The 72,089-nt window shown below is 46.2% G+C and overlaps 1 protein-coding gene across 1 annotated transcript; it reads right to left on the minus strand.

Annotated features, from left to right (window-relative positions):
• Nucleotides 1-3,827: 3,827 nt before the first annotated feature.
• On the minus strand, nt 3,828-52,107 carry NRAS (NRAS proto-oncogene, GTPase). The gene is made up of 6 exons (XM_073587087.1): nt 51,821-52,107; nt 23,756-23,883; nt 22,171-22,349; nt 4,988-5,147; nt 4,777-4,900; nt 3,828-4,687 (listed from the first exon to the last, which is right to left on the minus strand). Exons 2-5 carry the CDS (start codon nt 23,864-23,866, stop codon nt 4,781-4,783), a joined length of 570 nt encoding a protein of 189 aa, XP_073443188.1. The 5' UTR covers nt 23,867-23,883; nt 51,821-52,107; the 3' UTR covers nt 3,828-4,687; nt 4,777-4,780.
• Nucleotides 52,108-72,089: the final 19,982 nt, after the last annotated feature.

Here is a 72,089-nt window from a genome sequence, read left to right on the forward strand (position 1 = left end):
CTCCAGTGCTAGCGCCGCTCCAGCGGCGTCGGCCACTCGCGTAAGACATGTGAGCCCTTCGCCCAATCAGCACTGGCGTCACTGTCCCCGCCTTTGCATGTACAAGTAATCAAGAGTAGGTGAGAGCTGAAGCTAGACAACCCCTTTAAGATTTCTATATAGAACTCACCATCCTTAATGCAAATGTATAGATCTCTCAGAGGCATTTTTATTGAATGTATGACTGTATTAGTATACAGATGAATAGGGAATGTGATTGTAGGTAATGTCACTGCTGTTTAGCCAAGGGTTGTTTCCTTTTCCTACCCGACGGAGTTAGATCAACTCCAAACCGTGTTGTCAATTTATTCCAACCTTTTATCCCACGTCAGTTCATTGATCATTTGGATATGGCAGCACTCTGGTAATAATGCTCCTTTTGCAGTCCATTTCCTCATGTTCTTGTGCCTGGCTTTGTCTTGGTTCAGCGGGTGGTACAGCAGCCACTTCCATTACATGGTCTTACCTTCAAGCGCATAATGGTGTTATGCCTGTCCATGTGAGTGGCTCCAAGCATGCCATCACTTATTAGTTATCTTACTAATAATCCACTCTACATCACACCTATGTTTTTGCCATTTCCTTAAACCCTTTCCAGATTTGCTTAAGTCATTTCTACAGAATATTACTTCATCAGAAGCTTAATGCTGTGTAAGATTAGCGCACACAGATGACGAACCACGTTGATACCAACTGTAGCAGCCCAAATGGGATTCTGGAATGAAATACCGGAGAACACTATCCTCTTACCAGTAAAAGGAAGCAGTCCTGTCCAATCCAATGTATTCTGATCACTGAAAGGTTTCCGATTGTTTACCAACACAATTCACAGGTCACCAACATGGCGCTAAGTATACCACACCTTGATAAAATCGTTATTCCTGAATCACTGCCCTGTTGATGCACTAGAACTCACAGCACAGCCAAGGCAAAAGACTACTCATTGTCATGAAAAAACATTGTCATTTTGATATGTCCATTTTGTCATCTGAATGTGCAAAGATTCAGAGATGTAATTTGTGTTTAAAGAAAAATACTATAAAGTAGAGAACAGTCACACAAGGGCGCTATCAAACTAATGACATTGGGAAACACAATCTTAAGCCAGAGGTCTATGCAAGTTGTCTACATAGAGTCCTGCTCATCATTATTGGCACCATGAAGTTTAAGCACATAATGTGAAATAACTCCTGAAAAAAATGAAAAGTAAAACTTTTTTTTTTTGTATAAAGAGCAAATGAAACAATAATTTAAAACAAAAAACAATGGGAGGGAAAAATAAAAAAAAAACCTAAAGCTTGCTGTGACACTGGTAATTGGCATCCTTTACATTAAGTTAGTATGGAAACACATTTTGACTCGCCTGTGGTAAATCACAAATGAGAATCACATGTGATTGTCAGTGTCCATATGACATGAATTAGCCACTGAATGATGACCTCAGTGTTTTAAAAGGCCACATGGTAGGCCTTGTTAGTTTATCACAATGGTGAAGACAAATGAGCTTTCTGAGGATATCAGAACTGCTATTATTAGCAAACACAAGACTTCCAAGGGGTATAAGGCCACCTCCAAAAAGACCTTGGTATCCCAGTTTCAACAGGGCACAAAGTTATCAAGAAGTCTGCCAAGCATTGAACCGTCAAGAACCTCCCTGGATGTTGGGGAAAGAGGAAAAATTGACAAGAGATTTCTTTAAAAGTTGGTGCGAATGGTGGAAAAAACACCATGTCAAACATCCAAAGACCTGAAGGCCAACCTGGAAAAGTCTCGGGTCATGGTTTCAACAAGCACCATGCGCCGCACACAAAACCAAGCATGGGCGAAAGCCAAGGAAGAAACCATTGAAGAAAATACATAAAAAGGAACATCTGATCTTTGTCAAACACTGTCTTGACAAACCACAATCCTTCTGAGAAAATGTTCTGTGGACAGATTAAACGAAGAGAGCTTTTAGGCAATGCAAAGCAATAGTTTGTTTACAGATGGCACAATGAATCCTATAAGGAAAAGAACACCCTACCAACAGTTAAGCATTGTGGAGGATCCATAATGCTGTGGGGGTTGCTTTGCTGCATCTGGTACTGGAGGCCTTGATTGTATCACAGGAATCATGAAATCAGAGAACTATGAAAACATTTTAGAGCGAAATGTCCTACCCAGTGTAAGAAAACTTGGTTTGAGTCAAAGATAATGAGTCTTACAGCAAGACAATGACCCAAAGTACACAGGAATGGGTGAAAAAGAAAAAAATGGACAGTTTTAAAATAGTCCTGACCTCAATCCCATTGAAAATCTTTGAGGTGAGCTGAAATCTGCCCCTGGAAAAAAGAACCTTGCAAACATTCAAGAGCTTGAACAAACTGCAAGCATTAATTAGGGGTGCCTTTATTGCTGCACATGCTGTTTATTGTTTCTTCTTTGAAATTGCAACTTCTAAGTTGAAAAATAATGATTTATTGTTGTATTACTTTGGACCACAAATTAAGAAATCTTGATATAACTTTGGTACATTTCTATTTCTGTCTGAAGATATTGTGCAGTCTATGAAAAAAATGAAGGGGTGCCAATAACGGTGATCAGCATGGTAGCCACGGTTTAGAAAAAAAACAAACAAAAAAAAAAAAACCACAAACACACAACAAAACCAAAACACTATTGAGCTCTTATACCAGCCCAGATACCAAATGACATACAATGGGGAACAGGGACTCCTCACCGAAGTAGATGGAAGAACTTTTCCTTAAGCTAAAAAAAATAAATAAATAAATTAGGAATTACAATGAAAATAGTTTTGTGCCCCGTAATGGGTGCAGAGTATTTCATAATACCAAAGAACTTGGAATAACCTTTGCACAAATGCCTGATTCTAGCCATTATTTTAAACGATTAAATTTTCTGTAAATTGATGCAAATCCTTACCCCCAAAACTAAAATGGAACCATTTAAAGACATGCATGTAGGGGACTTACCCCCTATAAAAATCATACTGGTATAGTAGACTTTCGTTTTAATACATATGTAAATGAGGGGGCTTCAGCGCACTTTTGGTGTGGCCAAGCATTTGATGGCCAATGTCTCCATCCCTCAATTACTATCATCCACTATTCCCCTTTTGGTAATTGACTACACTCACTTTTGGAGTGGTCAGACATAAATACCTAACCCTACACATACTGAGACAGCAGGGGCACCATCAACCTTCTCCTGTGTGTAGCAGCGGTCATTCTTTATACAGTCACAAAGCACCTGCTGCCTGATGACAAGAAGGAGAGAAGAATGCGCACATTATCATTGTGCGAGCGGTATCGCCACTCTCCTGTGCAGTGGATGCCTGCTACTGTCTGATCTTATGTGCAGCGAGCGGCCACAACACACCAGAATGATAACGGTACTGTGCACGCCGACACTGTGCGCTCTTGGCACCTGCTGTGTCTGTAGGTGCAGGGCTGTGGATTTAGATCAGGTATCACTCCAAAGAGAGCCCTGTCAATCACCATAAAGGGATTGGTAGTGGAAGGCTTTTTGAGGGGGCAAAACAGTGTGCCGAAGACACTTCATTTACATTTTTTTTTTTAATGTAAAACAAAAACTAACCCACAATACCGGTATGATTTATGCCTTACACTCTTTAGCAGGAGCTCGACAAATTTTTGCATAAGTAAATGTATGACTGCCTCTTGCTTGAATTCAGGCAACTTTGTAGATTTCAAGTTTTCCTGTAATATATTACAATGGGTTACAAAAATGAGGAAATCTGAATAAATGTAGATATTAAAACATCAGAGTTATTAAAGGACCATGTATTTATTAATACTTGGATCACGCCGATTTACTTGGTTTTACATAAATCTAGATTTCAGATTATGATAAAGTTTGTACAAATAAAGAAGGAAAATACATTTTAATTTCGTGGTTATAAAATACTGATCCAAACAAAAGGTTAGTTTAACATAATTCAGTATATGTCGCCTTCCTTCTAGGCAGTAAGAGTAAGGCAGACTGTGAACGACTACAAAACCCATAACACAACAGTTTGCACTAACACGAACATGAAAATCTTGGTCCTATAACCATCTTTGCTTCTGAATAGAACTCAAGCAAGAACGGCTCAAAAAGTCTCGGAATTCGGCCGTCAAGAGTTGTAAAGGCCATCATGGCATTTCCTTAAATATTTGAAAGTGGGTTGTTTTGTGAATGCGGCAAAAAGTGATTGTCAAGGGACATAAGGCTTAGTTGGCTGAACACAATGCATCAGGCTTCATTGCCAGTTCAAGGTAAAAGGGATGTCTTCTGTTGTTTTAAGACATACTATACGGAATAGTGGTATAGCCCTAAAGTTATTAAGCTGCACGGCCGGTGGTCACTACTTGACTTAAATCCTTGAGATGAAGTGCAGCAATTAAAGAATGCAAAGCAATCATCTTCACATCATACTCTGTTTAACCACTCGAAGTACAAACATTAAGGTCATGTTGGTCCCCATGGCAGCAGTTGTGTGGAGAACGTGCACACAGTGGTACAACCATCCATGAACGAGGTAAATCATTTGTCAAGTGGAGCTTCTGTTATAACAGTCTTGTGAGATGGCATGCCAGCTTTGGTCTTCTTGTGGAGAGCAAGACCTCCAGTGCTTTGGCCAAAAATTCTATAAAATGAGAGTTAACAAACATCAAATTTTGAATACACAGGATTACAGTACAAAATCAATATATATCATGGGTAATTATCCCTTACCAGATTACATGAGGGAACAAGGCAATCTAATGCAGCCCTGGTTACTGTCTTCATTGCTATCAAGCTTTTTCATCCTGTACTGATGGATTTCACGAACCAGGGTATAAAAAGCATCTTCAACACCCTGGAGGAGAGTGTGCATGGAAATCAATGAGACGGTTACAAATATAATATTGCAAACTATATTTGGATCACAAAGATGAGCGTATACCTGTCTTGTTTTTGCGGATGTCTCAACAAATGGGATGCCGTAACTTCTAGCCAATTCTTGGGCTTGCTTGGTGTCCACAGTTCTGGTTGGGAGATCACATTTGTTACCAACAAGTACCATAGGAACATCATCTGAGTCTTTTACTCTCTTTATCTGCTCCCTAAAAATGAAAGAACGGGCGTTTGTTACAAATAACCTGTAAAGGCAACATGTAAGTGTTTTATATATAATTATCTAGTGGTAAAGATGCTCCAGGTATTCAAGAAGATTATACAACCATATTAACTGGTTATACACACAATCCACAAGGCCATACAGATGTCACTAACATGAAAGCACGAGCAGCACTGCAGAACTGGAGTCTCATGGATATCATTCACACCCTTTCCTTACCCTCAAACGACAAAAACTCTGCCATTCTGATTCATTCTCGTCTGGACTAATGCAACTCACTATAAATTGGTCTTCCCCTCACTAAACTCTCCCGCTACTTTCACACTAGCGTTTTTAGCGCTGCGCTTCGTGCGCAATAGAATTGCATACAATAAACGCATCATGCGTTTTGTATGCGTTTGCTTTTCTTTATGTGCATGCGTTTTAACCAGTTTCTAGCCATGTTAACGCTTAAAACGCATGCGTTCCCATAGACTGTAATGTAATTTTTTTGCGCATTCCGTGCACAAGCGTGCGCATGCGTTTTTTTTAAAAAACAGGTCGGACGGACCAAAAATGCAACAGGTTACGTTCGGCACGCCTAGGTGCACACTACAAAAAAACGCATATGAACAAAAACGCATACGAAAGCGTGCATATGCTAGACCATGCGCCCCCATGTTAAAGATAGGGGCGCAGGACGCATGGACGCGTACGAAGCGCAGCGCTAAAAAACGCTAGTGTGAAACCAGCCTAACCCAGCCTGAATGCAGCAGCCAGGCTCCAGTTTCTGTCCAGCCACTATACGGATACCTCCACCCTGTACCAGCTATTGCACTGGTTGCCCAACCACTTTGAAATATAAACATTCCCCCGCAAAACTCACCACAGTTTTACGCAGCCATACATCTCCTCTTTCATCTCTATTCACCATCCTACCTGTAATCTCAGTTATGTTAATGATACAAAACAAACATCCTCCATAATCCCAATTTCCCACTCCAGTTTCTAAGACGTTTTGTTCTGCTGCCCCATTTCCCTGTAATGCAGTACCCTAGACAATCTGGTTAATTCCCAGTTTTGAGCGTGCCCTAAAAAGACATCTTTTTAGACAGTTGTGGCACACCTCCCTTTAAATGGGTTTACTCAGAACCTGGTCCTTTCTTTTAACTGATCCCCCTTACTCTATGCACTCAACAGCATTTTATATCTGCACATGTAAAGCTAAATGAGCTAGTTAGCAGTCTAGATATACATAGCCTTATTTATTAATAAGATTATTAGGTAATCTGTCAGAATGTTTAGCTACCTCATCTGACAACAGCATGATGCAAAGAGACCCTGAATCCAATGATGCACCACTTAGTTTACTGGCTGTAGCGGTTCTTACGCAAGCAGTGTTTTTAGATTTAGCAATGCAGCAGAGCTCGGAAAGCTAATCCCGCTCACACCAGGCTCTGTACATAGTCTACTGACAGTGAGCTGCTTATTACAGAAGCAGCAGAGGGGGGGGGGGGGCATCTGGTTGTAGCTGCCAGTGAAAAGGTATAAAATGAAGTAATTACATGGATGTCTTGTGAAAACAACCCCTAGGGATATGTCAAGGGCCGTTCACTAAATTATTCATGTTGAACTGCACACTCGATGCAATACTGGCTGCAGAGCTATTAGCAAAATATTAGTCACCTAATGAGTTAACTTGTTAAGTCTACAGGGGAATTATCAAAAAAAAAATCTCATACTGGGAAAAGATATATATGCCCCAAGGTGAAATTAAAAATAACAAAAACCTTTTATTCCACTCTGCTGCTACAATTACATCATGTGTCCAGTTCAGTATGAAATATTTGGTGTGAGGTCGTCTTTATATAAAAGGATAACCCTGCTAGCGGCCCATCCGGCCCTCAGCTAGCAGAGGTACTCAGTGCTCCTCTATGAATTACAAGAACATTTAACTGAACAACAACCATGTAATGCTTGGGGACACTGCGTGGTGGAAGCTTCCCAAAAGGATAAAAAGTGATCGCTGTGATTTCGGGTATGTGCACACGTTGCGGATTCGTTTTACCTGCGAATTCCTATAATGGAATAGGTGTAAAAACACTGTGGAATCCTCACAAAGAATTGACATGCTGCGGAAAATAAACCGCTGCGTTTCAGAGCGGAATTTTCGCAGCATGTGCGCAACGGTTTTTGTTTTCCATAGGATACATGGTACTGTACATCCCTTGGAATACTGCTGCGGATCCGCAGGGCCAAATCTGCAGACGAAGCCGCAACGTGTGCACGTACCCTTAAGGGGCGTTTACACTGCAAAATAATCAGGAATGAGAGTAGTTAAAACCGTTTGTATCACCACTATCATGCCCTGTAAACAGACAGACGATCACCCGACAGATGAGCAAAACACTCATTCGTACAGTGAGATTATTTTTTGCGCAGTACAATTAAAAAAAAATAAAGATAACATTCTTGACGCTGTATCAGTGTTGGTCGGCCAGTGTGCATCATTTACTTTGATCTGCTCATGTAAATAGACATTTGGCGGTCGTATCATGCTGCCGGTCACACTGTGTGAACAGACCCTTAGAGAAGACAGATGAACGGCCTCTGTTCAAGAGTGGTCGTCTTTGACAGCTGATTTAATTTAGGGGACAATTACTTTAGCATGTGGTCAATTAATTGTCGATTAGCATTGTAGCACTCAGGTCAAGGGCTCAAATAGCACAAGGAGTTTGTTTGGTTTCCTCCCGGTTCTCAAGGTTTCCTCCCACACTCCAAAGACATACTGATTGTGAGTCCCAATGGGGACAGCAATGATGTATGTCAAGTGCTGCGGAGTTAATGGTGTTCTATAAATAAATTATTTTATTCATGTCAATGTTTTTATCTTATTGACTATAGGAAGAAGAAAAGAAATCCCTTTAGGCCTATAAGCAGACATCTGCAGTCTACTAACAGAACACATTTGATTGTGCCCGCACTGCACTTTTATTACTAGGTCAGTTTCCTAATAAAGGATGGAATTATCGAGTTATATGATAAATGACAAGACCAAATAGGCCATGGAAATTCATAAACTGTATGAGAGGAAAAAAACTTCTAACACTTCAGAATAAAAAGATGGATTTTTGGTTCTTACCGTAAAATCTCTTTCTTGGAGCCTTCATTGGGGGACACAGAATACCATGGGTGTATGCTGCTGCTGCTAGGAGGCTGACACTATGCAAAAACAATAAAATTAGCTCCTCCCCGGCAGTATACACCCACCGACAGGCACCAAGCACCTCAGTTGGTGAAAAAGCAGTAGGAGAAGCGACGAGAAAAAACTCGAACCATATGTACCAACCCAACAGGGGACTCTAAGACCCAACACGGTACAACTGAAACAGGGAGGGTGCTGTGTCCCCCAATGAAGGCTCCAAGAAAGAGATTTTACGGTAAGAACCAAAAATCCATCTTTCTTTATCGCCTTATTGGGGGACACAGAATACCATGGGACGTCCCAAAGCAGTCCCAAGGGTGGGAACAGCAAAAAGGAACGAAAGTAACCGAAAGGCTCAGGTCGGCCGGTGAGCCACCGCCGCCTGCAGAACCTTCCTACCAACCACAGCATCAGACGAGGCCTGGGTATGAACCCTGTAGAACCTCGTGAAGGTGTGCAAAGATGACCAGGTAGCAGCCTTGCAAATTTGCATGGCCGAGGCCTGGTGACGAGCAGCCCACGAAGCCGCCACAGCCCGGGTGGAATGAGCTCTTACTCCCGGAGGGGGCCGCTTTTCCTGAAGACGATACGCTTCCAGAATGGTAGAACGAATCCAGCGAGCGATCGTGGATTTGGAAGCCGGAAGGCCCTTCTGGCGACCTTCAGAGATGATTAGCAAGGAATCGGACAGACGGAAGGAAGAGGTCCTGGCAAGATAGACACGCAGGGCTCTAACTACGTCCAGTTTGTGGAGAGACTTCTCAAGAGGATGAGATGGAGCCGGACAAAAAGAAGGAAGGACGATATCCTCATTGATATGGAAAGCGGAAACCACCTTTGGAAGAAAAGAAGGAACGGGCCTGAGGACGGCTTTGTCCTGATGGAGAATGAGGTAAGGGGAACGACATGACAAGGCCGCCAATTCAGAAACTCTTCTGATGGAGGAAATGGCGATCAAAAAGGTGACCTTCCAAGAGAGAAGGGACAAAGGAATGTCCTGGAGAGGCTCGAACGGCGCCTTCTGGAGCGCGCTAAGAACGAGGTTGAGATCCCATGGGTCTATTGGCGAATGATGAGGGGGAGCCACGTGGGAAACCCCTTGTAGAAAGGTCTTGACCTGTGGTAGAGAAGCTAGCTCTCTTTGGAAGAGGATAGAGAGAGCGGAAACCTGGCCCTTGAGCGTACTGAGGGACAGACCCGCGTCTAACCCAGCTTGAAGAAACCCTAGGATAGACGGGATAGAAAACGACATTGGGAAGACTCTTCTATCATCGCACCAACGGAAAAAAGCCTTCCAGTACCTATAGTAAATGCGGGAAGAGGCTGGTTTCCTGGCTCTGATCATAGTTTGAATAACCTGACTGGACAGACCTGATTCCTTTAGAATTGCGGTCTCAATGGCCATGCCGTCAAACTCAGAGACTGAGAATTCTCGTGGTAAAGGGGGCCTTGCGAGAGAAGGTCTGGACGGTCCGGAAGCCTCCAGGGAACGTCCGCGAGCATGTTGACCAGTTCCGCGTACCAAGGCCGTCTTGGCCAATCTGGAGCAACTAGAATCACTGGTACGCCTTCCGATTTTATCTTTTTGACCACCCGAGGGATCAATGCCAGAGGCGGGAACAGATACGGAAGTTGAAACTGGGACCACGGAGTCACCAGTGCGTCGCATGCGACGGCTAGAGGGTCCCTGGACCTGGCTACGAACTGCGGCACCTTGTGGTTCATCCGAGATGCCATGAGATCGACATCCGGGGTGCCCCAACGGTCGCATATCTGAGAGAAAACCGCGGGGTGCAGGGACCATTCGCCGGACGCTAGGCCCTGGCGACTCAGAAAGTCGGCTGCCCAATTTTCCACCCCTGGAATATGGACGGCGGAGATTGTCGGAACGTAACGTTCTGCCCAGCGGAATATCTTGGCCACTTCTGACATTACCTGTTTGCTGCGCGTACCCCCCTGATGGTTTATGTACGCCACGGCCGTGGCGTTGTCCGACTGAATGCGGACCGGCTTGCCGGAAAGGAGGGGCTGCCAGTGAAGAAGGGCCAGGAAAATCGCCCTGATCTCCAAAAGATTGATTGGAAGGAGAGACTCCTGTGGCTTCCAGCGTCCTTGGGCCGCTTTCTGATGGAACACGGCTCCCCATCCTAGAAGGCTCGCATCGGTGGTGATGATTTGCCACTGAGGCGGAAGGAAGGACCTCCCTTGGAGAACTGACGCTGGCCGTAGCCACCAAGTGAGAGACTGCCTCACTCTGAGAGGAAGCCGAATAGGACGGTCCAAGGACATCGTGGTCTTGTCCCAGGCTGAAAGCAGAGACAGCTGGAGAGGGCGAAGGTGATACTGCGCAAAGGGCACTGCCTCCATGGAGGCCACCATCTTCCCCAGGACCTTCATGCCGAACCGAATGGGAATGGGAGCAGGCCTCTTGAGAGTTTTGATGCACTTGGACAGAGTTGTAAATTTTTCCTTTGGAAGAAAAACACGGGCTAGCTCCGTGTCGAATTCCATACCCAGAAAGGTCAGACGCTGGGTGGGGACCAGAATGGACTTCTCCTTGTTGACTAGGCAACCTAGGCGGCTGAGAGTGTCCAGGGTTATCTGAAGGCTCCGGAGACAGTCCTGGCGAGACGAACCCTTGATCAAAAGATCGTCCAGATAAGGGATGATGAGGATCCCTCTGGAGCGAAGGATGGCCATCACAGTCGCCATCACCTTCGTGAAAACCCGGGGCGCTGAAGCCAGGCCGAAAGGAAGAGCTGTGAACTGAAAGTGTTCTCCCTGAAACGCAAATCGAAGATACTTCTGATGTTGCACACATATTGGAATGTGGAGATAGGCATCCCGAATGTCCACCGAGCAGAGAAATTCCCCGGGCTCCATGGAAGCAATCACCGACCGAAGAGACTCCATCCTGAAATGAAGAATCTTCACGTGGCGATTGAGCAATTTGAGGTCCAGAATAGGACGAAGAGAGCCGTCTTTCTTCGGGACTACAAAGAGATTGGAGTAGAACCCGGAAAACCGTTCGTCTGAGGGAACGGGAACAATGACACCGGCGGAAAGAAGGGAGGAAATGGCCTGCAGAAAACCCGGAATCTGGGCCCGCTGTCGCGGAGGCCGAGACCAGAAAAACCGTCTGTTCGGGAGTGAAGCAAATTCGATTTTGTAACCGGATGCGACGAGTTCTCTGACCCAAGCGTCGTCTACAACGGACAGCCAGGCATCCGCGAAAAAGGAAAGTCTGCCGCCCACCCTGGAAGAAATTCCAGGTGGGGGTGACCCGTCACTTAGACGAAAATCTGCCGGAATTGGCTCCTGCAGATCTGGAATATTGTCCTCTAGATCTCCAGCGAGGAGCGGGTTTGTAGGCAGGTTTCCTCTGATCCCGCTCCCTGGTGGCAGGCGGCCGATCCTGTTGAGTGGCTCTCTCCGTGGCAGAGAAGGGACGAAAAGGCCTGAATGGTCGAAACCCCCTTCTGTTGAAGGGACGTTTTGGTCGAGACTGGGGAAGCAAAGTACTTTTGCCTCCAGTGGCATCGGAAATTATCTGATCCAGCTTTGCTCCAAAGAGCCTAGAGCCATGGAATGGCAGATTGGTAAGCGACTTTTTCGAAGTAGTGTCCGCATTCCATGACTTTAGCCAAAGGACTCGGCGTACAGCTACTATGTTGCGGTTAGCCCTTGCTACGCAGCCGGCCGCGTCCAAGGAGGCGGCCAAAAGGTATTTTCCCGCCTGGTTAATCTGATCTGCAAGATCTGCCAATTCGTCTTGAGGAGCTGACGCTAAGATGCCTCTGCGAAGGATTTTTGCCCAAGCGGAAATGACCTTCGCCACCCAGGCGGATGCGAAAATAGGGCAGAGAGAGGCGCCAGATGCCTCAGAGATAGACTTAGCCAGAGATTCAATCTGCCTGTCAGTAGGATCTTTGAGCGACGTCCCGTCTGGCAGAGAGAGCACTGTTTTAGAGGCTATCCGGGATACTGGAGGATATACCTCTGGAGCCTTGGACCACTTTGAGAGCAGTTCTGCGTCAAAGGGGTACAGAACGTCCAAATATTTGCGGCCTGAGAAACGTTGTTCAGGGCGCTCCCAGTGTTTGGCTAAGGTAGTATTGAAATCGTTGTGATTGGGAAAGGTTCGGGACGGAGGTCTGGCTCGTCTAAGGACAACCGAGCTTTCCTGAGCTGGAGCCTCATCCTGTTTAAGTTTTAGTGTTTGGAAGATAGCTGCAAGAAGACTATCGACCATGTCCCGCGTTTTAGAAACGCTGTTCCCCTCAGAGCTAGCTTCCGAATGAGAATCATCGCCTGACTGAAGGCTGTCATCTGAGGAAGGAGAAGGAGGCCTGGGAGCGGAAGGGCCCTGCGAGCTCGAGGACGAAGTGGACAGAGCCCGCTTCCTAGAAGACCTTCCCCGTCTGTCTCTCTGAAGGTCGCGGTCAGGTGCGGACGACTCACCCCGAGAGGTGGTCGGGGCAGAGGTGGCTGAGGATAGCTGAGGTAATCGTTCTAAAACCTGGACCAGCGACTGTGATACTTTTGTCAAGTCAGAAACAGACTGTGACATTGTAACGGCCCACTCCGGGGGGGAGAGAGGAGGGAAGAGCGCCCTCCGCCCGGGACTCTGTGCGCTCCTGAGATGCTGACATATTGGAAGGACTGCAGGGGGGGCAGAATGGAGACGACTGACCCGATGCCCACTTCTTTTTACAGCGCGCACAGGCGTAATAGATAGCGGTGGGCCTGAAGCAGAGATCCCCTGAAGGGTTGGGCATAAGTAGACTGCACTGAATGGCCGCAGGATTTAAGGAATAACTGCCGAGGAGAGCTAATCTTTGCCTCAGAGCAGAGCCTACCGAGATTCTGTGAGCAGCAGAAAACGCTGAAGTGTCCCCCAAACAGCGCAGGCAGGAGTGAAACAACCAGGAAATCCTTGTGCTGGAGGCTGGGAGCGGAGCTTAGCGGCCGCTCCATGACTGGTTAACAGCGAAGGAGAGGGCATAGCCGAAGGAGGAGGCTGGCATATGAAACGAAAAGGAGCCCTGTGATGGGCTAGTAAAGGCGCGCTGAAAAGAGCGCGCTCAGGAAGGGAGGAGGGAGCACAGCGATGAGGAGACTGTGAGGGAAAGTGAAAGTGAAGACGCCGCAGCCCCATGCGAGCGCCGACATAACGGAGCTGATCTGACAGTGGCCCTGGGAAGTCTGCCTCCCCTGCTTGTGACGCTGTGTGTGGAGGAATCCCCAGTGTCTCCCTGGGAGTGAGAAACAAGCGGCGTGAGCGCGCGGCAGGCAGAGAGGGCGGGAAATTCAAAAATTGTGGACCTGAAATCACAAAGGTACAACTTCTGCCATTCACGGAGGTTATGCGGGGCCGGAGGGAACGTACAGGCACTTACCTGACGTCCCTGAAGAGGATGACCACAGGGGCCCACAGGGAAACGGCAGGCCGCTGGGGGGAAGGGAGTCCTCTGTACCCGCATCCTGCAGAAGACGGCTTGAAACACCTGCGATCGCCGTCTTCCTCTCAGCCCTGTCCCGAGAGAGGGGTGAGGAGGGGGATTCGGCAAGGACTAGCCACCTGTCCACAACCCTTATCACCGGAAGGCGAAAGGGAAAAGTCCTGCCTGCGGTACTGAGAGTTGCGATGTGGATGACACCACACTGCTCGCTCAGCCGCATGATATGGGAAATCAGGGTGACAACTACACCCTGTTTCCCGATGGAAAATAACCTAAAAGACAAAAGAGGGAAAAATTAAAAAGTTCAGACTAAACCTGAAAAGAAAAATGCGGATCTGGGGAGATCCCGGTCCGCCTCCTACAGACACTAAGCACAAACTGAGGTGCTTGGTGCCTGTCGGTGGGTGTATACTGCCGGGGAGGAGCTAATTTTATTGTTTTTGCATAGTGTCAGCCTCCTAGCAGCAGCAGCATACACCCATGGTATTCTGTGTCCCCCAATAAGGCGATAAAGAAAACAAATTGCCCAAACAGTGCACTGCCTGCCTTCACCATGTGGGGACGGTAACTGAAGACCTTGCTTCCTTTGAAAGCTGTAGTGAGGAAATGAGCTTTAAGACACAGCCTCACCATTCCTGTACTCCACACCCTAAGCCGGCAGAGGCTGCCACCAGGGAATCATGAGAAGAAAAAAAAAGGGTCTTACCAGCTCACTTGAAAACAGTCTGTGGTGTGTGGGAGCAAGGAATCACGCCGTCCAGCGTGTAGTTACTCCAGAACACAGTCTGGGTGTTCGAAACGCGTAATAGAGACAATCATGTGAACGCTGTCTTACTTTTCACTCAATAAATGGATCTTATAGTAGCTGGAATTTTTTTCTTTTTTCTGGACCAGGGAATCATGGTCAGGCTTAACCCCTTAACGACCGCCGATACGTCTTTTAACGGCGGTAATTAAGGCCACTTAAACCACAGCGCCGTTATTTCACGGCGCTGTGGAGAAAGTAAATAGCGCCCCCCAGTGTCGGATTTTTTCCGGGGTCTCGGCTGCCGGGGGTAGCCGAGACCCCAGAGAACATGAATCGGTTCGTGTTTTACCGACCCGCTTTTGCGATCGCCGTTATTAACCCTATAACGGTGATCACAAAAATAAAAAAGCCGCGATTTCGCATTTAATTTCTCTTTCCTCCGATGTGATCGCACATCAGGGGAGAGAGAAATATGGTCCCCGATCCCCCCCTCTGTACCTCCTGGTGGTCCTCTGTCTCGCCGGCGTCCTCCGGTGGGCGCCGCCATCTTGGATCCGGAAGAAAATGCGGGCGCATGCGCAGTGCGCCCGCTGTGAATCTGCCAGCTGGCAGATCCATTTTGATCACTATGATAAACTATCATAGTGATCAAAATAAAAAAAATAATAAATAACTCCCCCGTTTATCACCCCCTTAGTTAGGCAAACATAATGAAATAAAGAAAATATATATTTTTTCATTTTTCCATTAGGGTTAGGGCTAGGGTTGGAATTAGGATTGGGATAAGGGTTAGGGGTGTGTTGGGATTAGGGTTGGAGCAAGAATTGAGGGGTTTCCACTATTTACTAACTCTGGGGGGTCTAATTTTTCCTGTTACTCTTGGGAAAATAAAAAAATTGGGGGTAAAAAAAAAAAAATCACTTTTGTGGAAAACAGGGACTTATTTTCACGGCTCTGCATTATAAACTTCTGTGTAGCACTTGGGGGTTCAAAGTGCTCACCGCATACCTAGATAAGCTCCATCGGGGGTCTAGTTTCCAAGATGGGGTCACTTGTGGGGGGTTTATACTGTTTAGGCACATCAAGGGCTCTGCAAACGCAACATGACGCCCGCAGACCATTCCATCAAAGTCTGCATTCCAAAATGGCGCTCCTTCCCTTCCGAGCACTCTCATGCACCCAAACAGTGGTTCCCCCCCCACATATGGGGTATCAGCGTACTCAGGACAAACTGCACAACAACTTTTGTGGTCCAATTTCTCCTGTTACCCTTAGGAAAATAAAAAATTATGGGCTAAATTATCATTTTTGAGGAAAAAAAGTGATTATTTTACTTTCACTGCTCTGCGTTATAAACTTCAGGGAAGCACTTGGGGGTTCAAAGTGCTCACCACACATCTAGATAAGTTCCTTAAGGGGTCCAAAATAGTGTCACTTGTGGGGGTTTTTCACTGTTTAGGCACACCAGGGGCTCTCCAAAAAGCGACATGGCGTCCAGTCTCAATTCCAGCCAATTCTGCATTGAAAAAGTCAAACGGTACTCCTTCCCTTCTGAGCTCTGCTGTGCGCCCAAATAGTGGTTTACCCCCACATATGGGGTATCAGCGTACTCAGGTACTCAGCACAAATCTGACAACTGTGGGGGTATGATTTCTCCTGTTACCCTTCTAAAAATAAAAATTTGGAGGCGAAAAGATCATTTTTGTGGAAAAAAATGATTTTTTATTTTCACGGCTCTACGTTATAAACTTCTGTGAAGCACTTCAAGGTTCAAAGTGCTCACTACACATCTAGAAAAGTTCCTTAATGGGTCTAGTTTCCAAAATGGGTCACTTGTTGGGGGTTTCCACTGTTTAGGAACATCAGGGATTCTCCGAAAGCAATATGGCATCCGATCTCAATTCCAGCCAATTCTGCGTTGAAAAAGTAAAACGGCGCTCCCTCACTTGCGAGCTCTGTTGTGCGCTGAAAAAGTGGTTTAACCCCACATTTTGGGTATCAGCGTTTTCAGGAGAAATTGCACAATAAGATTAGAGGTTCATTTTCTCTTTTAACACTTGTGAAAATAAAAAAAAATTGGTTCTGAAGTAAATTTTTTGCAAAAAAAAAGTTACATGTTAATTTTTTCCTTCCACATTGCTTTAGCTCCTGTAAAGCACGTAAAGGGTTAATAAACTTCTTGAATGTGGTTTTGAGCACCTTAAGGGGTCTAGTTTTTAGAATGGTGTCACTTTTGGGCATTTTCTGTCGTGTACACCCCTCAAAATGACTTTAAATATGATGTGGTCCCTAAAAAAAAAAACAAAACAAAAAAAAAAACCGGGATTTTTGGTTGCTCACCGTAAAATCTTTCTCGGAGCCTTCATTGGGGGACACAGAAACCATGGGTGTATGCTGCTGCCACTAGGAGGCTGACACTACGTACAGAAAAAGGTTAGCTCCTCCTCCGCAGTATACACCCCACCAACCGGCACTAATTCCGTCAGTTAGTGAGAAAGCAGTAGGACAAGTAACAAAATAGAGTGAAACAGAACAGACAACTCAAGTGTAAACAACAAACAACATAAGAACAGGAGTTGCAGAACAGGGGAGGGTGCCGTGTCCCCCAATGAAGGCTCCGAGAAACAGATTTTACGGTAAGCAACCAAAAATCCTGTTTTCTCTATCGCTTCATTGGGGGACACAAACCATGGGACGTCCCAAAGCAGTCCCTGGGGAGGGAGAAGCAAACTTCCATTAGGTCTGAGAACTCACCACCGCCGCCTGCAAGATCCTTCTGCCTAGGCTGGCGTCAGCCGAAGCGTAGGTGTGGACCTTGTAAAATTTGGCAAACGTGTGGATCGAAGACCAGGTTGCCGCTTTGCAAAGCTGCAGCGCAGAAGCTCTGTTGCACACCGCCCAGGAGGCACCCACTGCCCGGGTAGAGTGAGCTCTAATTCCAGGAGGGGGCACTCGATGCTTGACCCGGTAAGCTTCCAAAATTGCCGATCTGATCCAGTGAGCAATAGTAGCCTTGGAGGCCGGCTGCCCTTTCCGCGCACCATCCGGAATGATGAAAAGTGAGTCTGTCTTCCGCAAGGGAGCTGTCCTAGCCAGGTAGACCTTTATCGCCCTGACCAGGTCTAGCTTGTTCAAGCAGCGCTCAAGAGGGTGGATTGGACCCGGACAAAAGGACGGAAGAACAATGTCCTCATTTAGGTAGAAGGTAGACACCACCTTAGGAAGGAAGGAAGGCGGGGGATTACCAAGAAAGGGGGATGACAGGAAAGGGCCTCCAATTCCGACACGCGCCGGATGGAGGTGATAGCCACCAGAAAGGCTACTTTCCAGGAGAGAAGGTGTAGGGAAACTTCCCTGAGGTTCAAAGGGAGATCCCTGTAGAGCCTCCAGGACCAGATTGAGATCCCATGGAGCGCACGGTACAGGGGTGCCGCATGGGCTACCCCCTGAAGAAAGGTCTTGACCTGCGGTCGGGAAGACCACGTCTTCTGGAAAAGAATGGAAAGCGCCGAGACTTGACCCTTTAAAAGAGCTGAGGGCAAGACCCGCATCTAGGCCTGCCTGGAGGAACACCAGGATAGAAGGGAGTGAAAAGGACACGGGCGGAATGTCATTGGCCTCGCACCAAGTGAAATAGGCCTTCCACGTACGATAATAAATTCTGGAAGACGATGGCTTTCTAGCACGGATCATGGAGTGAATAACCCGATCCGAAAAACCTGACCGTTTCAAAACCGCGGTCTCAACAGCCACGCCGTTAAATTAAGTGGTAGAGAATTGGGGTGGCATTATCTGTCTGAATCCAGATCGGCAGACCCCTGAGAAGCCTGTCCCAGTGAATGAGAGACAGATAAATCGCCCATATCTCGAGGATGTTGATCGGCAGAGTTGACTCGAGTCGACCACCGCCCCTGAACCGTCTGATTGCAAATCACCGCACCCCAGCCGAGAAGGCTGGCATCCGATGTCACAATCTGCCAGTGAATCATAAGGAATGACCGGCCTAGTGAAATAAGAGGTGACGTCAGCCACCAATTGAGGGACTGTTTGACCCGGGACGAGAGGCGAATTGGACGATCCAGGGAAAAGACAGACCTGTTCCACCGAGACAGAATGGCCTGTTGAAGCGGTCTCGAGTGAAATTGAGCAAAGGGAATCGCTTCGGCCGTCGCCACCATCTTTCCCAAGACTTTCATGGCTGACCGGAAGGATGTAAGTTGGGGGCTCTGCAGCGATCGTACATCCTGTCGAAGAGAGATCATCTTGTCTTCGGGAAGAAAGACCCTCGATTGACGGGTGTCGAACAATAAGCCTAGAAACACAAGACGTTGTGTCGGAACAAGGCAGGACTTCCTTTTGTTGACGAGCCACCCGAACCTGGACAGGGTGTTGAGAACGATGGTTAGACTTTCGAGAGCCTGGGGAAAAGACGGAGCTTTGACTAGAATGTCGTCGAGGTACGGAAAGAGGACGAGGTCTCTGATCCTCAACAGAGCCATCACCGCCGCCATGATCTTTGTAAACACTCTGGGCGCGGTGGCGAGACCGAACGGCAGGGCGACAAACTGGAAGTGATTTGATGAATTGCGAAACGCAGGAATTTCTGATGCCCAGGAAAGATGGGGACATGCAGATAGGCCTCTTGAATGTCTATTGAGCACACGAATTTCTGCGCCTCCATGGAAGCGATTACTGAACGAAGCGACTCCATCCTGAAATGTCGCAGGCAGACCCTTTTGTTCAGCAATTTGAGATCCAGAATGGGCCGGACCGCGCCGTCTTTTTTCGGCACTACAAACAGGTTTGAGTAAAACCCTGTGAAGCATTCTGTTTCGGGAACGGGCACAATTTCCCCGAAACTGAGAAGAGAGGCGATGGATGCAAAGAAATACGGAACTAAGGCGAGGTCGAGATTCAAAAAAAACGATTCCCTGGCTGAGAAACGAACTCTATCTTGTATCCTGAGGATACAACTTCCCTGACCCAAGCGTCCTCCACCGAGGCAAGCCAGACGTCTCTGAAGAAAAGGAGTCGACCTCCCAGTTGGGAAGGCATCTCGGAGCTCTGTTGATAGTCATGCCGATGTGGATCGTCCAGTTCTGGACCTTGAGGATCTGCCTTGGGAGAAGTGGGATCGCCAGGAGGGAGTGGGCCTAAAGGAGACCTTCTTCCTATCCTGACGGGCTTGCGGCCTTTGTTGGTTGGAGAAAGGCTCTGTCGCCGCGACGAGGTGGAAAGGCCGAAACTGACGCCTTGGAGGGGGTCTACGAGGCTTGGACCGAGGAAGAAGTGAGCTTGTGCCACCAGTGGCGTCTTTAATAATCTGATCCAGCTGGGATCCAAAGGGACGCGCTCCCTGAAAAGGCAGATTGGTAAGGGACTTTTTTGATGACAAATCCGCCTGCCAAGCCTTAAGCCAAATTGTACGCCGGATTGCAACTACGTTGCTGGACGCTTGAGCTGCGCAAGACGCGGCATCTAAGGAGTCAGAGACCAAATATTCCCCTGCATGGGAGATCTGGTTGGCTAGCTCGGCCAGTCGCTCTGGTTGGGTTCCATCAAGAATGCCCTGGCGGAGATCTTCCGCCCAAGTAGCTATGGCCTTTGCTACCCAAGTGGAAGCAAAGACCGGACTTAGCACCGCCGCAGCCGCTTCAAATGCGGACTTTGCTAAGGATTCTAAGATCCTGTCATTAGAATCCCTTAGAGATGCCACACCTGAGATCGGAAGGACCGTGTTGTTAGATAGTCTGGACACAGGAGCGTCTATCGAGGGGGAAGCCGACCAGTTGTCGGTGAGCTCTTGAGAAAAGGGATACAGCATGCAGAGACGTTTCCCTCTTTGAAAACGCCTGGTTGGATTTTCCCTTTCCCTGGTAAGGAGCTTATCAAACAAGCAAAGACTCTGGAAGGTGCTTCTGCCCATCTGAACGAAACCTCCTGATCTGAGGGATTCGCAGGGGAGTCTGTGATCTCGAAAGTGTGGTTGATCGCTGCAATGAGGTTCTGTACTGTAACCTTCATGTCCGCGATATGGTCCGAATCCAGCTCCAAAATCCCTTCGGACAGCGCATCTGAGAATGCTTCCCCTGACTCGGGGGAGGAGGCACGGGAAGGAGACTGCTGAGAAGGACTATGTGGTGAGATGGGGCGAGGGGAGGATTCCGGCCTGAGATCCTGCCTGGGCCTTTTGCGGCTCATGCTGGCTGGCTCAGATGGAGCCTCTTGTGAACCTGCTGGATCCCGCAGAAGTATCCAGGGGCAACTTATCAATAACGGCCACTAGGGACAGACACCCTGGTGAGATCTGCCACTGATTGTGATAGAGAAGAAGCCCAGCCAGGAATGGGGGATTCACTCTCACGTGGAGCAATAGGGAGCAGGCCGTCGCTGCTCTCAAAAGCGCTAGTATGAAACTAGCCTAAACGCGGCGGCCGCCGGGAAGTGCGGGGCGGCACAGAGGCATCGCTGCACTGCCGCTGCGATCTCTCCTGAACGGATCTCTGCCTGAGGCCTGGCTGCAGAGAAGAAATAAGCTTAGTGCAACCGGGGGGAAGGGGGGCAGGGTGAGAAAACAAGCTGTCACGGGGTGCTGATAGGAGCCGTGATCCTCGGGAGATATGTGACTCAGGGGCCCCATACTTACCCTCTGCCTGATCCGTCTTCTGAGCAAAACCTGGGGAAGAAAAGTACCTTCATCATCCAGCGTTCATGATTCTTGTAGAGTGATGTCCACGCCTCTTCCAAACCGACAGGCTCTGGTAGGCGAGTGGGTGGGAGACGGGGGACGAGCACCAGTTCTGGAACGCTGACACGCACCCGTGTAGGCTCTTGGTCCTGCTGTGGAGAGCTATAAGGATACTGGGTGGCAGTACACGCCATACTCATAGTCTCTTTGTGAGACTACAGATGTGGCCATTCACTCTGTATCCTTCCGGAAACCTGAAAGGAAACGACGCACACGGAGGTAGACATGGGTCTAATGAAAGACCCATGTCCACCTCCTACTGACACTAATCTAAACTGACGAAATTAGTGCCGGTTGGTGGGGTGTATACTGCGGAGGAGGAGCTAACCTTTTTCTGTACATAGTGCCAGCCTCCTAGTAGCAGCAGCATACACCCATGGTTTCTGTGTCCCCCAATGAAGCGATAGAGAAAATGGTTTTGTAAATTTTGTTGTGAAAATGAGAAATCACTAGTCAACTTTTAACCCTTATAACTTCCTAACAAGAGAAAATTTTGTTTCCAAAATTGTGCTGATGTAAAGTAGACATGTGGGAAATGTTATTTATTAAGAAATTTGTGTGATTCATCTCTCTGATTTAAGGGCATATAAATGTAAAGTTTTAAAATTGCAAAATTTTAAAAATTTTCGCCATATTTCCATTTTTTTTCTTAAATAAACACAAGACATAGCGAAGAAATTTTACCACTAACATGAAGTACAATATGTAAAAAAAAAAATCTCAGAATCAGCGGGATCCGTTAAAGCGTTCCAGAGTTATAACCTCATAAAGTGACAGTGGTCAGAATTGTAAAAATTGGTCTGGTCATTAAGCTGCAAACTGGCTCTGTCACTAAGGGGTTAAATATGGATTACAGATGTGCGTTACCTATAGGAATTGATATCTGCAAACGACTTGCTATTGTTGATTGCAAACACGCAAAGGAAACCTTCCCCCGTGCGCATGTACTGGTCGCGCATTGCGCTGTACTCTTCTTGTCCCGCAGTGTCCAAGATATCTAGCAAGCAGGTCTCCCCATCAATCACCACCTGCTTCCGGTAAGAATCCTACAGGGAGACAAAGGCAAGAGAGTTTGCAGAGGATGAAACAGATCGCACATATAGTTAGTTTGCTTAATTCATTGAGATACATAAGGTCCCAAAAATCACATTGATGTGGCACAGTCAAATCTGACAACAGGAAACAGCTCTTCACATTGGTACCCTGACAAGTGAGTCTCTGCTTTTTTTCCCTTATGCTAACAGATTTTTAGCGACTTTATCTTTCAAAATCCTAGAAGCCCCATTTTAAACCCTTCACCCTCGGGCCAGTTTCCACTTTTTTCTCCCCTTCTTCCAAGAGCTGGAACTTTTTTATTTTTAAATTTTATTTATAGCCATATAAGGGCTTGTTTTTTTTTTGGAACGAGTTGTACTTTTGAATGACACCATTGATTTTACTATTGTATACTGTACAACGGGGAAAAATTCCAAGTGCAGTGAAATTGGGGAAAAAAAGTGCAAGTCTCCAATTTATTTATTTATCACGTTCACTACATGGTAAAACTGACCCGATAATGATTCCCCAGGTCAGAATGAGTACACAGATAAAAAAAAAGGCCACGTGTTTGTAAGTGGTAAACAACTTGGGCAGAAATTTGCACGAAAAAAAAAAAGTTATGCTTTTGTCGCCATTTTCTGGGACCCGTAATGCTTTGAATTTTCAGGATTGGGGGCTGGATTGTTTATTTTTTGCACCCTGAGCTAACATTTGTATTGATAACATTTTGGGGTAGATACAATATTTTGATCACCTCTTACAGCAATGTTGCGGTCGCAAATAAACTAATTCTAGTGTTTCAAGTTTTTTGCTCATTACTCAATTTATCGATTGGATTAATTTATATTTTGATAGATTGGACATTTCTAAACGCTGCGATACCAAATGTGTGTGTTGGGGGGGGGGGGGGGGGGGGAGTATTGTCTTATTTTTAATTGTGTAAAAGGGGGGTGATTTGAACTTTTTATTTTTTCCATATTTTTAAAAAACTGTTTTTATTTACTTTCATAGTCCCTATAGGAGACTTGAAGCTGCTATCGACTGATCGCTCAGGCGATCATATAAAGTTTGATCGCTTCAGGATGAATGAAGCGCTTCTGGCAGACGCATGTTAAATTCCGCTATTAGTGACTTAGCGGGATTTAACTGGTTGACAGGCGAGAGCGGAACACTGCTCATGATGGCTGATTAAGTGAGGGAACAGTAGGGACTTTTTAATTAAAGTACATTAGAAAATAGATTAGATTATGGCATTAAATAGATAGGCATTTAAAATGAAAATTAATGTTTTTCGGACCACCCCTTTAACTTGTTTAGTGTGTGTAGCCTCTAGTAACACCAATAGTACTGGTGTAGGGACCATGCTGGTGCAAATATCACTTATCTCCTTGGTTCGGCTGATTGTAGGCTGTACCTCAATGGTAGGATCATATTCATCCACAAAATGGTTCTGTATAAGCTGTATCGTTAGGGCACTTTTCCCGACACCGCCAGCTCCCACCACCACCAGCTTATATTCCGTCATTTCTGTAGAGTGGATCCCTGCAGAGAAAAAAATTCAGTTAGAAGTTATAAAATAAATATGTAAAAGAAAGAAAACCACACGCATACTTTTTGTAATTTGGATAGGTCTGATCGCTGGAGCTTCACACGCATGAGAAAAGGGGAACGGAAACCCTGGTGGCGCATGCTCGCTGCTGCTCCATTTAGAGTTTATGGGACTGTTGGAGCTATAGTACAGCGCTCAACTGGATAAAGACATTTACGTGGTCAGATCTAGACACATTATATTTGTAGCCTACGCCAGAGCTGTTGGGAGACGGCGGCATAGTATCAAAGTGTACAGGCATAGGGGCTCCACTGCTCATGGGCACATGTTCTACTGCACGAAAGTCCATCTTTTCACTGCAAACCTTTGTATGGAATACGTAGTCTACTACATTATTCCAAACTTCCATAAAAGCTATACTGACGCATACCACCCTAACGGGAGGCTCCTGCAGGTAAATGGAAAACTACGGATATTGCAACGTATATGCCAGGAGCTTTTGCTTCCGTATATGACAAACTTGGGCTACAAACGGAAGATAACAGTCTGACATGGGCCATGGAAAAATCTTTAAAAGAATTGCTATTTTATCGCAGACACAATAGCAGTAGCTATCTACGAGAGACCAAAAGAGAATGTTCTTGCTTAGCGAATTCCCCACACAGAAGATACAACCAATGCCAAGTCATTTCCCATTATGTGCCCATTTGTCTGTTGATAAAAACAATATTGTAGCCATGGAGAAAATGTAACAACCAGTAACATGAAACCACAGAAATGATTATGTCTGCAGGTTTCCTTTTCCGTTTGAGATGCACGTGAACTCCTCAAATCCCATAAAAAGGGAGCTGCACGGGGGGGCCTCCTCCTTTTGCACGGGAGCCACGCAGAAGTGGTGGCCGGGACAAGGCACCTGAAAGCTGGAAGGAAAGCACGTTCATCTTCTTCTGGCACATCTTCACATCCCATAATATAACTCATGTAGTCAGTGAAGCAATCACACCATCGTAATGATGCTGGATGCAGGAGCCTTCACTGCAACGTACAGGCTGTGAGGTAATCAGATGAGACAAGAAATGCGAGGGAAGGCATGGGGACGGACATTCTGCGGCAACGTATCCACAGTCAGCCTCCCATTATAATACTAGAAAGGATACTCAACGTGGACTACAAAGCCATACATTAACCCCTTCAGGAGCAGGCGGTTTTTCACCTTTAGCCGTTTCCTCCCCATCTTCCAAGACCCCTAACTTTTTTATTTTACGGTTGACGTAGCCATACGGGGTTTTTTTTTTTTAACAAGACAAGTTGTAGTTTTGATCGATACCATTCCTTTTCTCTTATATTTTATGGAAGAAAGACAAGAAAAGACAAATTCCAAGTGGTGTGAAAGGCGAATCCAACAACAAAAATGCAATTGCAACATTGTCTCTCGTGTTTTGCTTTGACGGTTGTTCAGTAAAAATGAGACGGCAGAATTATTTTACATCGTTACCATTACGACAATAGCAAAGTCGTGCAGCCCTGAGAAGCAGCCAGCTGCCGGTACGCCAGGCGCCACTGCTGACTCGTAGGTCGGCGTGACATCATTGTGGTCACATGATGCTGCTCATGACGATGCACCTCGCCCACTAATCAGAAGAGACCCTGGGAATGTCGGCAGGTCGCAGTGCTCCTGCAAATCGAGATATGAAAGTGCAGAAAAAAAAAAACATTTAAAATAAATAAATTCAACATAAAAATCTAATTTAAAAGGGTCACAATACTTTCAAGTAGCTTTTCAAATTACACGACCATGTGCGTACATGGGCAATAAGACCATTTTTGGCCATTATATGACTTTCAGACTAGAGGTTATCAGCTGCTATGATGTCTCCCATACATATCACAATGAAGGAAAATAGATGGCAGTCCTGAGCTGTACATCCAGCCGTAGGGAGAGATGACAGAAAGTGCAGCATTATCTTTGTGTCTCCCACCCCCTCTCCATACAATATAATATGCTGTGTAACCTGACTAACAAGCCAGGCCCTGTCCTGGCCATTCTGGAGGAATTCCAGGATTTCATTTAGGGGCACCTTTCCTTCCAGAGAACACCCTGTAGATAAGAATTTTTTCCAGGTCCTACCATAAATTATTGTAGTGTCCGGCTTCCTACTAGCAAGTAAGGTAGAGGCCAGGTTGGTAGAAAACCCCTTACCTTCTAGCAGTGACCTCAAGTTCCAGACTGTTAAGTGCAGCCCAGCACCTGAGGAAGGAACACAGGCCCTTGAGCTAGAAAGTCCAGGATCTCCAGAAGGACCCAGGGTTCCATGACTGACATGGAAAAAGGAAGAAAAAAATGTTTATAAAATGGAAAGAGGGAGGCATATCTAAAGAAGAATATAATGCTGTCTGCAGAACCTGCAGGGCACAAATCAGATTATCTAAAGCTGACAATGAATTGAGGCTTGCAAGAGATGTCAAAAGCAATAATAAAGGATTTTGGGGATATGTCAAAAGTAAAAGAAAAGTCAAAGATGCTATAGGATTTTTACAGGATGAAAATGATGAAATGGTAAGACAGGATGTTGTGAAGGCCGGACTTTTAAATTCCTATTTTGCATCTGTTTTCTCTCAGAAAGGAAATTTAACATCAACTGTTCTTCACTGTCCTATTAAGGGAATAGAAGAATCCAGGATATCTATAAACAGAAATATAGTGAGGAAACACTTAGCTAACCTAAATGAATTCAAGTCTCCAGGTCCAGATGAATTACACCCCAGAGTACTGAAGGAGATAGCAGAAGAAATTTTTGAACCCCTCTCCATAATCTTTGAAAATTCTTGGGAGAACAGGAGAAGTCCCAGAAGACTGGAGAAGAGCAAATGTTGTTCCTATCTTCAAAAAGGGGAAGGTGGACCCAGGCAACTATAGGCCGGTGAGTCTGACTTCTATACCAGGAAAGATCTTTGAACAAATTATTAAACAACATGTATGTCAGTACCTGGATAAGAATGAAGTGATTAAACAGAGTCAGCATGGGTTTGTAACTAATAAGTCATGTCAGACTAACTTAATTTCCTTCTATGACAGAATCACTGATTGGGTGGATCAAGGAAATGCTGTATAGTATATCTTGACTTCAGCAAAGCATTTGACAAAGTATCTCATACAATCCTTATTGAAAAAATGACTAAGTATGGAATGGACAAGGCAACTGTTAGGTGGATTCATAACTGGCTTAGTGGTCGGACCCAAAGAGTGGTCGTAAATGGCTGCACATCCAGTTGGAAGAATGTCTCAAGTGGGGTACCACAGGGCTCTGTCCTCGGCCCTGTATTGTTCAGCATCTTTATCAACGATTTAGATGAAAGAATTGAGGGTAAACTGATTAAATTTGCTGATGACACAAAGCTAGGAGGGATAGCTAATACTAGGGAAGAGAGAGAGAGGATTCAAAAAGATATAAATAAACTGGAGAAGTGGGCAGCAACTAACAGAATGATTTTTAACAGGGAAAAATGCAAAGTACTACATCTGGGCAATAAAAAGAAAAAAGCATATACAGAATGGGAGGAATAGGGCTAAGCAACAGCACATGTGAAAAAGACTTGGGTATACTAATAGATCAGAGACTGAATAGGAGTCAACAGTGTGATGCAGCAGCAAAAAAGGCAAATGCAATTCTAGGATGTATTAACAGAAGCATACAGTCTAGATCACGTGAAGTCATTATTTCCCTCTACTTCTCTTTGGTCAGACCTCATCTGGAATATTGTGTCCAGTTTTGGGCACCACATTTTAAAAAAAGACATCAACAAACTGGAGCAAGTTCAGAAAAGAGCGACCAGAATGGTGACCGGTCTGCAAACCCTGTCTTATGAGGAAAGGTTGCAGGATTTGGGAATGTTTAGTTTGCAAAAGAGAAGACTGAGAGGAGACTTAATAGCTGTCTACAAATATCTAAAGGGCTGTCACATTGTAGAAGGATCAACTATATTCTCATTTGCACAAGGAAAGACTAGAAGCAAAGGGATGAAACTGAATGGGAGGAGACACAGATTAGATATTAGAAAACACTTTGACAGTTAAGGCCCTTTTACATTTAGCGATGCACCAGCGATCCAACCAGCGATCCGACCCGGTCAGGATCGCTGGTGCATCGCTAAATGATCGCTAGTGAGCTTTCATACAGAAAGATCTCACAGCGATGTAGCAGCGACGCAGCGCACGATACTTACCTTTCACACACAGCGATCCTGCGTCCTCCCGCCCGCCTCCACGCGTCGCTGGACGTCACAGCAGGAAGCCCAGCAGGAAGCAGACGACGAGAAATGGAGCCGGACATTCTCGCGCGATCAGCGATGGACAGCGGGGGAGCCGGTCGCTGGTAAGTATCACACATAGCGATATCGCTAGCAATATCGCTATAACGTCACAAAACCAGTGACGTTTTAGCGATATTGCTAGCGATATTGCTTAGTGTAAAACCCCCTTTAGAGTGATCAAGGAGTGGAACAAGCTGCCACGAGAAGTGGTGAGTTCTCCTTCAATGGAAGTCTTCAAACAGAGGCTGGACAGACATCTGACTGGGATGATTTAGCGAATCCTGCTTTGAGCAGGGGGTTGGACCAGATGGCCCAGGAGGTCCCTTCCAACTCTACGATTCTATGATTCTATGACATGTTCCTCAGCCAAAAGAACCAGGGTCTCTTGGGCCAAAAGGGGGCTACGAGTACTTCTCTTGCCCCGTTCTGCCTGATCTTCCTGAGAATTGCTGGTATTAGACAGAATGGGGGAAAGGCGTAGGCCAGGGTGAAGTCCCATTTGATCCAAAAGGCGTCTAACGCCTGGGGATTTTCTGTCGGATCCGGGGAGCAGAACCTCTCCACTTTGCTGTTCTGTCGAGTGGCGAAAAGGTTGACTTCCGCCTCCCCCACATGTCCACCAGATGTTTGAATATTGACGTTTTGAGGGACCATTCGCCCTGCGGCTCAAAAAAAAAATCTGCTTTTATATTGTCCTTTCCCCTGATGTGAAGTGCAGATAGTGACAAGATCTTTCTTTCCGCGAGGCTGAAATTTCGCTTGGTAACATACATTAGGGAACCGGACCGTGTACCCACCTGATGATTTGGGTATGCCACTGTGACTTGGTTGTTTGATAATATTTTCACATGATTGCAACACATTCTCTACCGCCAGAAGCTCCAACATATTTGAGGAGGTTCTCTTTTTTACTGCTGACCATGTTCCTTGTACCAGTTGGTCGTCCAGATGTGCTCCCCAGTCCCTGGGACTGGCGTCTGTGGTAACTACCCTGGTGACGTAAGGAAATCACGGGACCCCTTCCCGAAGGGACTTAATCCCCAACCATCAGCGAAGTGAAAGTATAAACTCCCGAGGCAGGGTCGGTGTACCCTCCAGATGCCCTTGCAATGGACGTTGACTTTCCAAGACAAACCCCTGCAAATCTCGAGTGGATCTGGGCCCACTTCACTGCCGGGATACATGAGGTCAGGGAGCCCAGGAGGGAAATAGTACTTTTGAGGGACATCACTGGATCTTGTATTGATCTGGAGAGGAGACTGAGCAACTTTTTCTTCTTTTGCTCTGGTAGGCGACACTCTTGCTGGATAGAGTGTCGAGTAAAAGTCCTAGAAAGGTTTGTGCCCTTTGTGGGTACGACCTTGATTTTTCTAGGTTCAAACATCACCCTAAGCTTTCTAACATGGTAGCTATGTCTCTCACTTGATTGTGAAAGAACGGCCTAATATTAGGAAGTCGTCCAGGTATGGGCTGACCAGTCTTTCTTTCTCTGAGGTGGGCTGTACCCTCCGCTATTAACTTCTTGAATACACGAGGGGCCACTGCCAGGCCGAAGGGAAGGGTCTTGCACTGGAGGTGCCCCGTACTGGTACTGCCACTCAAGAAATTTCCAGAACGCTACATGTATTGGCACATGGTAATACGCATCCTTCAGGTCTAAAACAACCCAGAAAGAGCAGTTGAATTGTTGATTTTATTGATTCCATCTTGCATTTCACAATCTTCAAGAACTTGTTCAGGCCCTTCAAGTTGAAAATCGTTCTGTACGAACCATCCAGCTTCTTTATTAGAAACAGTCGAGAATAGAAGCCTTCTCCTGCTGGTACATCCTGCAGAACATGTTTCTTTAAGAGGCTCAGTACCTCTCACTGTAATGCAATTTGCTCCGAGTCGGACGCTCGTAGGACCGTCACAACGAACCTGTTTGGGGGATGTTTCCCGAACTCCAGTTTCAAACCTGCCCCCACCAGGTTCAGAAGGACTGGATGATATTTTAGATTTTCTCCCAGGCTGGAAGAAGGAGGGAGAACCTTCCTCCTACCTGGGGTGGAGAGTCATTTGGAGGGCTTTCGACCACTTTGGGAAGAAGTACCAAACAGAAAACCCTTGGTCTTTTTTGGTCTATCCTCCCACCGCCTATATTCTGTGGATGTTCTCCTTCGGTTGTATCTTTTATCTTTTCCCCCGAAAGGACTGCCCGAAGGACAAGAAGGGAGATTTCAGGAATCCTTTCATCTTATCGGCCGCTTTCTCTAAGATGTCATCCAAAGCCGAGCAGAATAAATATCTACCTTCACAGGGGAGAGAACATAGTTTACCTACTGCCTGAAAGTCCCCTGGGCAACTCTTTAACCAGACTGCTCTCCGGCCTGCATTAGATAATTCATCCGCCAAAAACTGCTGCCCAACCCCCCTCCTCCCCCCTCCTCCCAGATTGCTGGGTCCTAATGGCGTCGCTGGAAGAATTGTCAGCCAGCTGGTCTTTCAATGTGCTCAGCCAGACCATGAGGGACCTCGCTATTCAAGTTTCTGCGATGGCTGGTCTCAATGCCCCTGTTGCTTTAAGAAAGGAGTCAACCTTTCTATCAAGAGGTTCTTTCAATAATCCCAAGTCCTCAAAGGGGAGGGATGAACTGAAAGGGGTACTTCCTTTTGATGGAGGATGGCAAAGGGCCTATCCTATCTGGCTTCTCCCGCTCTTTAATGATGAGAGTCAGCAATTTCTCATTCACAGGAAAAACTCTGGCACCTTGGACAAGAAGAAGCATAAACATGACATCTCGGAGAGACTTTCTGGGGTTCTGGTTGACCAGTCCAACTGTGGACCTTACCCAACTTAACTAAATTGTCCACCTCTTCCAGATGGAAGAAATAACCCGAGCTGCTTTCTGACGAGGATTCCGAAGTAACTCACAGAATTCCCTCGTCAGATGCCATCAACGATGAAGGAGACACTTCGGTCCTGTCCCTTCTTGGCGTTTCCCCTGAGAAGGACCGGGACTTTAATGAGTTCTCCACCTCAGCTCTGATGAGAGTTCTTAAGGTGAAAGAAGTCAGGGGTCTCATTGGGCACAGTGTCATTGATACACGCCTGGCATAATGGTTTGGGCCATGTGCTATACAGATCCTAACCGCACAGAGTGCAGACTCTGTGCTTCGATTTCCCTTTACAATTTCTACAAGAAAGCCAGAGAGGGAGAGAGAAATTTGATTAAAAAGGCATTCTCCTAGCTCACTCGCCACTCCGAGGAAATTAAAGGGTAACAGAACAGGAGGCAGGACGTCGTCCGAAAGGTCTCCTTTAGGGACTGCGGAATCTTCCATCTTGGTAGAGCTGCGTCAACTTGTCTGGGAATCTTTGGACCTGCGTGCCCCACTGGAGCGTCCGGAACTTCCATCCCAGTGAGGCTGGCGTGGGGGGTCGCTGCAGCTGCTCTGGCTGCAGACTCTGCTGCTGCGGAGAGGTCTGCTGTGCCTCCATTGCTGCACTGATGCCCCTGCCTGGCCAGCGATCCACCCTTAAGTACTATGCCCATAGGAGATCTGCTGGCCGGCGTCTCCTGCAGCTTCCGGTACCCACCCCCGGAAGTATTCTTGGACGAAAGGTCCCCGCCATGTCATCAGAGCGTGACTTCCAGTTTTCGGCTGCGCAGGAAAGCAGGGCTGCCGGCTAACCATGCTGTAATGGCAACCGACGGCTGAGACCCCATCAGGCTCCCCCGAGGCGCTTCCCGTATCTCTAGTGCCGGCCGAAGCAGAGATGGTGCCCTACGGCAACCAACCGGCCAAGGTCTTGGAACTTGTCTTCTTTCTTCTGCAAATCTGCTGCTGCTCCCGCTATGCAACTGAAGGTACCCCCGTCAAGGACAGGAAACCACTGATGCGGAGAGAGAAGCCGTCCTTTTTACCTTGAAGGTTTCCTGTCCTTGAAAGGCCTCTCGAAGTTGGTACTGCCATGGGTGACAGGCAAAGTAGTGTTTCATAGGTGGAGAATCTGAATTGCCTGACAAGATATATCACAAACATTGTTACATTCACCTGTACTATTGACATATGCAAAGTTGGTGGAAAGTACAGGTCTCTTTTGAACAGGAGGTCACTTTCTGATTACCGATTTCCTTTCACAGACTTCAGTATCTAGAGTCTCGGTAGGTGTTCCACCGAAATATCATTATTTACAGGAATGAAATACAAATTTTTATTAAAATGAAGCAAAAATGAAAGACACAATTTGACTTTCACTTACAATATATGATTTATAGAGGTAGTTTATCTCGATAACACCTGAAAAAAAAAAACCAATACCCTCAAAGCTGGCCACAAATCAGATAAGCGGTCAGTCATGGGCTCGAACAGTCGACAGCTACCCTTCCCAATCCCCATGAGTTCAGATGAATGTACATCTTTTTGGAAAGGGAATTCAAATGCTGCCAGGCACCACCTCCTTTGTGGCAGCTTATCAACAGGGAGGACAAAAGGATCGTTTGTTCAAATTTCAAGTGCTTAAAGGGGTATTCCCAACTCTAAGAACCTACCCCAATATGCAGTAGGTGTAATAACTATAATATTTGCAAATACCTCCAATTAGAAATGTGGTATAGTTCACCTGATTCGCTAGACCAGGTGCAAGGCATTGCAGTAGCTTAAGTATCCATGGTTGCGACCGACAACTAACTCACTACGAGTGGACGTAACCGAATACCTAAGCTATCGCAATGCCCTGTACACGAGGTAAGCGACATAGCTAATCAGATGAACTATACTACATTTCTAATGGGAGGAATTTGCTAATATTATTATTACACCTACTACATATTGGGATAGGACCTTGGAGATGGGAATACCCTTTTAATCCTCCTCTCCCCAACATCAACTGTCAGGAGAGAATTGGTGGCCTCTATACCAGGGCTGTGGAGTCGGAGTTGGTGCTTATTTTGGTGGAGTCGGACGGTATAAAATGGACTGACTCCTAAAATATATAATAAATTTTGTACAGTAATTCAATGCAGAATGTGCTGAATATTTTTTCATAGGAATTTGGGAAAGTTATGAAATCTCTATATATAAAACTGAATGTATGTATGTGTGTATCACCAACCATTCACGAAGCATCTTTCAATTCACCAGAGCTGTTGAAAAGAAGCTGAGCTGTGATTGGTTGCTATGAGCAACAGTTTTCCTTGCAACCAATCACTAAGCATCTCTCATTTCACCAGAGCAGGTTAAAAGGTGAGCTGTGGTTGGTTGCTATGAGCAAGTTTTCCCACTTGACAACACCTCAGCAGACACTGACATGGTGGGAGAAATCTAGCATCCCCAAGAACATAAGCTCCCAGTCATTGTCTGCCCCCCTGAAAGGAGCAGAGAGCACATGACAGATGAATCCCCCTCCCGTTCCCATATACCCATCACACATCCTGCACCCCATAGGTACATCTTCCCTCTTAAAGGGATCAATGGTATGGAAGTCAGAGCAAATCCCTCAGCGCTCTGGTTCTGACCCCAGACCTCTCTTAAAGGGATCATTGGTATGGAAGTTAGCGCAATTCCACTAAGCGCTCTGGTTCTGACCCCAGGCCTCTCTTAAAGGGATCCCCGTAATGGAAGTCAGGACCGTTCCACTCAGCTCTGTGGTTCTGACCCCAGGGTCTCTTAAAGGGATCATTGGTATGGAAGTTAGGGCAAATCCACACTGCGCTTTGGTACTGACCCCAGGCTTTTCTTAAAGGGAGCTCCAGCATGGAAGTCAGGGCAATTGCCTTCAAATGCTCTGGTACTGATCTCAGGCTCTCTTAAAGGGATCTCCTGTATGGAAGTTAGGGCAAATCCCTCAGCGCTCTGATTCTGACTCCAGGCCTCTCTTAAAGGGATCATTGGTATACAAGTAACGGCAAATCCACTCAGCGCTCTGGTTCTGATCCAAGGCTCTCTTAAAGGGATCCCCAGTATGGAAGTTAGGGCAAATCCACTCAGTGCTCTTGTTTTGACCCAAGGCCTCACTTAAAGGGATCTCCGGTATGGAAGTTCGGGTAAATCCTTCAGTGCTCTGATTCTCACCCCAGGCTTCTATTAAAGGGATCATTGGTATGGAAGCCAGGACACATTCATTCAGCACTCTGGTTCTGACGCCAGGTGTCTCTTAAAGGGATCCCCGGTATGGAAGTTAGGACCGTTCCACTCAGCGCTCTGGTTCTGACCTCAGGCTGACGGGATGATTTGGGATATTAGGGGTAGTAGTCTGGCGGCTGTGACAGGATTATGTGGGATATTAGTGGTAGTTGTCCGGTGGCTCTGGCAGATGGGATGATGTGGGATATTGGGGGGTAGTTGTCCAGTGGGTTTGACAGGATGATGTGGGATAATAGAAGTAGTAGTCTGGTGCCTCTGGCTGAAGGGATAATGTGGGATATTCTAGTGAATGTGGCTATGCGGAGTGGGTGGGGCTTTGCACTCAGCTATATATATTATATAGTCATTATAATTTGATATAACTAACCATAGTTAGTTACTATGCCTAGGCAGCGCCGGGCTCTTCAGCTAGTGTCCTATAAATAGCTGTTCTATTCCTGATCTAAGGCTAAATTCACACACAGCATTTTTGCTGCGTTTTTTGAGGATACGTTTTTCAGCTGCAAAAGCAGATCAGCTTTTTAAAAAACTGCATCACCTGAAAGGTTTTTGAGCTCATAGATGTTTTCAATAGCAAAAGCTGATTAGAAATCTGCTCTATCCATTTATCCATATCTTATCTGTACCAAAAAGAATTAAAGCCGGGTAGCACACAGAGTAACACTCCTTTTTTTTAGCACCAGTCAGGTACACCTCATAGCTGCCCAAAAGGACACCCAGGACAGGCACTGCTCGTCTTCAGTAACACATCAACATCAATTGATAGTTGGAATAAATAGACTGCATTCATCACCACATCTTCTTAAGGTGCAGGCTTTATTTTCAAGTGTAGGGGTGTGCAGTATGAGGTTCTGCCCCCCCGGTTTGATCCTGGCTACGCCCATGGTGTGAATGTAGCCTGAGGATGTAGGCTTTGTCTCAGCTGAGATAAGTCAGTGCTGCACTCCAGCACCAGTGAAGCTCCTCCTCTACAGACAAGGGTACAAAGTAAATATGTTCCATCTAAATATCTTGATTATTGTATCATAAAAATGATTAAATGTCTGATGTTCAAATTGTACTACAATAAATTTTTCACTTAAATATAAGCAATATATGTGGGAGTCGGAGTCGTGGAGTCTGAGTCGGTGTAAGGGAAATTGAGGAGTCGGAGTCGCAGGTTTGGCTTACCGACTGCACAGCCCTGCTCTATATACATTAAATGGATGGAGATCTGGCCTAAACGAGTTCACTAATATGGATGGGGGTCTTTAACCTCAGTGCTATTCTATTGCCCATCTTTGTGGAACAAGCATTGGACATTTAAAGATGACAGCCAAAGTAATTTAAATGAAACAAAAAATATAGATATTTAAGGGGTAGATGCTACTACGCATGCGATAGTGCCATTTTTCTGGATGTAATTTTTTTTTTTTTTATTTCCCTAATCCCAAAATATGATATTCAGTATGTAAAATAGGGGGGAGATCAGTGAGGGATCAAGCCATACTTATGAATACCTAATCAGAACCCCACATAAAGACCCTTCCCCCCCACAGGACACTCCGGAGCATGAGCATATCATTAACTCAGAACTGAAAATAAGGATTAAACAAACACAAGACGGATTTCATCAACCACGGTATCATTTTAATCAGAATAACGTGTGTAGGTTACTGAGCACAATCCCGCAGACAGGTTCACTTTAAGAACTTTAAGACGCTGGTCACACTAAATATTGATTTGATGCAGATTTCTCTTTTGTTCAGTCTTTTTACATGTTATTAATTGATAAAGAAATTATTAACACTTCTATGTTTTCAAGCATTCTGACATTGCAATATCTTTTCCCATACCTACTTAAAGGGTACCTGTCACCAGATTTGTCCCATATGAGGTAAGCCCTGTAAGCCCTCATATATAGCTTTCTAATATGCAGTATATATGCCCCCAATACAGTCTGCAAGAGAAAAAAAAAGCCCTTTTATTATACTCATCTACGGTGTTCCGGTCTGATGGGCATTGCTGTCTTGGCCCGGCCTCTTTTCTTTTTGCAATGCCATCCTCCTTCTCTACTTCATGTGGATGACGCATCCTACGTCATCCATACGGTGTCCAGCATCACGCTACTTCGCAGGCGCACGTCTCTCTATCCTGCAGGGCAAAGCAGAGTACAGCGGTGTGCATCGGCGTATGCGCACCGCAGTACTTTGCTCTGCCCCAAAAAAGGGCAGAGAAGTGCGCCTGCGCCAGATTGCCATGCTGGACAGCGTGTGGATGACGTAGGATGCGTCATCCACATGAAGTAGAGAAGGAAGACTGCAATCAAAACCAGCAATGGCCATGGGACCGGACCACACTGTAGGAGAGTATAATAAAAGGGCTTTTGTTTTGCAGACTGGATTGGGGGCACATATAATGCTGTATATGAGAGCTTACAGGTGCTGGCCTTACCTCATATGGGAAAAACCTGGTGACAGGTTCCCTTTAAAACTTTTGCTCAGTTCTGTGCATACATATAAAATGTGCATGATGATCACATCACACAGTCTGGCTGTGGCTACTCACACAGCTGCACATACACCCTTAGTGGCTCTATCCATCACTGGATTGTACAGAGGTCACAGCGGGGAGGCACACCCATCTAACACTTCCTATTATTCACAATACACAGCAAGTATCAGGAAGCCAAGCCTCTCATTCACAGTAACTGCACCAATACCATCAGGTATAGAAATATACATAATGTCTGTAGATTTCCACTTTTGGACACATTTACCGTAGCTGTTTCCGATACCAACATAACAAGCAGGTCTACAATAAGACCATACAGGGTCATCATTAGGCGTTATATGGCATTTTCACCCTAAAAAGAACACAAAACTGCATATGACACAGGTAGATTTCGGTAAATATTAGGCTTGTTCTAAGGTGTATGGTACGATTACTCTGTTTCCCTCCAAATCAAACCGTGCCCTCCATATCTGTCTGTAGGCTGCGTATGGTAATAAAAAAAGCTCACTGGCTTCCGGGGATTGGGACCAGACAGCCAAGAGGGAAGAACGGGGACATTTCTGGGAAACCTACGGTATTTGGATCCAGGTCCTGGAAAGCAGTTATGGTTGTTGCACTTACACGAAGCAAAGTTACACTATACAGGCTTAAAGTTCACTGATTTTATCAAGTGGTTTACGCTGCTTGATACGTTTGGTGTAATTTAACCCCTTAGCGACAGAGCCAGTTTGCAGCTTAATGACCAGGCCAATTTTTACAATTCTGACCACTGTCCCTTTATGAGGTTATAACTCTGGAACGCTTTAATGGATCCTGCTGATTCTGAGATCGTTTTTTCGTGACATATTGTACTTCATGTTAGTGGTAAAATTTCTTCGATAAGTCTTGTGTTTATTTATGAAAAAAACAGAAATATGGCAAAAAATTTTAAAATTTTGCAATTTTAAAACTTTAAATTTTTATGCCCTTAAATCAGAGAGATGTGTCACATAAATTTCTTAATAAATAACATTTCCCACATGTCTACTTTACATCAGCACAATTTTGGATGCAAAATTTTTTTTTGTTAGGAAGTTCTAAGGGTTAAAAGTTGACCAGCGATTTCTCATTTTTACAACAAAATTTACAAAGCCATTTTTTTTAGGGACCACATCATATTTAAAGTCATTTTGAGGGGTGTACATGACAGAAAATACCCAAAAGTGGCACCATTCTAAAAACTAGACCCCTCAAGGTGCTCAAAACCACATTCAAGAAGTTTATTAACCCTTTAAGTGCTTCACAGGAACGAAAGCAATGTGGATGGAAAAAATTAACATTTAACTTTTTTTTGGAAAAAAATTACTTCAGAACCAATTTTTTTTATTTTCACAAGTGTTAAAAGAGAAAATCAACCACAAAATTTGTTGTACAATTTCTCCTGAATACGCCGATACCCCATATGTGGGGGTAAACCCCTTTTTCAGCACGCGGCAGAGCTCGCAAGGGATGGAGCACCGTTTGACTTTTTCAACGCAGAATTGGCTGGAATTAAGATCGGATGCCATGTTGCGTTCGGAGAGCCCTTAATGTGCCTAAACAGTGGAAAACTCCAACAAGTGACCCCATTTTGGAAACTAGACCCATTAAGGAACTTATCTAGATGTGTGGTGAGCACTTTGAACCTTCAAGTGCTTCACAGAAGTTTATAACGTAGAGCCGTGAAAATAAGAAATCCATTTTTTTTTCCACAAAAATGATCTTTTCGCCCCCAAATTTTTATTTTTACAAGGGTAACAGGAGAAATCATACCCCCACAGTTATTATGCGATTTGTCCTGAGTACGCTGATACCCCATATGTGGGGAGGAACCACTGTTTGGGTGCATGGGAGAGCTTGGAAGGGAAGGAGTGCCATTTTGGAATGCAGACTTTGATGGAATGGTCTGCGGGCATCATGTTGCGTTTGCAGAGCCCCTGATGGGCCTAAACAGTGGAAACTCCCAACAAGTGACTCCATTTTGGAAACTAGACCCATGAAGGAACTTATCTAGATGTGTGGTGAGCACTTTGAACCTTCAAGTGCTTCACAGAAGTTTATAACGTAGAGCCGTGAAAATAAGAAATCCATTTTTTTTCCACAAAAATGATCTTTTTCGCGCCCAAATTTTTATTTTTACAAGGGTAACAGGAGAAATCATACCCCCACAGTTATTATGCGATTTGTCCTGAGTACACTGATACCCCATATGTGGGGGGGAACCACTGTTTGGGCGCATGGGAGAGCTCGGAAGGGAAGGAGTGCCATTTTGGAATGCAGACTTTGATGGAATGGTCTGAGGGCATCATGTTGCGTTTGCAGAGCCCCTGATGGGCCTAAACAGTGGAAACCCCCCACAAGTGACCCCATTTTGGAAATTAGACCCCCTAAGGAACTTATCTAGATGTGTGGTGAGCACTTTGAACCCCCAAGCGCGTCACAGAAGTTTATAAACGCAGAGCCGTGAAAATAAAAAGTCTTTTTTATTTCCACAAAAGTGATTTTTTAGACCCCAATTTTTAGACCCCCAAAGTTGGTAAATGGTGGAAACCCCTCAATTCTTGCTCCAACCCTAACCCCAACACACCCCTAACCCTAATCCCAACCCTAACCCTAGTTCGCCCTAACCCTAGCCCAACCCTAGCCCAACCCTAACCCTTAACCCTAGCCCAACCCTAACCCTAGCCCTAACCCTAGCCTAACACTCTAACCCTAGCCTAACCCTAGCCTAACCCTAGCCCTTATGGAAAACTGAAAAAAAAAATATTTTTTTTATTTCATTGTGTGCGCCTATATAAGGGGGTGATAAACGGGGGGGTTATGTACTATTTTTATTATTTTGATCACTATGATCGTTTATCATAGTGATCAAAATAATGAATGGAATCTGCCAGCCGGAGCCAGCAGATTCCCGGCGGGCGCACTGCGCATGCGCCCGCCATTTTCAAGATGGCGGCGCCCATCGGATGAGGCCGGCGGACGCGGGACCACCGGGAGGGGACGGAGGACAAGGGAGAGGTACCGGGAGGGGACCGGGGGGATCGGGGACCCTATTTCTCTATCCTCTGATGTGCGATCACATCAGAGGAAAGAGAAATTAAATGTAAAATCGCGGCTTTTTTTTTTTTGCGGTCGCCGTTATAGGGTTAATAACGGCGATCGCAAAAGCGGGGGTCGGTAAAAACCGACCGATTCATGTTCTCTGGGGTCTCGGCTACCCCTGGCAGCCGAGACCCCGGAGAAAATCAGACACTGGGGGGCGCTATTCACTTAAATCACAGCGCCGTGAATTAGCGGCGCTGTGGTTTAAGTACCCTTAATTACCGCCGTTAAAAGGCGTATCGGCGGTCGTTAAGGGGTTAAAGGGAATCTGTCAACAAGTTTTGCAGACCCTGATGCCAGCAATGTATCACACTTGCTGGGCTGCTTGCTTCTCTTTTCATAAACTCCGTTTTATCTGCTGCAGATGTACCAGTGCGCTCAATGCTGAGCTCTATATAACCTTAAAACCACCCACCTCCACACAGATTGGCAGCTTCCTGTGTACACTGTGTGTAGGGTCGGGAGCGGGCTGAGGAAGGGCGTGCTGTGGTGCTTAGGTGGTGTGACTGGTAGGCGGCGGAGGTGGGCTGTACTCACACAACTGGGGGGTGACCAGCTTCTTGACGTCGACAGGCACAAGACAGAGACAGGAGATGTATTCAACAGGTTCTGCTTTTATTGGCCGCCCTTACAACGACCAGCACAATGCATGACAGGTATTTCACACTGTTTTCTCTTGCAGACAGGCCCGAGTACCTTCGCTTGTAGACACTCAAAGTCCACCAAATACCAGGTCCTCACAGGCCGTCTCTGCCTGTGACCAATGTCCTTTAGGGTCACCCCCGTGACTGTTTCCACTGTCGAAAGTCTCTGAGGGGTCTCCTCTGTGTAACAGACCCTCCTTCCTAGTGTGCTCCCCTGGCTGGCTGAAGCTTCTAGAAGCTCACCTCAGTATTTATCCAGTCAGTCCAGGTAGCCCCACCCTCTGTCACCTGACAGTCACCTTCACCTCTGGCAGTTATGTAACCCTCATATGACAGTTACATAACCACTGCCGTCGGTGCTCTCCAGTGACCTCTAATGGGCAGACTGCCACATGACACCTTATGTCAATCTCACTGTTTCCCACTACAGACAGAACCGTACCCAGCTCAAACTCCCCACATGTGCATAGGCAGAAAGTCCCCAATTAGTTGTGGGGGTGAGGTTATACAGACCTCATGAATATGTAAACTACACGGCAGCAGGCTTACTAGTCCTCTAGTGATAATCTCTGGTATCATGATCTCTATCTCTACATTATTCGGAGGCACAAACCAATCTGGTGACAGATTTCCTTTAAGACTGTGTGGTCTCAGTTAACCGACCATTTGCTGGATTGCTTTGTGCCATGTTGCAAATTCTGGTGCATTTAACTTCAGAAATACGCCAAGGTGTAGTTTGCCAAATTTGTTTATGTCACCTTGGGATAACTGTGATGATGCAAGGAGGCACAACCCTTCTAAGTGGAGGGGGGACGCATGGATCCAGCATATCTTCGGAGCCAAGCAGGTGAGCTGTATACTAGTGTCCCATCCCATAGGAGATACAGTACAGTCGGCACTAGCTCCATGACCACGCCAGCTTCAATTAGAATAGCAGCAGCAGGTGGCTACGGGTATGTGCACACTGTCTCTTATAGGCAAATTATAGGCACAGAAAAAAAGTACGCCCGTTGCAAAAAGTGACCCTAATGCATGGCAATGTACGGACAGAAGAATCTGCGCTGTGATATTCTCACTCATACTTAATCACACGTAGCCCTTTCCTGTTATTATCAAATGGCTATCCTGCCTGAAACAAGCAGAGAGGGGGTGTACTGTTTTTCCTCTATAGAAGAATCTATGGACAAAACATGCAACAGATCACAGAGTCCGACCTCCATGTAAGGAAGTACCGTACTTCACTTTATGGGAGACAGATCCAATCGTAAAATTTGTTTTGGTTATTTTATCACAAAAACAGCGACCTCACTTACCAAAAGGTGATATTTGTCGTAATTACTTTAATTATCCACTTATCTCCCCTTAAATGGAATCTGTAAGCAGGGTTTTGCTACCCCATCTGATAACAGCACAACGTAAGGGCAGAGATCCTGATTCCAGCGATGTATCATTTACTGGGATGCTTACTTTTATTGCTGCACATCTAGCAGCTCTCTAAATGCTGAGCCCTGTGTAAAGCCACCCACATCACTGATTAGAAGTTTTCTGTGTACACTGTGCATAGGCAGAAAGCTTATAATCAGTGGTGGTGGTGGGAGTGTCAAATACAGATGACAACATGGCAGCAGGTTATTAGTCGTCTAATGATAATCTCCTGCTGATAAAAATTTTCCAAACTACAGCAAGGAGCCAAGTAAGTGACATCACTGGAATCAATCTCTGTCTATGTAGGGTCAGTGGGCCGGACTGGAGGGTGGTCCCTCTCTTACCGCGCAGAGACGTAACAGACACGATGGAGGCAAGTGTTGGGTACAACAGGTCCAAGTTTATTCTCTTGCCGTCCGCCTCACGGCCTCCAAAGCACACCGCACTTCACTTCACTTATCGGCCCTCCGTTTCCAGGGCCGCTTCACACACCGTACTTTACTCCGGGGACGTACATATACGCACCGTCCCCTCTTCACTCTTCGACGCTCCTGTCAGATCCGCCACTGTGGCAGCCTTAGGCCCGTAAACCAACAGCACTTTTACTGATCAGTCGTCTCTCCCAATACGGTATGCTTTACCTCGGTGCCTCGTCTATACTGCGGTACTTTTGTGTCAGGACCACCCCCCTGACTTTCTCTCTCCTCAGTCCCCCTGATTTAGTTTTCCTCACAGTGCACAAACTGTCGTAGTCCTCCTGTCACTGGAGCTCCCCCTGGGGACTGGAACTTTCTGGAACCCTCCTTTCAAATTTATATCATTCCAGGTTCCCTGTAACTCCGCCCCCATGACCAACGGTTTCCTAAGCCCTAAGCTGATGTCAAGTCCTTTGCTCACACGCCTCCCTGCTCTCTAATGGTCAACCCAAGGTACTGCATGTCCACTACACTTTCTCAGCTGTTTCCCCACTGTAGTAACTGACACCTGTATAAACTGTGCAAACCTTTCTTTCTCTATTCTGACAAGTCTGTCCGGTCACCTTCCCTACATCTACATTATGTTGCTCTCAGTTGAAAGGATCAAAGGGAATCTATCTGCAGATTCTTACATCTGTGAAACTAAGGAACAGTCGTCACTAAAATCTTGATCTGTTTGCAACATACAGTGATATGTTTGGATTATTTTCCTAATACGTGTTACCAGTGGTCTGTACGGATTTCATTCTCATCTAGTTTACCAAATAGTAGACGTTGTGTAGCCGGATAAATTGCTTTGGGGCGGCATCCGGAATCACGTGCTGGCTGGACTGGAGTCTGCAGGAAGAAGCTATAGAGCAGGACATCAGACACAACGGGGGGTCTGACTACAGTGAGCGCTGACTGATCACAGCTCCGGGGGCCGCCCCAATGACTGGAGAGTGTTGTGAATTCGCTTTCTGGCCTACCTCTGGTTACTAGTGAAGGTAGTGGAGCTGGTTATATTGATAGAGGGGTCACGAGTTCTCTTCCCGGGTTCCCTCTGGTGGTTACTGGAGGTAATGGAGCTGATCTAATTAACAGAGGCCTGCCACCTGATAATGAGGATGACTGGATTTAAGACAGCCGACTCCCTCTATCTTTGCTGGTGATTTTTCCTGCCTCCTGAGGTCTTCGTTTCCAGCTCAGTCCCTACATGCTCAAGCTAAGTATTCTTTTGCTATTATTCACATTTGATTTGGTTTTGTCTATTTCAGTTTTGTGTGGTCAGCCAGCCCCGGCTGGGGCTGTGCTGAATTTCCATCCTTATGTTACGGTTTGTGCCAGTTTGTTTTTGTGCCTTATTAGATTGGTATATTCTGAAAGCAGAGCAAAAAGAGGCCAGAGTGCTGATATAGTGGGCAAAGTCTAGTGACTTCAGTATTTTTTCTATCACATGTGTTGGGCATTTTTTGCAGGGTTTTTTGCGTGATTGCAGACAGAGTCTTTCCTTTTCTGTCCTGTCTAGTTAGTGTGGGCCCCATCGTTTGCTCAGTCTGTGTTCCTACCTGCGTTTGTGTTTTCATCTTGTCTCACCGACAATATATGTTTGGGGGCTATCTTTTCCTTTGGGATCTGCTCTGGGGCAGTTTAGATTTCCCCTTTCTTGCTTTAGGCTTATTTAGTACTCCGGCTGTGTCGAGGCGTCTAGAATCATCGTAGGAACACTCCACAGCTACTGCTAGTTGTGTGGATAGCATCAGGGGTCTGCAATCCGCTTAGTTACCAACCTCTCTGGTTTTCTGTGGCTTAGCTTGGTCTTGTGCTCCTCCTCGGTGACCAAATCATAACAGGAGAGGCTGCAGGAAGAAGCTACAGAGCAGGACGTGAGACTCAGCGGGGGTCTGACTACAGTGAGCGCTAACTGATCACCAGGGATGTGGAGTCGGAAAGCCAAACCTGCGACTCCGACTCCTCAATTTCCCTTCCACCAACTCCAACATATATTGCTTATATTTAAGTGAAAAATTTATTGTAGTACAATGTGAACATCAGACATGTAATCATTTTTATGATACAATAATCAAGACATTTAGATAGAACATAATATATATTTATTGGAATACAACTTTAGAACACGAAAAACTAATAAATTGTAAATATGTAATACACTATGTAACATCAATTACATTATATATATATATTATATACACACACATATATATCCGTATTTTTCCGACCATAAGACGCACTTTTTTCCCCAAAAAATTTTGGGGGAAAGTGGGGGGTGCGTCTTATGGTCGCAATACACGGTACTAACCTGGTGGCTGGTGGCAGCGGGCGGGGCTCTGCGGTGCGGTGGTGGCAGCGGGCGGCGCTCTGCGGTGGTGGCAGCGGGCTGTGCTCCGGTGCAGGGGCGGCGGCTCCGCCGGCATTTCTTCGCAGCCCGGAGGCCTCCGCACTTCCCTTGCTGGCCGCCGCCATGTTGCGGTGGCCTCCGGGAGCATGGACGCCGGGAATATGGCCGCCGGTCCGGGGACAGCGCATGCGCAGCTTCAGATCTCGTCCCGAGATCTCGGGGGATGAGATCTCGTTGCCAAGATTTGAATCTCGTCCCCCGAGATCTCAGGACGAGATCTGATCCCACGCATGCGCCGTCCCCGGACCGGCGGCCATCTTTCCGGCGTCCATGCTCCCGGAGGCCACCGCAACATGGTGGCGGCCAGCAAGGGAAGTGCGGGAGCCTCCGGGCTGCGAAGAAATGCCGGCGGAGCCGCCGCCCCTGCACCAGAGCACAGCCCGCTGCCACCACCGTAGAGCCCACCTGCCCCAGCCCAGCTGCCCCAGCACAGCTGCCCCTGCCCCAGCACAGAGCTGCCACCGCACGAGCCTGGACCACTGAATGACCCCTGTGACTACTTCTCCACCTGTGCCGGATCCCTTCCCAGGTAAGCTGAATTCGGACTGTAAGACGGACCCCCATTTGACACATTTTTTTTCCCCCTATTTTCCTACTGAAAATTGGGGTGCGTCTTATGGTCCGGTGCGTCTTATAGTCCGAAAAATACGGTATGTAATAAACTATGTAAGTGGCAAAAACCAGTTTTCAACAAAAACATACTAAATAACATTTGTGCAGTCTATGAATTTGTTCTAAGAAATAGAATTGCCTCCATCAGATGCTCCCTCATAGATGACCTAAAATCTGACCTAATAATTTTAAGGCCAGAGAACAACCTCTCTACAGTAACTTGGGTTGGAGGCAAAGCCGTAACCACATGGGCAACATCTCTAACAATTTCCGGGTATAAAGGAATTGCCTCATGCACAGTCAGTTTTGATGAACGGTTGAATTTTTTTTTCTTTGAGAGCAAGTGAAACATTTTGCTGAAATATGGTCAATCTGCTTGCTATAGGAGACGGAGTGAAATCTTTTTCCTTGCAGCAACGCTTTGCCTGCTCCATATCATCAAAATACTTGTCAAACTCCTCATCTGATGAGGATGAAGATATGGCAGCAGTAGCACTGTCAGGACCCAAGTCCTCTTGCGCCTGGCAGTCCTCCTGTAGGCCACTCATCCTAACTGCTACCTCAGTCAGAGCTTCTTTTCCTTTAGTAAGCTGTTGATCATCAAGCAGTATACGATGACTTGGGTCCATATAAACAGTTGCCAGAAACATTTTATTTTCCAATAGCTGTGTCTCTCTCTGTTTCATTGAAGCAGAAATGCCATCTGCGATTAAATCTCCTCTTTGGGACAGGCAAAATAGCAAGTTCTTCCACTCCCTTATGAAAATGCCAGGAGTTAAATCCTCAGCTTGTAATTTTTTAGTTACGGTAAATAAGTGATTAAGCAATTCCTTCAATTCGGCCACCTGTGTCCATTGACCTTCATTTAGGGTTACCTGAGGTTTCGTCATATCTATAAAGGGCATGTCACACTAAGAGATATCGCTAGAAATATCGCTATAACTGGTGACGTTATAGCGATATTGCTAGCGATATCTCTGTCTGATACTTACCTACGACCGGCTCCCCCGCTGGTTATCGCTGATCGCGCGAGAACGTTCAGGACTGTTTCTCGTTGTCAGCTTCCTGTGGCGCTTCCTGCTGTGAGGACGAGCGACGCGTGGAGCCGGGTGGGAGGACGCAGGATCGCCTGGTGTGACAGGTAAGTAGCGATCCCCGTCCCCAGCGATGTCGCTAGTGAGATCTGCCTGTGTGGCAGCTCACTAGCGACCACTTAGCGATGCACCAGCGATCCTGACCGCGTCATATCACTGGTCGGGATCGCTGGTACATCGCTAAGTGTGACAGTACCTTTAGAAACGGTTTTGGCCAGGATCAAAACTGGGGGGGGGGGCAGAACCTCATACTGTTCCGCAGAATCTCATACTGCACACCTCAACTGCTGCAGAACCTTATGCTGCACACCCCTACACTTGAAAATAAAGCCTGCACCTTAAGATGTGGTGAATGCAGTCTATTTATTCCAACTATCAATTGATGTTGAGGTGTTACTGAAGACGAGCAATGCCTGTCCTGGGCGTCCAATTGGGCAGCTATGAGGTGTACCTGACTGGTGCTACAAAAAAAAAAAAAAAAATAATGAGTGTTAAGGGCCTGTCACACTAAGCGATGTCGCTAGCAATATCGCTATAACGTCACTGGTTTTTGTGACGCAGCAGCGATATTGCTAGCAATATCGCTATGTGTGATACTTACCTCCGACCGCTCCCCCGCTGGTTATCGCTGATCGCGCGAGAATGTCCTAGACTGTTTCTCGTCGTCAGCTTCCTGCTGGGCTTCCTGCTGTGACGACGAGTGACGCGTGGACGTCAGGATCGCCTCGTCTGACAGGTAACGACTCCCGACCCCTGCGATGTCGCTGGTGAGATCTGCCTGTGTGGCAGCTCACTAGCGACCACTTAGCGATGCACCAGCGATCCTGACCGCGTCATATCGCTGGTCAGGATCGCTGGTGCATCGCTAAGTGTGACAGTACCTTTAGTCTGTGTGCTACCCGGCTTTCATTCTTTTTGGTACAGATAAGATATGGATAGACAGATATGGATAAATGGATAGATAGCAAAAGCAGATTAGAAATCTGCTCTATTGAAAACATTATCTATGAGCTCAAAAACCTTTCAGGTGATGCAGTTTTTTAAAAAGCTGATCTGCTTTTGCAGCTGAAAAACGTATCCTCAAAAAACGCAGCAAAAACGCTGTGTGTGAATGTAGCCTTAGATAAGGAATAGAACAGCCATTTATAGGACATTTCATAACTTTCCCAAATTCCTATGAAAAAATATTCAGCACATTCTGCATTGAACTACTGTACCCAATTTATTATATATTTTAGGAGTCGGACCATTTTATACCGACTCCACCAAAATGAGCTCCGACTCCACAGCCCTGCTGATCACAGCTCCGGGTGGGGGGGGGGGGGGTCGCCTCAGTGACTGGAAGTGAGAGGCTGCAGGGAGAACAAAACTTCAATTTCTCCCTGCTACCAAAATTTTAATAGCTGGAGCCACGAAATGACTGACAACTCTGCAGTACGTGTGGTATGTGTTTTTTCCGGATACCATGTACCCATTATAACCTATGGTGCGCTGCACATGTACGTGTTTTTACATGAAATGTGTGTCTGTGTAAATCACACAGAGACAAGTGTTTAACCAGCAGCACGGAAGATGAAGGCCCAATACAAGTCTATGGGTCTGTGAACATCACGTACAGCACATGGATGGCATCAGCGTGCTTTAAGGCTATGTGCACACATGCGGAATACCCGCAGAATTTATGCGTTTTTTCGCCGCGAGAACGCATAAAATAAGCAACCCATTGTATTCAATGACATTCCAAACATGCTGTGCTAATGCTGCGCATTTTTCCGCGGCGTAATCGCATCGTGGAAAAATACGCAGCATGCTCATTCTTTTTTGCGAAACGGCGGCGATTCCACACACATAGGAATGCATTGTTCCGTTTACTTTCCTGGGTACCATCCGAAAATGTTCGGATGGTACCCAGGGTCTGGAGGAGACTGTCCTCCAGACCACGGGAATCACATCCCTGAAAAAAATAAATAAATAAAAAATTAAAATAAAAAAATTGTGATATTCTCACCTTCCGGCGGCCCCCACACCAATCCCGGTCCTTACCGATGCTTCCGCCAACTCCCGTTCCCAGTGATGCTTTGCGACAATGACCTGTGATGACGTAGCGGTCTCGCAAGATGCTACGTCATCTGGGGTCATTGTCACAAGGCATCGCTGGGAACGGGACTTGCCGGGAGCATCGCTGAGGCCTGGGGACGCTGCGCGGGACGCCGAAAGGTGAGAATATCACAACATTTTATTTCACTATTTTTAACATTATATCTTTTTACTACTGATGCCGCATAGGCAGCCTCATAGTAAAAAGTTGGTCACACTTGTCAAACACTATGTTTGACGAGTGTGAGCAACCTGTCAATCAGTTTTCCAAGCAATGCTACAGATCGCTTGGAAAACGCTAGCATTCTGCAAGCTAATTACGCTTGCAAAACGCTAGTTTTTCACGGGAATTACGCATGCGGATTTCTCGCGTATTTCAACGCATTTTGGAGCACTATGACTCCATCTAGACACCATAAATGTATATACATAGATACATGTTTGACAGTTCTTAAATAGGTACCTATTTAAGAACTGTCAAACATGTATATATGTATATAAATTTGTGGTGTCCTGATGGAGTCAGTGCTCCAAAACGCGTTGAATAAAACCACATTTTCATCTGATTATCTATCTGGACTTCTATCCTTTAAGCAGTGCGGAGATATTCCAACTTTTTGTCCCCATTTTTTTTACCTTGGCTGGTCACGAGGAGACCGGTGGATCTGCAGCAGCTAATATTTCTATGAGCCTGTGGTTTGGGCTCTATCTGGTGAGTAAATCCAATTGAAGTTAATCTTTTAATTCCCAGATAAGACCCTATTGCGCTTTATATCCTTCCAGCAATTTATAAACCACTGATGCCACACTGATCCAGACACTGATGACGCTGGTACTGTTTTTATACAGACATGTGAAGGAAGCCCAAGATGTAGTTGTTATATCAGACACATCTCACTGTCAGGAGTCATGCAGTTTCTGAAAGGAAGGAGTTATGTTTATCAAATTGTGGACAATCCCTTTAATTACCATCCTAATCCCCCCAGCCGCTCCAATGGTTTCCGCAGCGATCAGAATAAAAGCGGCTGTCCCACTGCTTGGAGAACTTCTCATAGCCCTCGCTTGGCCCTGATAACATAAAAGCTTATACTCTCCTCCCGCGCCATTCCCGCAGTGTCGCCACTTGCACTCCCCTGGTCTGTCATGCAGTGTTACGACACGCGACGCCGGCGTCCATTCTGCACTGGCGTCACTGTCTCTGCCTTCGGACGTTTTGAGAATGAAGAGGAAGTCAGATCAGCTGTAGCCCGGACTGCCTCTGCATGTTCAAGGCGTCCGAAGGCGGAGACAGCAACGTCAGCCACGTGGAGAGCGAGTGCCGGCACTATGGGAACAGCGCCGGCACAGGAGGGGAGTACAGGCTTTATTGTTTTATGGGGGCCAAACATTTCGATTAAGAAGGGGTCGTCCTAGTAGTGGAAGCAGCGAGGCCAGATCACGCGGCCGTCGATTCTCTCATGCGAGAATCGGGCTGATTATGCTAATGACACTCAGCTCACTGTCAGAGTTCAATCCGAGTGTGATCCGAATCTCTTGCATGAGGGAATCACAACACAGATGCGGAGGAGATGGAGAGCTCCATTTCCCCATAGCCTGTCTGCAGATGTCATCCGAGCGCAGGCCAATGTTTCGCACGCACCCATAGACTTGTACGGGAGTGCAGTGCTGTCTTGATTACATGCAGTAGTCATGTGCGGTGCCAGACTGTGGGTACCACGACGCCTAGAGCACAGCTCATGACCGCTGTGGCCACTGATTGGCTGCAGCATGTAAACATCCGGGAGTACCACTGGAGTAATAGGTCATCTGGGGAAAGAATAGCTAAGTCCTGTGTTATTACATCAGCAGCTTTTAGATTTGATAAAATGGAAAAGTATCTTGAAGTAATGTGACTTGGTGGATGCACAGAGCCCCCCAGCGACCCCTCCCACTGTGGTGCAGAAACACCAAGCTTGTACATGAGCTTGCAGTGGGGGTGTATGGATGCCCCCCATTCATTCAAGCTTTTATGTCGGTATTCTGAGGTAAAGAGCGGTGGAAAGGCGCGTCAGTTTGGAACAACTGTAGGTCGGGCTAACGTTATGTGACCTGGGGTTCTCGCACCATCTTCAAGCAGCTGGGACAAAGTGGGCAGAGCTGGGGTGAGACGGGGGGATGACGGACAGCAGGATGGGAGGGTTTGTGGCCATTTGCCTGGCGCTCCTGATCCTCAGTGCCTCTTCATGAATCAGGAGGGTCTGACTCCAGCACGACCCTGTGCTCAGCTGACCCTATAGATGAACAGTGTGTACATTGGTTTTCACGCAATCCATGGAGTAGGTGATAACATACAGATCGGTGGGAGTCCACCGGCCAGCGAGCCCGTGAATGCAGCGGATGCACATGCTTGGCAATGCAGCGCTGCGCTATTTTCAGCAGCCCAGACCCTAAGGGTGCTGTCACCCTGCGTTCTGGCACCCATTTGTTGTTCCCATCAGGGCTTATGTCCGAACCCCCCGCAAAACGGGATTCGGGTGCACGCGCCAACAGCGCCATATACTATAGTGGTGCTGACAGAGTGGATGTGCGCTGCTGTGCATCATTATCGGGCGTGTACGAAGAGATAGGGGCCAAGCATGCGCATCTCCCCCCATTCCAGCGGGGTTCTGCAGAGTCGGGGGGAATCCCGGTGGTTGAACCCCCCAACAAATAACTTATCCCCTTTCTATAACGTACAATTTTAGGGTAATCCCTGTAACAAGAACTGTAACAATTAAAAAAAAATAATTGAAAAGTTTAGTTCCAGTTGAATGGAGCCCGGGGGGTCCCCACTATCAGGGCCGGGCACTGCAGTGGGGGCCTTTACATTCTTCAAATGGGTGGAGGTCCGGGGCAGATAGACCCCTTCATACCCTCTGTGCCCCATGCGCACTGCTGCGGATTTCAGAGTGATGCGGCTTTTGCTTCCCCACCTGCACCGTGTGTGAGCACTGAGCAGCCTGTGCCGTAAGTGGAGATTCCTATACTCCTCACTAGAGCGACACTGAGCCTAGGACGCTGGATAGAAAGTGCTGTCCCGACAGAGCCGCAGTCGCGACAGGAGCGGCGAGGTCCTCACCATACGGAAACCCACGTGTGAAGTAGTGACTCACCGTCCACACCGCGGCGCCGCGCCCCTCTCGGTCCATGCACCGGTCACTGTGTCCCTGGATTCCCGGAGCGGCCGCTCTGTCCGGGCGCACCCTGCACCCTCCTCCCCCCGCAGCCGCTTCCGCGTGCTCTGCTCCAGCCCTCGCGAGATCTCCGCCCTCCGCTCTCCTCGCCCGCTGCTGTGAGCTCGGGTTTGGGCTGACACCGTTCTTGGTCCCGCACCTCTGCCCCCAGCAGCCTGTCGTGCATGTGAACAGGGGTCCGCGCAGTAACGAGCACATGTATTGGGGTCGGGTTTCCTTCCCGCAGTACCGTGTTAACCCCTTAAGGACCGACCCTCATGTTGCAATTTGACCACTGTCACTTTATGAGGTGATAAACTGGAACGCTCCAACGGATCATTCTGAGGCTTTTTTTTTCATGACATTGTATTTTATGTTTTGGTCATTGTTACTTGCGTTTATAAACATCTAAAATTTGAAGAAAATTTTTTTGAAGCCTTAGCAATTTTAATGCCCTTAAATCAGAGAGATATGTCACAAAATGTATCTGGAATGTAGTCAGGGAATGTTTCTAGTTGTGTGGTGGGCGCTTGGAACCATCCGTTGCTTCATGGAGGCTTATAACATGGAGCCGTGAAAATAAAAAGTCACATTTTTCCTCACAGAAATGTTTTAGCACCAAATGTTTTATTTTCACAAGGGTAACGAGAAAACAGAACCAAAAATTTGTGCAATTCCTCTTGAGTACACAGATACCCTATATGTGGGGGAAAACTACTGTTTGGGCGCATGGCAGGGCTCAGAAAGGAAGGAGTGACATTTTGGAACGCAGACTTTGAATGGTCTGTGGGTGTCATGTCGCATTTGGAGAGATGTGCTTAAACAGTGGAAAACTCCCATAACTGACCCCGTTTTGGAAACTAATACCCTCAAGGAATTTATCTAGACTTGTGTGAGCACAATTAGCCCACAGTTATTTCACAGAATTTTACAATGTTAAACTGTGAAAATGAAAAAAATATATTTTTCCCACAATAATGTTCTTTTAGCCACATTTTTTTTTCATTTTCACAAGGATAGCAGGTGAAAATTGACCCAAAAGTGTGTTGTGCCATTTCTCCAGAGTACACCCCTCCCCCATATGTGGGGCACAACTACTTTTGAGGCACAGTGCAAAGCTCAGAAGGGAAGAAGTGCCTTAATGGAGTGCAGATTTTGCTGGAATGGTTTGAGGGTGCCATGTCACATTGGTAGAGCCCCTGAGGTGCCAGAATAGCCGAACCCCCCATAAGAGACCCTATTTTACAAGCTACACCCCCCAATGAATTCTTCTAGTGGTGCATTAATCATATTGATACTACATGAACGTCACAGAATTTTACCATTGGGCTGTGAAAAAAAGAATAAATTTTTACCACTAAATGTTGTTTTGACCCCAGATTTTACATATTCATAAAGGTAAATGAGAAAAAATTGCAACAAAATTTGTCCCACAATTTCTGCTGAGCGTGGCATATGTGGCTACACAGTACTGCTCAGCCATACGGAGGGACTCGGGAGGGACGGAGCGCTATTTGCATCGTAGAGCGCAGATTTCCCTAGAATACTTTGCAGACTCCATATACAGAGCCTCTAAGTGCTAGAAATGCAGAATCCCCCCTCAAGTGACCCCTTTTTGGATATTACACCCCTTTGGGAATTTATCTACAGGTGTAGTGACGATTTTGACTCTATGGGTATTCTCCATAAAAAGTAGCAGTGGATGTTGCTGAGTGAAAATTGCTAATTTGTTGCTGCAGTGATGCCGGGCGCAGCTCCTGCTTCTGGAGACACGCAGCCGTTAAATAGGCTGACTATGATCATTACATAAATGGCAAACGTGGGCGCTAAATGCGGTTTAGGCACACTGGGGCTCGCTCAGAAGAGAGGGGGCATTTGGGAGCAGAGAATTTGCAGAATTTCTTTTGGAGGGCAAGGAGGCATTTCACATTTCCAGAGCCTTTCCAAACGACACACGGTCACCATGTGCGGACAGCGCACACTGCAGGATGGCGTCACCAAGGTAGCGCTCACATGATCACAACAAAAGGAGACGCCCAGACGACGCACAGGGGTCATATACAGTTGTGGCCAAAAGTATTGACACCCCTGCAATTCTGTCAGATAATACTCAGTTTCTTCCTGAAAATGATTGCAAACACAAATTCTTTGTTATTATTATCTTCATTTACTTTGTCTTAAATGAAAAAACACAAAAACAATTGTCCTAAAGCCAAATTGGATATAATTCCACACCAAACATAAAAAAGAGGGTGGACAAAAGTATTGGCACTGTTCGAAAAATCATGTGATGCTTCTCTAATTTGTGTAATTAACAGCACCTGTAACTTACCTGTGGCACCTAACAGGTGTTGGCAATTACTAAATCACACTTGCAGCCAGTTGACATGGATTAAAGTTGACTCAACCTCTGTCCTGTGTCCTTGTGTGTACCACATTGAGCATGGAGAAAAGAAAGAAGACCAAAGAACTGTCTGAGGACTTGAGAAACCAAATTGTGAGGAAGCATGAGCAATCTCAAGGCTACAAGTCCATCTCCAAAGACCTGAATGTTCCTGTGTCTACCGTGCGCAGTGTCATCAAGAAGTTTAAAGCCCATGGCACTGTGGCTAACCTCGCTAGATGTGGACGGAAAAGAAAAATTGACAAGAGATTTCAACGCAAGATTGTGCGGATGTTGGATAAAGAACCTCGACTAACATCCAAACAAGTTCAAGCTGCCCTGCAGTCCGAGGGTACAACAGTGTCAACCCGTACTATCCGTCGGCATCTGAATGAAAAGGGACTGAATGGTAGGAGACCCAGGAAGACCCCACTTCTTACCCCGAGACATAAAAAAGCCAGGCTGGAGTTTGCCAAAACTTACCTGAAAAAGCCTAAAACGTTTTGGAAGAATGTTCTCTGGTCAGATGAGACAAAAGTAGAGCTTTTGGGGCAAAGGCATCAACATAGAGTTTACAGGAGAAATAAAGAGGCATTCAAAGAAAAAAACACGGTCCCTACAGTCAAACATGGCGGAGGTTCCCTGATGTTTTGGGGTGGCTTTGCTGCCTCTGGCACTGGACTGCTTGACCGTGTGCATGGCATTATGAAGTCAGAAGACTACCAACAAATTTTGCAACATAATGTAGGGCCCAGTGTGAGAAAGCTGTGTCTCCCTCAGAGGTCATGGGTCTTCCAGCAGGACAATGACCCAAAACACACTTCAAAAAGCACTAGAAAATGGTTTGAGAGAAAGCACTGGAGACTTCTAAGGTGGCCAGCAATGAGTCCAGACCTGAATCCCATAGAACACCTGTGGCGAGATCTAAAAATGGCAGTTTGGAGATGGAACCCTTCAAATATCAGGGACCTGGAGCAGTTTGCCAAAGAAGAATGGTCTAAAATTCCAGCAGAGGATTGTAAGAAACTCATTGATGGTTACCGGAAGCGGTTGGTCGCAGTTGTTTTGGCTAAAGGTTGTGCAACCAAGTATTAGGGTGAGGGTGCCAATACTTTTGTCTGGCCCATTTTTGGAGTTTTGTGTGAAATGATCAATGTTTTGCTTTTTGCTTCATTCTCTTTTGTGTTTTTCCATTTAAGACAAATTAAATGAAGATAATAATACCAAAGAATTTGTGTTTGCAATCATTTTCAGGAAGAAACTGAGTATTATCTGACAAAATTGCAGGGGTGTCAATACTTTTGGCTACAACTGTAGGTCAGCTAATCCAAACCATGACCCAGTCCAGTTACATGTAATCGCCCATAGCAACCTGCAAAACCAACCACATAACTCAATATCCCAAAAATATAAGAGGAGGAGGAAGAAGGTAAGGGGGGGGGAACAGACAAATTAACGTAAGTGTCATATGTTTTAATAGATGTCATTCAATGTCTGCATCCAGCAAAGCTCGGTCCCCACATCTTAATCCACCTCCATTCTGGTTTTATATGGGGAAATGTATCTAGAAAAGTAATTTAAATAGAAGAAAACAAACCAATTAAAAACATGTCTAGGTCACACAAATACATATTAAAATTGTATCTACTGATGGCAACAAATAGTAGAGGAGCAGTTCATGACAAACAATTATGCAAAATGTACTCAATATTTAAATCTGTGGGATGGAGACTTCCTAACTTAAAAATTCTCCTTCTCAAGATTTTAAGCCTGTCCCCACCTTTGCTCTGCATATTATTTTGACTCTGACAGCCCATTACTATGGCCTAAACATGGATTAAAATCTAATCAGCTGTCCTTCTCTGTCCTGAGCTGAGGGGACAGTGAGGGGTTTATTAGACTCTTTTATAACATTCCATCTACCTATCATCCATGTCAAAGTCCAGGTAAAGCAACAACCATTGCCGATCTGACCATCTTTCCTGCGGCGTTCTCCACAAGAAGTTCTCACGGATCCAATGTGTAAGTACAGGTGCTTCTCACAAAATTAGAATATCACCAAAAAGTTAATTTATTTCAGTTCTTCAAAACAAAAAGTTTAACTCATTATATGGGGTCATTACACACAGAGTGATCTATTTCTAGTGTTTTTTCTGTTAATGTTGATGATTTTGGCTTTCAGCCAATGAAAACCCAAACATTCTCTGAGTAAATTAGAAAAAATTACAAAAAACACCTGCAAAGGCTCCTAAGCATTTAAAAGGGACCCTTAGTCTGTTTCAGTAGACTCCACAATCATGGGGAAGACTGCTGACTTGACAGATATGCAGAATGCAGTCATTGACACACTCCACAAGGAAAGTAAGTTTTGCATTTCATTTGGAAATCAAGGTCCCAGAGTCTGGAGGAAGAGTGGAGAGGCCACAATCCAAGCTGCTTGAGGTCTAGTGTGAAGTTTCCACAATCATTGATGGTTTGGGGAGCCATGTCATCTGCTGGTGTAGGTCCACTGTATTTTACCAAGACAAAGTCAGTGCAGCCGTCTACTGGGAAATATTAGAGCACTTCATGCTTCCCTCTGCCAGAAGTGCTCAATTTATAATAGTCTCACTTGCGGTTTTTCTAATATGTATGTCTTCAATGTCATTTCAAAGCTGAACAATGTCCCTAAACAAATGAAAAATTAATGATACATTTTTAAATCTTCTAAAATCCTAGCAAAGTAAAATTACATTTTACAAACGATGTTGCTGTAAGACAAACGTAAATGTTATTGGTTAGCGGTTTTGTGTGGTATGACTTTTTGGATTAAAGGTATAAACATTAAAAGTTTGAAAATTGCTGATTTTTTTTAAAATGTCAAACGGCTGATATTTTTTATAAACAAAAGAAATATAGATCTAAATTTACCACTAACATAAAACATAATGAGTCACAAAAGAACAGTCTCAAAATCACTGGATCAGATGAAACATTCCAGAGTTATTGCCACGTGTGCAAGAGACACGAGTCAGACTTGGAAAAAAAAAGTCCTGGTCACTAAGGGGTTAAAACTCGGGCATTTAAAACAGTTAAATGCAAAGGAAGGAGGCCAAAGGCCATGCTGCATGTTACACAGAAATAGAAAAGTAATTACATTGTCAATATCGTAATAAAGCCCTAGGTGGCGCTGGACAATTACTAAATGTAGGAATCCCCTACAATAGGAGACCCATGCTTGATTGGCTACTTATTGCGGTTTAGTAGAATTCTTGCAGGAAACATCACAATCTTACAATATGGTGAAGCATACTAAACATTTTAGACATATGGAAAGATGTGGATTCTGCCTCCAACTCAATCCTCTAGTTTTGTCTCGCTGAAAAACGGTGAAGACACCGGAGGGCAAATATATGACCAGGAGTAGGGGGCTTACATTTAAAGCAACAATCCAGTGCTGAGAAAAGAATGCTGGAGTGGTGCTTTAAGTAGCACTCGGTCTGCTTGGCCAGTGTCCCTAAAGTCAAAGACACTGGCATGATGGCCACATTACACTCTGCACCCATCAGACCTACCCTGTGTCCTAGAAGAGCCATGCATGTACAAAGCAAGCTCACATAGTGCTCCGCCATCATGGTTAAGGGGTATCTGTCCGTAGGATCATCCCTCCTAATCAGTCTATATGGGCATGCAGGTTAGGACACATTCTGTACTTCATTAGTATATGTAGGCCAAAACCAGGAATGGAACAATCAGAGGAAAATGTATACCGGTAATAGAAACATGTGCACCCCCTCCTGCTTTTAGTTTACAAATTCTGATGTAAAATACTGACCAAAATAATTCCGCGTAGAAGTGGCCTTATTGAAAGTTGAATAAAGCAATACCTTTGATATCTGTAATCTGGGGTCTTATTTCTGAGAAATTCATGTTTCACTTATAAGTAAATTACCTGTCCAGAGCTATGGTCCAGGCCGTAGAGATGAGTGGACCGATCGAAGTGAGAGTTTGTTGGGTTAAGCCAAACTTTTGTCCAAAAGGTTGGTTCAGGTACTAGAACTTGACCCTGGAGCCAAACCCCATATACGTCAATGGGGACCCAAACTTTGGTGCTGTAAAATGGTCATAGTAAGGGCTAGGGGGCTGCAAAAGGAAGCAAAATGGAAGTAAGAGCAGGACAATTGCCTGGCAAACAAATGTGGATAGGGAAATTACTTAAAATAACATACCGTAATAAAATAAAAATAATAACAAGGAGGCGGAGGTTCAAGTGGAGAAGTGGCGCAATGCCTTGTGTGTTGTATTGTGTACTTATTAATAAATAATTGAAAAAAAATGACGTAGGGGCCCCCCAATGTTTTAATAATCAGTTTAAGGGAAAACAGACAGGTGTTAGCTGGTCTTCCTATACTGGGAGGGGGCCAATATCCAGGGGCCTTTCCAGCCTATTAATATCAGCCGACAGCTGTCTGCTTTGACAGTTATTAAAAATGGGGAGACCCTAAAAAAAAAAAAGACTCAGACTTACATTGAGTTGCGACTTTTGGTTCTCCAAAACACTGGAGTGATCCGGCAAGTCATATCCTGCAGAAGATATTATAAAAAAAAAATTGAGCTCGTTAGTGGTCTTTATCTACGCCTCCAGCTAATAAAACGCCAGAGAAAATAATAAACGTGTTATTTTTTTAAAATTTTTCTACACATTTCAAAGCATAAGCCACTTCTTTAGGAAAAATAACCCATCAATTGATATGGCTTTTATTTTGAGAAGAAGTGGGTACACTCCGAAACGTGTAGAAAAATAAAAAGAACACTTTTTATTAGATCTTCTCTGGCGTTTGACATTATCAGCTGGCAGCACAGATCTAGACCTCTAAATGTCCATTTGTTTCTTGTTTTTGGTGAAATCACCTGTGGATCTGCAGCAGCAATACAACTCTGAATCAGGTCAGCAGATACGTCCACTGGGCTGGCTGTATTTAGAAAGACTGCATGGACCAGGGCTCATACCACTGAATGCCCGCTCTCTCTCCTTGGGGGCAGAACACTACTCAGACAACACAGGGTGAGAGTAAAACAGTGTGACAATTTATTGAACCACCAACACACAATTGCAAACAGAACAATCCCAGCAAATACCCAAGATGGAGCAAATTACAGAGACTCACCCTTCCGCTGACTCGCCGGGATTAGAGCTGTTTCCAGTGCCGCATACCCCCACCAGTGGCTCCCTGCTTGAGGCGGGCCCCACAGTGATGAGGTAACGAGAAGCTTAGGAAGCTGTCTATTGATGTACGAGGCCAGGTGACTGGATTGTCCCAACCTGGATTCTCTAAGACTATGTGCACACGTTGCGGATTTTGATGCGTTTCCGCAGAGTTTTTGGGCGTGCGGAATTGCATCAAATCCGCAGTGTAGCGCACAGCCAATGTTAATCTATGTGAAATTAAGAATTGGTGTGCACATGCTGCGAAACAATCAGCACAGATTTGCAGCATTTTATTTTCCACAGAATTTCAATTCTTATTGCGGATCTGCAGCGTTACTGCACCCATTGACTTCCATTGAGTCAGGCACATCCGCAGCAAAACCACAGGTGTAAAAAGATTTGCGGATTTGCTGTGGATGTGGGTGAGAGAAACACTACAGATCAGGAGGAGGAAGAGACTGTGTGTGGGGGTCTGCGTGTGTCTGCGTGTGTCCCTGTGTGTGTGCGGGTCTGTGTAGGCAACCATTGTCTGATAGGACTACTGCTCCCATCCGACTATGAATGCTGTCACATATGACAGATCCTCCTAAATGTTAAGGTACTACAGAAAATAGATGATCTTTTTCTGGAGTTTGCTTGGGGCTGCAGGATTGCATTTGACCGCAACACAGTTCACTTTATGCCGTTTCTACTTTGCAGCATGATGACATGAAAAGCAAGTGGAATCTAGGCATGGTTCAAGATTCATGAATTACAAAAAATATATATAAAAGATGTGACAAATACAGCAGATACTAAGCAACACTTTCATAAATCTGTTGCAAATAGTGCAACAAAACAAGTTCTGAAAATTCGGAGGTCACACCCATGACCGTTGTGTGAGGCCTAATAAGTGGCTGAAGTGCCCAGGCTGCCAGCACAGAAATTAAAGACTGCCCTGGCTACCACGAAGTACCAAACTTGAAGAGTGACCAGGGTAGTATGAATCCTTTCGATTATCTGTACTTTGTGGCTATGTTCCCACGATCCTGAAGTAGCAGCGTTTTGGCTGCAGTGCATGTTCGCTGTGTCCAAAGCGCTGCCGTCTATTGAATGCAGGTGAATCCACATGTGTTTACTGCATTCGATACATTCTATTGATGAAATTTCTGTTGGAGACTAGGGTCTCCACAAGAAAAATTGACATGCTGCAGTCCTGAAAGAAACACCGCATGTCAATGTCTGTCCGCGTGTGATTCGCAGGTGCACAGACGCATAGTGGACCTAGTATTTCTATAAATCCCATTCACTATGCTGTAACATCTGGCCTCTGCAGGTTTGATGCTGGATAAATACGCAGTGTCAAAACTGCAGCAATTCCCGATCGTGTGCGCCTACCGTGTAGGTGCACCACTTCTAAGATAGACCATGTTCACATGATGCAGTCCTGATGCATGTAAACAGAGCTTTACAAGACAGCAGATATACTCACTAGGACTTTAGAGGAGTAGGAGAAATATCCCAAGTAGACAAATAAATGCAAGTATTTAGGCGTCATCAGCATAAATATACCACTGAGGATAAAGAACTTTAGACACTATCCTAACCAGTATTTCTCCAGCTGCTCCATCACTCCTAGAGTATGCTCAAAACTTTGCACCATCCTACACTAAGCTTTGACTGGACATTGAGAGGGTTTTGTTTTCTCCTTGTCAATATTCTTAAAGGTTCAAAGAGTAGGACAGCACAAAAGGACTAATGAAACCCAGGGTAGAAGATTGCTCGAGCAGGTCTGTGCATCTCCCTCATTATTGATTAGTACCTCTGGTATTACAGAAGTCAAATGGAGGAAGCAAAAATAAGTAGGTGGAAAGCTACGCTGACCTCTCAAAACGTCCCAAAGGTGATCCCTTCCCCCTACTTGCAAGTTGAGGCTTAAAAAAATTTGCAGTTAGGAGTAATTAAAAGTTTTGCTTTTACAGACTCCATTTCACTGTACATTCAGCTTTCCATGTGGTCAAACAGCTAAGAGATGCCTGGAAAAAAACAGAAAAAAAACTCTACTTTAAGACTGTCAGAACATTTTCACTGCTGGATTCCCAGTTAACGCATTCTGCAGCCAGCACGCAAAATTTTTAACAACACCCAGTTGCAAGGAAAAGAGTATGGGAGTACAAAATGAATAATGTGAAGTGGATTTCCCTGTGCCCATCCAGTACCTGGGTTCAAAGGCTTATTGGGGTGCATATGACTTGGCAGCAGGGCAGGCCTTGCAGTCAATGTATAAGAAAACAATGGGAGTACAAAATGAATAACGTGAAGTGGATTTTCCTGTGCCCATTCAGTATGTGGTTTCAAAGGCTTATTGGGGTGCATATGACTTGGCAGCAGGGCAGGCTTGCTGTCAATGCATAAGAAAAGAGTATGGGAGGGCAAAATGAATCATGTGAAGTGGATTTTCCTGTTCCCTTCCAGTACGTAGCTTGAAAAGCTTATTGGGGTGCATTTAATTTTGGGGCAGGCCAGCCCTTGCATTCAATGCAACATTTTTTCAGGAAGCCCTCCTGTACCTCTCGAGAAACGGGTATTGGGGTGCATCGTAATTCTTGGCAGCCCATCCACTCACTGCATAGACAATAACGGTTTAGGAGACCCACTGTTTAATAATGGCCCTTTAAGAATATTAATGCCACCTGATTGCCCTCTAAAAATAGGCTCTGTAACTTTAAGAGTCCCTCCTTCATGAAGGAAACAAGATGTATCTGCTTATGTGTCACACACCACACTGCTAGCTAGAGTTGTTAAATGTTACAATTAGAGTTGAGCGAAACGGGTCAAAAAATTTCAAAAGTCGCCGACTTTTGGCAAAGTCGGGTTTCATGAAACGAAACCCGACCCTAGGATGAGGTCGGCCACGAGGTCGGCGACTTACGCGCCAAAGTGGCGTTTCAAAAGTTTGTTTTGCGCTCTTTTTCAGCCAATCAGGATCCACGGAAACTGTGGGCAACGTGATGACATAGGCACGGGTCACCACCATCTTTCAGAAGGGCATGCAAGTGATTGGCTTGCTTTGGTGGGCGTCACAGGGGGTATAAAAGGGCGTGCACACCGACCGCCATGTTACTCATGCTGATCTCAGAATAGGGAGAGCTGCTGCTGATTTTGTAGGGAGAGCGTTAGGCAGGGAAGAAGACACCAAAAACTGCTTCTGCTGCTAGCGATTTTGCCTGTACAACACACCAGTCACTGTGCAGTGCAAGGGGAGGCTATATAGTGGTGTATCAGTGGTGTTGGTTGTTGGGCTGCCTTCTAAGGCTTCCTGACATTCCTGCATTGCTGTTTACCCACTGCTCTGCAAACTGCTTTTTTAAAAGCAATCCCAATTTTTTTTTTTGTCCTGCTGAGAAGAAGAAAAAAAAACTGCTTCTGCTGCTAGCGATTTTGCCTGTACAACACACCAGTCACTGTGCAGTGCAAGGGGAGGCTATATAGTGGTGTATCAGTGGTGTTGGTTGTTGAGCTGCCTTCTAAGGCTTCCTGACATTCCTGCATTGCTGTTTACCCACTGCTCCGCAAACTGCTTTTTTAAAAGCAATCCCAATTTTTTTTTTTTGTTCTGCTGAGAAGAAAAAAAAAACTGCTTCTGCTGCTAGCGATTTTGCCTGTACAACACACCAGTCACTGTGCAGTGCAAGGGGAGGCTATATAGTGGTGTATCAGTGGTGTTGGTTGTTGGGCTGCCTTCTAAGGCTTCCTGACATTCCTGCATTGCTGTTTACCCACTGCTCCGCAAACTGCTTTTTTAAAAGCAATCCCAATTTTTTTTTTTGTCCTGCTGAGGTACTGAGCGTGCATTTTTTCACACCATACAGTGGTGTACGCTCCTCACACAGTACCGTGTAACGGCTGTTATCACAGCCACAGTGAAGCTATCAGTGTGTCACTCTGTGAGAATAAGTCGAGGACATGTTCCGTTCTTACAGACCTGCACTCTAGGGAGATTCCTATTCTGCCCAATTCTACATACACCTTGTAGTTTGTAATACACTAGCCAATTTCTGCCTGTGACATAGCGCTCAGATATTCAGTGGGCCTCACACAATCCATAAGTGTCCAGTGTCCACAAGTGTGTGCACAAATTCAAAATCTCCCTTATCCTCTAGTGACTTTGGTCACAGCTCTGCCATCGAGCCTGTGACAGAGCGCTCAGATATTCAGTGGGCCTCACACAATCCATAAGTGTCCAGTGTCCACAAGTGTGTGCACAAATTCAAAATCTCCCTTATCCTCTAGTGACTTTGGTCACAGCTCTGCCATCGAGCCTGTGACAGAGCGCTCAGATATTCAGTGGGCCTCACACAATCCATAAGTGTCCAGTGTCCACAAGTGTGTGCAGAAATTAAAAATCTCCCTTATCCTCTAGTGACTTGGTCACAGCTCTGCCATCGAGCCTGTGACAGAGCGCTCAGATATTCAGTGGGCCTCACACAATCCATAAGTGTCCAGTGTCCACAAGTGTGTGCAGAAATTCAAAATCTCCCTTATCCTCTAGTGACTTTGGTCACAGCTCTGCCATCGAGCCTGTGACAGAGCGCTCAGATATTCAGTGGGCCTCACACAATCCATAAGTGTCCAGTGTCCCCAAGTGTGTGCACAAATTAAAAATCTCCCTTATCCTCTAGTGACTTTGGTCACAGCTCTGCCATCGAGCCTGTGACAGAGCGCTCAGATATTCAGTGGGCCTCACACAATCCATAAGTGTCCAGTGTCCACAAGTGTGTGCAGAAATTAAAAATCTCCCTTATCCTCTAGTGACTTTGGTCACAGCTCTGCCATCGAGCCTGTGACAGAGCGCTCAGATATTCAGTGGGCCTCACACAATCCATAAGTGTCCAGTGTCCACAAGTGTGTGCAGAAATTCAAAATCTCCCTTATCCTCTAGTCACTTTGGTCACAGCTCTGCCATCGAGCCTGTGACAGAGCGCTCAGGTATTCAGTGGGCCTCACACAATCCATAAGTGTCCAGTGTCCACAAGTGTGTGCAGAAATTCAAAATCTCCCTTATCCTCTAGTGACTTTGGTCACAGCTCTGCCATCGAGCCTGTGACAGAGCACTCAGATATTCACTGGGCCTCACATAATCCATAAGTGTCCAGTGTCCACAAGTGTGTGCACAAATTCAAAATCTCCCTTATCCTCTAGTGACTTTGGTCACAGCTCTGCCATCGAGCCTGTGACAGAGCGCTCAGATATTCAGTGGGCCTCACACAATCCATAAGTGTCCAGTGTCCACAAGTGTGTGCACAAATTCAAAATCTCCCTTATCCTCTAGTGACTTTGGTCACAGCTCTGCCATCGAGCCTGTGACAGAGCGCTCAGATATTCAGTGGGCCTCACACAATCCATAAGTGTCCAGTGTCCACAAGTGTGTGCAGAAATTAAAAATCTCCCTTATCCTCTAGTGACTTTGGTCACAGCTCTGCCATCGAGCCTGTGACAGAGCGCTCAGATATTCAGTGGGCCTCACACAATCCATAAGTGTCCAGTGTCCACAAGTGTGTGCACAAATTAAAAATCTCCCTTATCCTCTAGTGACTTTGGTCACAGCTCTGCCATCGAGCCTGTGACAGAGCGCTCAGATATTCAGTGGGCCTCACACAATCCATAAGTGTCCAGTGTCCACAAGTGTGTGCACAAATTCAAAATCTCCCTTATCCTCTAGTGACTTTGGTCACAGCTCTGCCATCGAGCCTGTGACAGAGCGCTCAGATATTCAGTGGGCCTCACATAATCCAAAAGTGTCCAGTGTCCACAAGTGTCTGCAGAAATTCAAAATCTCCCCTGTCCTATAGACACCTTGTACCTTGTTTTACATTACTATATAGTTTGTTGGATTTTGTCTACATTTCTACCAAAAATGAGGAAGTCTGGTGGAAGAGGCCGTGGAATTGGGCGGGGGTTGGCAGCTGGTAATGATGGTGTTGGTGGTGGATCTGATGGTAGTGGCAAAAGCAAAATAGGACTGAATGCAGGAGGTGTTGAGCCTGCGTCATCGTCTGGCTACATAAGGCCTCGAACGCTTAGTTTTCTAGGAGTTGGCAAACCGCTTTTAAAGCCAGAGCATCAGGAAAAAGTTTTGTCTTACATTGCTGACTCAGCCTGCAGCTCTATTGCCTCCTCTTCTGAAGTTGTAAAAAGTAAAAGCACTGAGTCGTCATTGGAGGCTCATGTTCATGAACCACACCTTTCCTTGTGTCCTTCACCCCAACCAAGATTGAAGGATGACGCAGGCCATAGTACTGATTACTCCATGGAGCTGTTTTCACATACCATGCCTGGATTATCAAGTGAAATGGTGAATTACCCAGGCCAAGATGAATCTGACATGGAGTGCACTGATGCACAGCCGCTGATGGATGATTCTGCTGGTACATTCACTCAGAGCACTACATTGTCCTCGCAGTGTACAGAGCCAGATTCTGACCCTGATGAGACTCAGGTGCCCCTTCCCGCACACTATACCACCATACACGGTGACACAGAGGAAGGTGCACATGACATAGAAGAGGAGGTGATGGATGACCCAGTTGTTGACCCAGATTGGCATCCATTGGGGGAAGAGGGTGCTGCTTCCAATAGCTCAGATGAGGAGCATCCACAGCAGACATCGACATCGCAACAGCTGTTATCTGGCAGGCCCGGAGCACTCCAAAGACAGGTTCCAAACATCAAAATAGTTGCTGGACAGCTTGTCCAGAGGGTCAAAAGATCACAGCGTGCTAGGCCGCAAAATGTCTGCCAAAGTAGGAAGAGTGCAGTGTGGCACTTTTTTGAACAAAATCCTCATGATCAGGCCAAGGTTATCTGTAAGAAGCGCGCAAAGACCTTTAGCCGAGGGAAAAATCTGAAAAATTTGAATACCAGTTGCATGCTTAAACATTTAACCAGCATGCACTTGCAAGCGTGGACACAACACCAAACCTCAAGTGCCACATGTGCAACTGATCACAACGAAAGTAGTAAGCAACGCTACATTGTTTCCCCCACTGTAAGCCCACCGGTTAGCACAGCAGCAAATGTTGAGGTGTCGTTGCAAGGCCACAGCAGTCAGGGAATCCCACTGTTATATCAACGAAAGACTGATTCTAGGCCATCAGAAAGAACAACAACTCCATCACCATCATCAACCCTCTCTCAGTCCGCCCTGTCCACCGCTACTTCCACCATATGCAGCTCTCAAGTCCAGCTCACCCTCCCAGACACTATGAGTAGGTCAAGAAAGTACTCAGTCTCTCATCCGCGTACACTGGGTTTGAACGCCCACATTGCCAAACTAATCTCGTTTGAGATGATGCCCTTTCGGTTGGTGGAAAGGACAGCTTTCCGCGAACTCATGGCCTATGCAGTACCACGCTATGACCTACCCAGTCGCCACTTCTTCTCTCGCAAAGCCATGCCAGCCCTCCACCATCATGTGAAAGACCGCATTGTCCATGCACTCAAGCAGTCAGTGAGCGGAAAGGTGCACCTCACAACTGATGCATGGTCCAGTCGGCATGGCCAGGGCCGTTACGTGTCCATCACTGCGCACTGGGTTAATGTGGTGGATGCAGGGTCCACAGGGGACAGCGGTGGTGGGACAGTGCTGCCTAGCCCACGGTATAGGAAACAGTTGGCTGTAGGCGTTCGACCCTCCTCCTCCAGAAGCGAAAGCTCGTCCACAGAGCGCAGTCGTACAAGCACTCCATCTGCAGCTGCAACTGTTGCACACGATGTGTCCCCCTATCGAGCAGCTAGTGGAAAGCGTCAGCAGGCTGTGTTGCAGATGATGTGTTTGGGCAACATACACACCGCCGAGGTGCTGGCCGAGTACTTGAAGCGACAAACTGAGTCATGGCTGGGCAGTGTACATCTTGAGGCAGGCAAGGTAGTTAGTGATAACGGCCGTAATTTTGTGGCAGCCATAGCCCTTTCAAAACTCAGCCACATACCTTGCTTGGCTCACACCTTGAACCTGGTGGTGCAGTGCTTCCTCAAAAATTATCCGGAGTTAACAGCCCTGCTCCAGAAGGTGCGAAGACTGTGCGCGCACATCCGCCGGTCGCCTGTGCACTCCGTTTGTATGCAGAAGCTGCAGCGATTGCTCCACCTTCCCAACCACCGCCTCATTATCGACATTGCAACAAGGTGGAACTCCACCCTGCACATGGTGGAGCGGCTGTGCAAGCAGAGGCAGGCCATAATGCATTTGTGGGAGGATACACGGCCAGGCACTTTGAGAGCAGACATGGAGTTGACAGGTGTGCAGTGGTCGAAGCTGAAAGACCTCTGTAAAGTCCTTCAGTGTTTTGAGGAATGCACACGGCTGGTAAGCGCAGACGACGCCATCCTAAGCATGAGCATCCCACTTATGCGTCTGCTCATGCAAACTTTGACGCACCTTAAGGAGCAGGCGTCTGCAGCCAATGTTGATGAGGAGGAAGAGGAGGAGGGAATCCTTGATGACATTCAGCCATTGTCTGCTCAGGGACCTCTCCTGGACGAGGTGGAGGAAGAAGAGGAGGAGGAGGATGATGATGGGGATGATTACTGAGGGGAGGAGGATGCATCTCGTGGGGCAAGTGAAAATGTTGGCGTGGCAAGGTCTGGTACAGGGTTTGTGCGTGACTGGAGGGATGTGGATTTGCCAGAAAGTGCTCCTCCAACCAGCACTCGCAGTGCATCATTGACACCAGGAACATTGGCCCACATGTCAGATTATGCCTTGCAGATCCTAAAAAGGGACCCCCGCATTGCCAAAATGATGAACGATGACGACTACTGGTTGGCCAGCATCCTGGATCCACGCTATAAAGGCAAATTACAAAACATCATGCCACAGGAGAACCTTGACCTAATATTGGCTAACAAACAAGCAACTCTGGTAAATCGGTTGCTTGAGGCATTCCCAGCACACAGCAGCGGTGATGGTTCTCACACGAGCCGTACGGGCCGGGGGCAGCTTGGCAGAGGTGTTCGTGGTGCACACAGCAGAAGTGGCGTTGGAGACAGGGGTTTCATGACAATGTTGTGGACTGATTTTTCAAATACAGCTCACACAACTGGTAATACTGCATCGATGGAAAGTGACAGGAGACAGCAGTTGTCAACTATGGTTACAAACTACTTTTCCTCCCATATCGATGTTCTCCCACACAGGTCATTCCCCTTTGACTATTGGGCCGCTAAACTGGACACCTGGCCTGAATTGGCCCAATATGCCTTACAAGAGCTCGCTTGCCCAGCTGCAAGTGTGCTATCGGAAAGAGTCTTCAGTGCAGCTGGATCAATCCTGACAGAAAAAAGGACCCGTCTGTCAACCCAAAATGTGGATGATCTAACCTTCATTAAAATGAACCATGCATGGGTTTCCAAGGATTTTGTCCCACCTTCCCCTGATGACACATAGGGTGACAGAAAAATGGCTTGCTTTGGTCCACCTCTTCCTGGGACTTCACCTTTTTCGCCTTTTGCATCAGCTGAATGTCCAACATCAACATATGCCACTTTCTAAAACTCCCTAACTGTGCTGCCTCCCCCCCCCATGGCCGGGGTCACCACCTAGCGCACGACACCGTGCGAGTGCCGTTGCCCTGGACAGGTGGGTAGGCCGACTCTTGGGCGCGGGCACTGGCACAGGGTCCCTCATAGTGCAATCAAGTGTCTCTGACGGTGGTGGTGCACACCCGCCGTCAGACACACCGCTCTACTATGAGGGGCCCAGTGCCAGTACCGACGCCCACGAGTGGGCCCCCCTTGCTTGGGCAGGGCCCCAGCATTTGCAATCTTTACCTCTCCCTGCTCCTCTGCTGTGTAATCTGGGCCGTCAAATCCATACTGTGCCTGACACAGTCTGAGCCTGCCTCCTGATGTATAGACATATATTTTGAATGTGTACGCTATCCATACATGTTATCCGGGGATACGGTACCCTTTCTCACCTTTGTGCAATCACCTGCAAGCCATACTGGGCCTAACACCGTCTGAGCCTGCCTCCTGATGTATAGACATATATTTTGAATGTGTACGCTATCCATACATGTTATCCAGGGATACGGTACCCTTTCTCACCTTTGTGCAATCACCTGCAAGCCATACGGGGCCTAACACCGTCTGAGCCTGCCTCCTGATGTATAGACATATATTTTGAATGTGTACGCTATCCATACATGTTATCCGGGGATACGGTACCCTTTCTCACCTTTGTGCAATCACCTGCAAGCCATACTGGGCCTAACACCGTCTGAGCCTGCCTCCTGATGTATAGACATATATTTTGAATGTGTACGCTATCCTTACTTGTTATCCGGGGATACGGTACCCTTTCTCACCTTTGTGCAATCACCTGCAAGCCATACTGGGCCTAACACCGTCTGAGCCTGCCTCCTGATGTATAGACATATATTTTGAATGTGTACGCTATCCATACATGTTATCCGGGGATACGGTACCCTTTCTCACCTTTGTACAATCACCTGCAAGCCATACTGGGCCTAACACCGTCTGAGCCTGCCTCCTGATGTATAGACATATATTTTGAATGTGTACGCTATCCATACATGTTATCCGGGGATACGGTACCCTTTCTCACCTTTGTGCAATCACCTGCAAGCCATACTGGGCCTAACACCGTCTGAGCCTGCCTCCTGATGTATAGACATATATTTTGAATGTGTACGCTATCCTTACTTGTTATCCGGGGATACGGTACCCTTTCTCACCTTTGTGCAATCACCTGCAAGCCATACTGGGCCTAACACCGTCTGAGCCTGCCTCCTGATGTATAGACATATATTTTGAATGTGTACGCTATCCATACATGTTATCCGGGGATACGCTACCCTTTCTCACCTTTGTGCAATCACGTGTAATCCATACTGGGCCTGAGAACGGCTGGCGAGCTGTTAAGCAAGCTACAGCACCTGTGGTTTGCACACGTAAGTTTTTCATTTTTTCAGGAATGACGGTTAGGCCTAATTCCGGAACTGCAGTTGACCTGCACTTACTGGGAAATTAGCGTTCGCGGGTAATAATTGTAATCACAGATCCCCATCACTAACGTTGTTCAGCGGGTTATCTTCACCTGTAAGCGACAAACGCTGGCCTTTTCAGTGTAGCGCACATGCAGCCACGGACATGTAAGGGCATGACACACCAGTTATTGGCCAATCTCATGTGCCAGAGCCTCACGTGTCCCTCTAGTAAGCCGGACTCGGACCGCGGGGCATGACGGAGTCTCGTTCGTTAACGGAATTAAGCTTGCAATCTGTGCATCTTTTCTGTAGCTTGCATGGTTGAGGTTTCCCAGGTGGAGTCGAATTAAACCGTAGGCTCCACTCCTGGTGGTGCCCTTCTGGACATTCCTTTAAGGTTCAGCTTTGCAACCATACTGCCCACGTAAAACAAACACTTTGCCTTCATTAACGCTGTTTGGAGGGTCATGACTCGTGGGAATAACGCCGCCCAATCAGTTAACCTGCTAGAGAGATCCTTCATTGCTCCCAAGCATGACATCACACTCCCTAGGAGGAAGGTAATGCCACTGTGGCGACCGTACTCCTGGGGGCGACACAAGTGCACTGATGCCCAGCCACTGCTCGATGAATCTGCTGGTACATTGACCCAGACCACTACATTCCCCTCGCACGCTACACGGCCTGAATCTGACCCTGATGAAACTCAGGTTACCCTTCCCATATACAGTTCCATCTTACACGGTGACAAAGAGGAAGCTGCAGATGAAAGTGCAGGTTCGGCCCACCCACCATCAGACACACCACCGTACTATCAGGGGCCTTGTGCCAGGGCCGTCGCCAACGAGTGGGCCCCCCCTGCTTGCTCAGGATCACAGCACTTGCAAGGTTGAAATACTGTGCAGTGAGATGGAAGATGGGGACGACGAGGAGTCCAGACTAGTACAGGGATTCCCTAGCGAGGAGACTTATTTGATTGTTTTCAATGTTGGGACAGCAATTTTTGGGGAGCACTATACTCTGGAGAATGATAGATGGGGCCCACCATACACTGGAACATTCCAAAGGTGGACATCAGACACTGGAGCAGCATTTACAGGGCCCATTATACACTAGAGCATTAGAAATGGGGCCCATTATGTTTGGAGCATTATTTGGGCCCATAAGACAGTGGAGCTTCATCCATGGGGACCAACATATACTGTAGCATTATGTGGAGCTCATCATATACTGTTTCAAACATTATATGGGACCAATGATTCTGTATGGAGAAATAGATGGGCCTCGTCATGAGATGTAAAAAGTGAAGTATTTTTCATTGTACTATACCGCTATTTCTCTGCCATATCGGAGCATGATGAGTTGTGGTATGTGTTAAAGGGGCGCTCTTTCGCCCAGGGCACATGAAAACCTGGAGCCAGCCCTCCCCCCCCACAACTTTAGCCAAATAACCCCCATTTTTCAGTGCGTAACTAGTATTATGAAGTTAATTAAGGTTGACAAGCTTAAGTAAGAAGAATTGATGCTTTTGGCATTCAAATGGGCACTGTAGGTGTGTTTCCTGTCCTCCTCTCACTGCCGACTTTTATTCCCCATTGACTTACATTGGGTTTCGTGTTTCGGGACGACCCCGACTTTTCCCTATAA

Source organism: Dendrobates tinctorius, unplaced genomic scaffold, assembly GCF_039654945.1.
Source record: "Dendrobates tinctorius isolate UK_male_01 unplaced genomic scaffold, ASM3965494v1 ptg000098l, whole genome shotgun sequence".
Taxonomy (NCBI): domain Eukaryota; kingdom Metazoa; phylum Chordata; class Amphibia; order Anura; family Dendrobatidae; genus Dendrobates; species Dendrobates tinctorius.

Excerpts from the sequence above, each read along its gene's own strand:
- NRAS (XM_073587087.1), bottom strand. The coding sequence starts at position 23,866 with ATGACGGAATATAAGCTGGTGGTGGTGGGAGCTGGCGGTGTCGGGAAA. Across the intron at positions 22,350-23,755 it reads AATATGATCCTACCATTGAG|GATTCTTACCGGAAGCAGGT; the intron begins GTACAGCCTACA and ends GTCTCCCTGTAG. Across the intron at positions 5,148-22,170 it reads GCAGATATCAATTCCTATAG|GGAGCAGATAAAGAGAGTAA; the intron begins GTAACGCACATC and ends TTTCATTTTTAG.